Here is a 72,089-nt window from a genome sequence, read left to right on the forward strand (position 1 = left end):
ACAATGGCAACCGCCAAACATTGAGCAAGTTGTAAACAATGACCTTTCTCAGCATCCAACTTCAATGAATGTTGTATCACTTACTCCGAGCATGACAGTTGAAGAGACACAAACACAGCCATGCAACAAAACAAAGACACTAAAAAGGAAGAGGATACAAAATGATACACAAATTTTGACACCTAGTGCATCGATTGATCAAATAGAAGTTGGCATTTTATTCAAAGACAAAGATACCGTGAAAAAGTGCATGAATAACATTGCAATTACTCGTCATCAACAGTACAAGGTAGAAAAGTCATGCACGCAACGGTATTACATCAGATGTGTTGATCCAACCTGCATTTGGCGTTTCCACAGTTCAAGGTTCAGAACTTTTCAAAGTAGTTAACTTTGAAAAGAGACATAGTTGTTCAATAAATTTCATCACCTCTGACATAAGGAATGCAACTTCAAAAGTCATAGCGGAATACATTACAGACCTAGTACGCCATTACCTACAAGACATAACACTCAAATTTGTCATTGAAGAAATGAGAAGCAGATATGGCTTGCACATTGGTTACCACAAAGCATGGCGTTCCCTCCAACACGCTTATAATGTCATAATAGGAAGCCCAGAAAATAACTACACACTTCTACCGCAATATCTTCACATGATGAAATTAAGAAATCCTGGAACAGTTGCTAACATCAAATGGACCGCTGACAATAAGTTTAAATATGCTTTTTTCGCGTATGGAGCATCAATTGGGGGTTGGAAACACTGCAGACCAGTAATGATGGTGGATGCAACCTTCTTGAAATCAAAATACCGCGGTGTGCTCATGATAGCAGTAGCAAATGATGGAAACAACAACATATTTCCTCTCGCATTTGGTATTGCAGACTCTGAGAATAATGAATCCTACAGGTGGTTCTTCAGACACGTGAAAAAGGTGTTTGGCACGCGCAAAGACCTATCAATTCTTTCCGATCGCCACTCGTCAATTGCAACTGCAATCAAAGAACTGTATCCAGATACCCAGCATGGAATATGCATCTACCACATGGAGAAGAACTTGCAGAAATATTTCCCATCCGAAGCGATCCTATCACTGTTCTACAATGCAACAACTACATACAAACAGGCAGAGTTTCGTACCTATATGTCACAGATGCAACAAATCGATCCAAAAGCTGCAGAATACATAGAAGAAGAACCACCGGAAAGATGGGCACGTTCATTCCACACCAACAGGCGTTACAACATGCTCACAACAAACAATGTCGAGACAATGAATTCTGTATTGAGGAAAGCAAGGGAGTTGCCAATAATGGCATGTATTGATTACATCCAGAACAAGCTGCAAAATTGGTTTTACTAGAGAAAATTTGACGCAACAGGACCGTCCCATGACCTGACATGTTGGGCTGAAAAGATTCTGCTTGAAAAGATAAGTAGAGGCTTCACAATGAAAGTAAGTACATTTTACCAACACACACTTCAATATTAGTTTGGTGAGCAACGCATAGTTTAATTTTAACCAAACACAAAAGTTATGCTGGATAAAGGAAGAACTATCACCCTATTTTTATACTTCGTTCTGCCGGAAGGGGCAAACACTTGTATTAACTAGCATGGAATTATGCCGGTGAGGGCATAACTATGACACTGTTTTTATGCTCACAATGAAAGTAAGTAGATTTTACCAACACACACTTCAATCTTAGTTTTATGAGCAATGTATAGTTTAAAATTAACCAAACACAAAAGTTATGCTGGACAAAGGAACAACTATGACCCTATTTTATACTTAGTTTTGCCGGAAGGGGCAGACTCTTATTTTAAATGTACAGGAAGTATGCCGGAAAGGGCATAACTCTCATATAATCTGAAAATTGCCACAAAAAATATCACTCATTTATATTGTAAATTTCCACAGGTAGAAAACATAACTCCCATCAAATTTGTTGTGAAAGATGAAGGATATCAATACAATGTAGACTTGAAGAATATAACTTGTGAGTGCTTGGAGTTCCAAAATGACGAGTTACCGTGCACACATGCCATGGCAGTTATAGACAAAAGAAGTTTGCCAAAATCTACATACTGTGCGGACTGGTTCAAGAAACAAGTCTGCCAAGAGACATACAAAGGTGAAATACTATCAGTTGGAAATCAAGACTCATGGATTATTCCACAAAACATTATGGATATTAAAATAACGCCGCCTGATGTTAAAATAAGACCTGGAAGAAAACAAACAAAAAGATATCACCCAAGAAGAGAATCAACAAATTACACATACAGATGTGGTAGATGCAAGTTCTTTGGACACACTACGGCAACCTGTAACCACAGTCCAACTCTCAATCCATATTCAAGAAGATACAGGAAGAGGAAATTGTCATCCTAACATCACACTCTTATACATGGTTTATATGAATTTATCTTATGATTCTTGACGCATAATGCACACTCTGCTTGAAAGAAAAGGGCAAAATTTTGGTATTACTAAGACTGAGACTTCAAGCATCTTATCACTCATTTATTCTTCTTTCCATTCTTTCTTTTATTATTTTATTTTATTAAGTTGTTATCTTCTTGTTGCTGATAATAAAAGACTATATAATAGCAACAGATAAATGTCCCTACATGAAATATACAATTCTCTACCATAAAACATTGAGGAAAAAGAAAAAAATCATCAACTTTAATTATCCAGTTTTATAATTTATGCCTCCTCTGACAGGTATAACAGTTTTTGCCGGGGAAAATGGCAAACCAAAAGTGGTATCTCAAAGACTACATCCTGGTAAGTTTAATAAATGTATGTCTTGGGACATAACAATATTCCTTCTCTCTGTTGTCTTCCGCTTACAAAATAAATAAGTATGCTGTTAGGAGCATACTTATGTGCTTTGTTGTTTATAAAATATTTTAAAAGGCTGAAAAATTGGAAAAACCATTTAGCACAACACAATTAACATTAAGTAAAATATTTCATTCATTCATAGTAAAATTTCATTCATACAAATTTTGGAGAGCAACAAAAAAAAACAACAACAAACATAGACTAAAAATAAAAATTCATTCATACTAAAACAAAAATTATGAGCAGATCTAGTCTATAACTACAATCCCCTCCTTCTTCTCAACAATAATCCCTATGCCAACATTGCACTCAACAAGCCTAAAGCATAGAGTATCTCCTTCCTGCAGCCCATTAGAATCAACAAAGTCTTTCCACCCCTGGCAAAGGCGCCGATATGCACCAACTTTGTAAGTCATCTTGTAGTAATGCCGACCATAAAGCACATAGGCTTCACATTCAGAGTTCGGAAGACTGTCTGAGATGCCATTTGGAAGGATCTGCAACGAAATAAACACACAAAATTATTACTAAAAATAAGGATGAATGGAATAAAAACCCAGATGAAAACAAAAAAGTTTCTTGGTAACATTTACACATACAAAGTCATCGTTAAGGACATAGGACCTGCTTAATCTTTTCTCGAAATTCACATCCATTGTTATGCGGCAAAAGTTGTATAAGAAAGAGATAAAATGTGAGTGAATGTAAAAATGGTCTAATTTGTAGTGTAAAATCATAAGTATAGTCAAAATACATTTAATTAAAGTTAATAAATGCGTTTGACTGCCCAAAAAGTTGGCGTCTCAACTAAACCCAATAATATGCATTCTGACTGGTCAAAAAAGTTAAAGGGTTTTGTCTTTGTTGCTGGTTGTGACAAGTTCTCTGAACTTAATTTCTGCTGGGAAAACAAAATTGGTATCTCAAAGACTACATCCTGGTAAGTTTAATAGATGTATGCCTTGGGACATAACAATATTGTTTCTGTCTGATATTTTCAAGTTTTACATTTATGCCGGAATCGGCAGGTCTTCCGCTTACAAAACAAATAAGTATGCCGTTAGGGGCATACTTATGTGCTTTGTTATTTATACAATATTTTAAAATGCTGGAAAATTGGATAAAACATTCAGCACAATACAATTAACACTAAGTAAAATATTTCATTCATTAATACTAAAATTTCATTCATACAAATTTTGGATTGGAAAAAAAAAATAACAACATAGACTAAAAATAAAAATTCATTCATACTAAAATAACAATTATGGGGTCTCAACTAATCCAATAAAATGCGTTGTGACTGGTGAAAAAAGTTAAAAGGTTTTGTCTTTGTTGCTGGTTGTGGCAAGTTCTCTGAACTTAATTTCTGCCGGAAAGGATGGAACTTCTATTCATAAAATGACAAACTATGCCGACCCCGGCAAACTCCTATTACATAACCACCATAAAGTTGTGATGCAAATGGCATAACTTTGGTTTTCAACAAAATAACAGCATCACGTCACAAATAATCCCCAATAAATGCATTTTGGCTGGTGAATAACTTCAAAGGGGTTGTCTTTGTTGCTGGTTTTGGCAACTTTTCTGAACTTAAATTATGCCGTAATGGGCATAACTTCTATTTACAAAATGAGAAACTATGCCGACCCCGGCAAAATTCTATTACACAACCACCATGAAGTTGTGATGGAAAGGGCATAACTTGAATTTTCAACAAAATAACAGCTTTTATGAACAGAGAAGTTGAGATTAAAAATGAACACCATCAAATTACAAAGGGGCTTAAACTTGAAATTTATAACACAAACAAACTATACAATCTTATAGCATTTACAAAAAACACAAGTGCGCATGAAAAAAAAATTACATAGTGCAAAAATAACTAAAACAAACTATTTTTTTTTCACAGATCTAGCTCAACTAAAACAAACTATTTTTTTGCTTTCTTCACAGATCTTTCTCTCATTTTCATCTCATACTCACACTCCATATCGTTATGCTCATGATAATCGCTTCCAGCTGTATCTGGTAGCGTGTCATAACCCTTTTTCAGCTTATCTTTCCCATGACAAACCAAATTGATTGACCACTCTTTCATGTAGTCCATCAAACCAGAACCATCCCAATCAGCATATCAACAAACTTGATAAAAAAATGACCACAATTATAATCTCTGAAAGTCATAGAAGAGAGATGTTTTAGAACAACAGAAAAACAAAAACAATAAATAAAAATAAAAATCAACAAAAAACAATGGAAAAAGCTAAAAAAGATAAGAATGAAACGTACGATCCTTGCTTTGGACAGGCAGCCCAGGTATATGTCAGATTACTGAAGTTATTGTATGATGGCCTGAATAATTGAAAATCATTGACCTCCAACAACTCAGGGATCATACCACAGTAGGCCTCGACAATGCGAACCAAACGATCATCATTATGATTGAGTGAGTTATAAACTACCAATTTACGCTCATCAATCATGAAAACAGCAAGTACATAGTGAGAAAATGCTTTAGGATCATTAGATCCTGGGCGGATAGGAATTAATACCCTGTCGACATTCTCTCATGATATACCACATTTTCCTCTTTGCCCATACACAATATTACTCAGCAAAAATGCATTATCAGTGCCGCCAACAAACCAGTGGTAATTAACCGGGTCTTGGTAGTATCTATTGATGTCAAATTGCACAAGCTGATCAAACATCATATCTACGGTTGTGTACTTAACAGCATTGGCAGCTGGAGGATGATACATCATTTTCTTCCTCAAATAATATAGCATCACATCAATATGTTGTGTTAAGGAAAAAAAAATAGCGATTCAGTAATAAAAGAAAAAAGAAGAAGAAGCAAGAAGCAATAACTAATAGAAAAATAAGAAAAGAAAAAAGTAAAAGACAATCACGAACCTCATCATTAAGCGCATAGACATCATGGTACAACTCCAAAAAAAATCCTATATTTTGGCTCAACATCACCCAACTTATAAACTTCACTCAGTTGGTTCAACTTTCCGGGATACATTACCTCATCTTCTTCCCTGATTAAAGAAAAGGGAACAAAAATTAGAAAAATACAAACAGAAGTTTGGTTCACAGAAAGGAAATTTTATGAATAAGGTTTGCCGGAAGAGGCAAACCTTATGCTACCTTATGCTTGAAAAAGGGAAAAGTATGCCGGAAGGGGCAAGATTTAGGTTTCAAAAAGTAAAAGTATACCGGAGTGGGCAGAAAATAACTTTCCAAAAGAGATGAGTATGCCGGAGGAGGCAGAACATGAGTTTCCAATAAAATGTGAAAGTATCCCGGAAGGAGCAAGAGCTAAGTTTCAAAAAGTAAAAGTATACCGGTTTAGGCAGAAATATAACTTTGCAAAAAAAAGGTAGTATGCCGAAGTAGGCAGAACAAGAGTTTGGAATAAAAGGGGGGATTATGCCAGGAGGGGAAAAAATACAGAGATTGTACCTAAAATACTGAAAAGAAAAAAACATAAACCCAAAAATAAGGAAGAAAAATGCAAGAAAGCACACAATAACTAAAAAGTTACCCAGTAGGTCGAAAGCTACTTGGTGGAAGATTTCGAGGATTGATAAATTTTTTCCAAAAGTTCACGGCAAGTTTGCTTTTGAAGTAATGGAATGGGCACATCCTTCTGTACTGTTCATCCCAGTCACTTTCGTCCTTGCGTGACCCAAAAGGAAGATCGTTTCGTCCAGAATATAGCATCCATCCGGGTGCCGGGGTATCACCCACTACTTTCCTTTTCCTCTGGCCCCTTGTCTTCAAGGAAGATAGCACTTCCGCCACTTCAACAACAGGTTCTTCAACAAGAATAGGAGGGGTTTGACTAACAGTACTCTCTTTGACAGCGGAAGAAGCGACATTTACAATATCTTCAAAGGACACATATCGAAAATTGTCCTCCATTCCTTGAGAGTTCTCAACCTTTCCATCAACAACAACGGACTCCCTTGGAGTACTGACTTGAACTTGGTCTGCATTGGCTGGTTCGCTCCTCAATGGCTCAACCGCATTAATAGGCTCTGGTAGGTCTGCATTGGTTGGTTCGCTCCTCAATGGCTCAACCGCATTAATAGGCTCGGGCATAACACCAATATGAGGAACAACAGCGCGTTCATCACCCTCGTTAGAAACTTGAGCTTCAGGTGTTTCACGTCTTATATGCTCAAGATTTTCAAGTGTTGTTTACTCAAGATTTTTAGCCATATCTCCTTTTGGTGGAGATACAATGGATTCTTTGCAATTGGCGTCACCAAACTGTTCACCGCCCAATTGTTCCTCCACAACAACCTACATAAAGTAACAAATTAAGAAATACAACATCCGTCATCAAAGTAAAAATATTAAAATAAAAAATTAACAAATTCTGCAAGTGGTAAAAGATTGAAAATTATGTCAAAACAAGCAGAAATTAGGTTCACAAAAAGGAAAATTTACGAACAAGTTCCGAAAAATATGCCGGAAGGGGCAAACCTTATGCTTGAAAAAGGAAAAAGTATGCCGAAAGGGGCAAGATTTAAGTTTCAAAAAGTAAAAGTATGCCGGAGTGGGCAGAAAATAACTTTCCAAAAGAGATGAGTATGCCGGAGAAGGCAGAACATGAGTTTGCATATAAAATGTGAAAGTATGTCGGAAGGGGCAAGAGCTAAGTTCAAAAACTAAAAGTATGCCAGTGTAGGCAGAAATATAACTTTGCGAAAAAAGGTAGTATGCCGGAGTAGACAGAAAATGAGTTTGCAATAAAAGGGTTGATTATGCCAGGAGGGGCAACACTATCATTTGCATAAGCAAAACAGAAAAGAGCAAACAAAGTGTTAAAAACAACATAAGTATAAATGTAAATTTACCGAAGGCAATTCAGCCTCAACATTTCCAGTTGCATTTCCTTTAGCTTGAGATACAATGGATTCATCATGATGAGACGACGCGAACGTATCACCCTCTTCTATCCTATCATCTTTGGCAGGAGATAAATCTCGTTCGAGATGATCAGAAACCACCACATCATCATCTTGAATTTGCTCAAGATTTTCAAGCATATGTTCTTTCGGTGGAGATACGTTGGATTCTTCACGATTAGCGTCACCAAACTGTTCACTGGCAAATTGTTCCTCCACAACAACCTACATAAAGTAACAAATTAAGAAACACAACATCCATCATCGAAGCAAAAATATTAAAATAAAAAATTAACAAATTCTGAAAGTGGTAAAAGATTGAAAATTATGTCGAAACAAGCAGAAGTTAGGTCCACAAAAAGGAAAATTTATGAACAAGTTTTGAAAAATATGTCGGAAGGGGCAAACCTTATGCTTGAAAAAGGGAAAAGTATGCCGGAAGGGGTAAGATTTAAGTTTCAAAAAGTAAAAGTATGCCGGAGTGGGCAGAAAATAACTTTCCAAAAGAGATGAGTATGCCGGAGGAGGCAGAACATGAGTTTGCGTATAAAATGTGAAAGTATGCCTGAAGGGGCAAGACCTAAGTTTCAAAAAGTAAAAGTATGCCAGTGTAGGCAGAAATATAACTTTGCGAAAAAGGTAGTATGCCGGAGTAGGTAGAACATGAGTTGCAATAAAAAAGGGGATTATGCCAGGACGGGCAAAACTATCATTTGCATATAGGGAAACAAAAAAGAGCACACAAAGTGTCAACTACCAGAAAAGTGTGCCAGGCAACTTAGATTAAGAAAACAACAAAGTATAAATGTAAAATTACCGAAGGCAATTCAGCCTCAACATATTCGGTTGCATTTAGAGATTCAACTTGTTCAACATCTGTCTCCATGGGACATGTCACATTTGCTTGGCCTTCTCCAAAAACATCTTCAAATGCCACATTTAGAGAAGCATTTGCATCTTGTAATGTTTTGCGTAATTTTCTTCTCTTGTAAAACTGGATTTTGCCTCGCAACTCTGTCTCATCAACGGTTCTTTCGGTACAACCGGCTTGCACATCTTCCATCTGAATTTCTTAATTACTTTCAGCCTCAACATTAGACAAATCAAAACCATTGCCCCCTCGTCTCCGGTGGCAGTTTCAGATTCCCAAAATACCTGTTCAAGATCAGCAATATCTTCCCTAACATCAGACTGCACCGATCTTCTTCGTTGCCCAACGGAAGATTGCTCAACATTTTTACGAGACATGGCTTGTTTAGTTTTCCTTTTAGTAGCAGCACTTTTACGAACAGATCTTGTGCTCTTGCGCCTACCCTTTTCAACATGACGAGGAGAATCAACATGTCGACGAACATTTTCAGCATCAGAAGCACTTTGGGATTCAAAATTTAACCCTGCTTTTTGCAAAGCAGAAATCAGCTGATCCATCCGGGCCTTCTCCTTCTGTTGATTATTTAAAATCCTATCCAATTTAACATCACAAACATTTTTCAGGAACTGTGAAAATAAACAAATACAACAAAGTGTTAAACTCAAGAGAAAAAAAAAGGAACAAAACTTTTACAGGAAAAACAGAGAGGACCCGTGAGAAATACCTCAATGCGACGCTCTAGAGAAGATCTTTCAGTGGATTTGCCAGCAATATTGGCATCTTCAGATTCACTTCCATCACCACTTGAATTGTCCGGAGATTCATCAACCACCCCTTTACCTCGCTATTGAAATAAAATCCATACAACAATAAAATAAATAATGACATCAAAACAGAAAATGAAAAACCACATTAAAAGTTGACACGAAAAGTAAAGGGCAATAAACACCATTACCTTTCCACTCGTGTACTCTTCGGATACAAGCAATTTCTTCACATTTTTTTAAATGTGGAGATTTATTGCTGACATACGACAACATCAGAGGTTCACGACAATTGCCAATAATATCAACATATTATTTGCGATAGTCATTGAACCTAGACCAAACCCAAACACTAAAGCCAAAAACAAAACCAACAACACCATAATCAATGGTATGTCTGTTTATCCCTTGCTTATATATTGATTTGAAACACCTCAAGAGTTCGGCAAAACACAAAGACCCCCAATTAAACTGCTCAAACAATTCACTGTCCTCTATGTATACAATATGCTACCACAATACCTTTTTTATCAATTCTACCGCCCAATAAAACACGACCAAGAATGTATATCTCTGCTAGTATCACCGCATCAAGGTCATCTTCAAAATCTACATTTTCAGCACTCATCACATTCTTCAAATCCCTCATTTCCAAATTCCTTTTACCATCTTCAGCACCAAAATATCTTCTCAAAAGACGACTGCCATTGGTTTTGTTATATTTAGTATAGAAAGATTTAGGAGGTTCAGTAATTGATAACCCAGTGACTCTCTTAAATGATTGGTCTGTAAATGTCACAAGTTTATCTTGTATATTAAAATGCATTTCATTTGTTTCAGAACACTGAACTTCCGACAACAACATAAAATTCAACAAGATACCCGACATTTTTATATTATGTAATTCCATAAATTTCCCAAAAGGACGATTCTTCAAAATTACCAACTGTTCTTTTGTAAGAAATTTCTCAAGAAATTTAACAAACTTTCATCCCCTCGCCATACAGCACTGATGCGTGTGTCCGTCCACTCTTCCGGAGGAATATAATAGTCAGCAACTTGTCCAAATTGTCGTCTCATGATTTAGCACACTGACATGAGCAAAACATAAAATTCAATCAAGAAAAAAAAAGGAAAAAAAAACACATAAAAAACATTACCAACAAAAATACATTACCACAATGCATTACCAAAAATGTAAAAGGAAAAAAGAACAGAAAACCCTATTAAAAAAAAATACAGACACAAACAATTGAAGGAAATAACTTATCAACAAGTAATAAAATAGTAACTAATAACTTACAGATGAAATTGAAACCCCACTAAGAGAAATCAATGAATGATAAAGATGATATAGGAAACGTGACAAAACAACTGCCTTCTTAAGCTTTAACGTGAACAAACGAAAATAAAAAGTAAATTACAGGAAGAGCGGACAAATATATATTAAACAATTTTTTTTAAAAATGCACACGTGCTAACCACGTGACAAAACTTATGCCGAAAGCGGCATAATGTAAGTGTGTTAGCAATAAAAGTTTGCCGTTGTAGGCATAATTGTGTGGCTTTATATAGAAGTTCAAATTAGTCCATTTTAAATTGGAATAACTGTTGAAACGATTGGATTTCAATTGAATGAGGATACAGGGAGTTTTGCAGTTTTTTCTAAAAAAAAAAAAAAAAAAAACAGTTAGTGAAATTTGAATTGAAGTAACTGTTGCAATTATTGACAAAAATACAAAGAGTTTTTCAGTTTTTTTTTTTTAAAAAAAAAGAATTAATACATTTTCAATTGGAAGTAAATGTAACAATACCTACTAGAGATATTGGGAATAAGAGTCACTTTTTCATTATCTTTTTTTATTTCTAGCAAAAAAAAAAACTGTTACTACAAATTTAGAAGTATGCCGGAAGGGGCATAATTTCTGTTCCCAACGGGTAAACTTATGCCGGAGGCGGCAAGATTAAAATTATTGATTTTTTTTTTTTAAACCAAAAACAGTTACTCAAATTTAAATTGGAGTAACTGTCGCAACTATTGACAAAAATACAAAGAATTTTTCAGTTTTTCTTTCCATTTTTTTTAAACAAAATAATTAATACATTAATTGGAAGTAACTGTCGCACTTATTCGAGATGTTTTGGAACAAGAGTCACTTTTTAATTATCTTTTTTATTTTTAGGAAAAACAGTTACTTCCATCTTAGAAGTATGCCGGAAGGGGCAGAACATCTATTGACAAAATGGAAAAAGTATGCCGGTTAAGGCAGCCTATAGAACACAGTTTCAAAAAGTGAAACTTCATTATATGTACAGAAATGAAAGACCAATTTACATATACATCATTCGAAAAAGGGAGAAACACAAAAACATAACGCTTGCCGTAAATAACAACAAAAAAATCAATTCACTTTCCTAACTCTTCTACAGTACAGTATATATTTTCAACAGCAGAACTCAACCATTTCTCAACTGGAGTACTACTTCGTGTAAGCAAATACCAATTAGGATAACCATCATCTTCTTTGTTTCCATCTTCGCATCTCGGACGTTTTCTACTACCATCATCTTCTTTGTTTCCATCTTCGCATCTCGGACGTTTTCTACTATCTTGAACAGCAGCTGCTGCTTCATTTACATTTTGTGATGCTTCATTAGAAGAAAACACATAATCTCCGCATTGAAAAGCATTATTAATTGCAGCAATTTCTTTAACGCGGTCTTCATTTTCTTTCACAAATTCCTTTTCAAACTGAGAAAGAGTTTGAGTTTTATCAGACAGTTGACTTGATGAAGAAACAACAACATCACAGAGCATATCGAGCATGGGAGACATCTCATTTTTTGTAGACCTTGATTTACAAAGCATATTCTCCTCTTTTCCAAGATGTACATCTAACTTCACATCATCATTCACTGAATAACCCAAATCAGGTTATCTTTTACCAGATGCACAAGCTTTACAAGATTTGTTTTCGCTATGCAGTCGAACTAAACTTTCAACACAATGCATCACATAATCAAATTTACTTTCCAAACTGTCAAGTCTACTTTCTAAACAAGTTCTTTTAGCACTTTCAAAAGCTGCTACACATGACTTTGTTTCATCATGTACACGAACTAAGTTATCCACAGCATTAATCGCGCCAACAAATTTTTTATCCAATTCTTCGAAACGGCTATCCAAAGACTACAAAAAAATGAAAAAAAAAATTAAACAAACAAGAAAAGAAAATGAGAATAAACAAAAACAACGAATGTAGCATGCAAAGTATACATATCATATTAACAAACTCAAAAATAAAAAAATAAAAAGCCATACCTTTACTTGATTGACAATTGTAGATCGTTCATCATCAAGTTGCTTCTTCACACTAGACAAAACACCCTGTATAACAGATCAATAAAACAACACATTACTTTTGATGTCACTAAATTAATGTTGAACAAGTATGCCGGAACCGGCAGAACTGAAGTCTGAAAATGAAAACAGTTTGCCGGTAGGGGCAGAATTCAAATATGAAAGGAGAAATGTATGCCGGAAGGGGTAGATTTTACGTTTGCAAAACCAAAAAATATGCCTCAAGAGGCATAAACTTTCATTTCCAAAACCAAAACAGAGAAAACTGCAAAATGTGTTACCTACTAAAATTAGTCTCAAAATGATAACAGTATGCCGGTAGGGGCAGGACTGAAAATATGAAAGCAGAAATGTATGCCGGAAGGGGCAAATTCTACGTTTGCAAAACCAAAAAGTGTGCCTCAAGGGGCATAAACTTTAATTTCCATAACCAAAACAGAAAAGACTACAAAAATGTCTCCTACTAAAATACTATACCACAAGGCCTCTAACTCATAATTCAGTTAAACAACCAAAAACACAAAAAGCAAAGTATAACTTACATTAACTATCTCAGAAGTAACTTCAGATGGCAAAACCGCACGGGAAGAACAAGGGCCTGAATCATCAGGAAATTTAAGTGCAACTGGATAATCTAGCATCTCTTGTTCCGTACCAACAACAACAACATGGACAATAAATTTCTTGAATCTCTATAACACAATATAAACACATCAATTTAGACAAAAACACAAAAAATAACAAGAGGGAAAAAGAACCAAGAAAAAGAAGCATCAACAAAAGGGAAACACATACTTTTTCAGCATGGAAGAAATTATCAGTAATAACTTTATAATCAACTTGCTTTGAAGGACCCCAAGACAACATACGAGGAGACTTCAGACCATGAAAACTTGAAAACCCTCGAAAGATAGGGAAAACCTCCAACAGCCACACATTAAAAAACGTAAGGGAAACCACTAATCATATAACGTGTAGATGACATGCTCTTGAAAGTCTTCACACAACCACGAATCGACCGTACCAACCAATTAAAACTAAGAGAACCCCAAGGATAAGACACCCGAAGACTGTCATCGTCAATTATCTTCATTAGATGACCTTTGACAACACATTTCTCGTTACGACCCAACAAAACCCTCCCTAATATATAGACCTCAACAAGTCTAATAGGATCACTAGATCTTTCCCAAAAACCACCAGTACGATTACTTGACTTGATCTGTAAGAAACTCTTGAGATCACACAACCTTATTCTATCCTGATTTGGAAAATAAAGTCTCAACAATCTATTTGGTCTGCTAGACACAACACTAAAATCGCAAACACAAGAATCCAACCCAGTAATAAGACGGAAAGTGTCACGACTCAACCCCGTAGGCCATGACTAGTGCCCGAGATGGACACTCGTACGTATTTACTAGCCAAAAATCCACTTGCGTTTAGCATATTAAGGACTTTCATACATACAAGTCAATATATCATTTAGATCGTTACTTATAATATCACATACAAACCGGCCGGGCTATCATAGTGTAGGGAAATGCCAGACGTAAACCATATTAATATAACTGGACAAAACGACCCATGACCCACAAACATGTCTACAGGCCTCTAAGAATAACAACATCATCATATAGCGGGACAGGGCCCAGCCGTACCCTGAAATAGTCATATACATACGTATGCACAATAGAAGGATCTGTACCAAAAGTATGGGCTCCGGAACAAGGGAGCACTCCAAAGTAGCAGGATAGATGTCCTAAGCTGGCGGGTCACCCACGTGAGCATCTGTACCTGCGGGCATGAAACGCAGCCCCCGAAGAAGAGGGGGGGGGGGGGTCAGTACGGAATATGTACTGAGTATGTAAGGCATGAAACACAGTAAAGAGGATCATAAGTAAATAGGATTTATCAGAACAAGTATGACTGTTGAAAACATCAATACACTTGCCTTATGAAACACAATAAGGCAAGTGTATTGATGTTTTCAACAGTCATACTTGTTCTGATAAATCCTATTTACTTATGATCCTCTTTACTGTGTTTCATGCCTTACATACTCAGTACATATTCCGTACTGACCCCCCCTCTTCTTCGAGGGCTATATATATATATATATCGTGTCCCGACCCTCTAGTGAGGGCTCGGTGAATATAGCCATGCATGTCAATATCATATATCATCTATATGCATAACGTATCCCGGCCTTCTAGTGAAGGACTCGGTGAATGGAGTCATCATATGCCGTCCTAGCCGCCATCCCCGTATCATCATATCATCATATACATATACATATAACGTATCCCGGCCCTCTAGTGAGGGACTCGGTGAACAATGCAGTGGGTTGTGCACGAGAACGTATCCTGGCCCGGGACTCAGTGGAAGATACATTGAGGCATGCACGAGCAGAGTAGTGAGAAACTATATGCACACAAACAAATTTTTAAGACTCGATAGATAAGTACACAAAACGTCACTTGAAGGATCGTAACACGTTTCGGGTAAATCCGAGTTTGCGTAAGAAAGTTATGACCATCATTTACTATAGAACTTTCTACGAACATTTTAAAGCAATCCGAGGCCGTCTGCGAAAGTTAGGGACATTAGTACTTACAGAACTCTTTTAAAAAAACAAACTCTTTATGCTTTGCTTGCTATTCAATCATGCAATAAGCTCGACAACACTAAGTATACTACTATCAAGAAGTGAATAAGAATCATTAACAAGCTCGGAACCAAGAATAGAGTTACCCCAAGATACGTATCATACCTTACTTAGCTCTAGGACATGTCAAAAGAAAGAAAGGGTAAGCCTTACATACCTTGCCCGCTTCTTAAGCTAATCCGAACTTAAGTCCCGGCTTTCGCAAGATCTACAACAATATAGTAGGTACCAAACATTAGCTATAAACACTTAAGAGTCCAATCCTAAACTAGCACTTCGTTTACAGAAATTTCGGCAGCATCTCCCCTGTAAATATAACCAACCCCGAGAATCTAACTCGGCCAAATCATCAACAACAATACCAACAACCATATTTCTAACTTTCACAATCAATTTAAAATGCATTCTAACTTTAGTAACTCTCTTTTTACATAACTTCGACGGCGTTTCATTTATGTTCAATTCATAATTGCTCACATATTCAAGTATTAATCCGAAACCATTCAAATAATATTCAAGAACACTTCAAACAATCCGCACAACGTTTCAAACGGCCCAACCAACACACACTACCCGAAACCTTTCAAATGCAACAAGAGCAATAACAACACATTCCCCTCTTTCACATTCATGAACTACACCAACAATTTACGCTAACAACATCATTTTCCATAGATACAAGAAGTGGTATAAATGTCGCATTAGCTTCTAAAACAACTCTCCAACAATTACAACTTCAACTAGAATTATTAAACTTTCCTTTTCATCATGGAATCCATAACAACAACAACCAAAATACTAAGTAAAAATTGGTTCCTCATTCCTACACAACACAACACACACACTGCCAAGCACCAACACCTACACTGCTCAACCCCAACACACAAAATTTCATGAATTTCATTCATTTCTACATACTACAACATACACAACCATCCATAACATATAAAAAGAAGATTAAACCTTACCTTTTTCCACTTATCTTCTTACTTGGCTAGGGTTGTAATTGGCACAAACAAATGGTTTGTTGACTCCAACAACTACCTCACGTTAAAGAGGGCCTTCCAATTGGTTGAATTGCTAGAAGAAAATAATTTTTGATCAATTTTTCCCAAGGTCCTTGCTCGGCTAGGTATGGCCGAACACGGCTCTTCTTTTTCTTTCTTTTCTCTAAGTTTCTCCAAGCTTCTAAGGGTGAAGATGATGAATATGATCAACTTAGTCATCTTTTGTATACTTATATTATGCATCCATGTGGGCCATGGCCCACACCACGTTGCACGACCACTTGGCCCTTTGTTTCAAGAATTACTAACTTTCCAAAGTTAACTTTTAACCCCAAATTTTCCTTAATATTCCATACTAATAATACTTACAAGCAACTTGTGCATTAAATCAAAATCGGAAAATAACCTTGCCCTTAACTTATCGCGGTTAGCTCGGAATGTCCCAATGCACAAAATACGGGATATAACAGAAAGACTCGGAATCAAATACACACACGCGATCAAAAATCTTAAACTTTAACGCACTATCATTACTAGATGAAAGTTGCGATAAGATCAAGCAATGGAAAATACTATCAATCAGGCGGACATCAACAAAATCCATAAACTGTCCAAACACACCCTTTTTCAACAACTCCAATTGAGAGACACTCAAAAAGGACAAAATCAAACTCCGAAAATGAAAATCACCACTCCACATGCCACCTCCTAACCCAGTGTTCAAACTTAACCAAGGGATGTTCCTCCTATAAAAGAAAAATTAATGTCAACAGAAACCAAGAGTTTACATAAGAATAAACCAAAAATGAGAATGAAAATGATTAACATGTACCATAATAAAAAATCAGCCCCTAGACTGGTACACAAATACCTGCATAATAGAAGAAAGAACCAAAACACATAAGATCGCATAAAAAGCCAACATCATTAACAAAACAACACCAAAACACATAAATATTGCATAAAAACCAAAATTATTAACAAGGCAACACCAAAAAACCAAGACACACATAAATTAACTTAATTCATGAAGTTATGCCGGAACCGGCATAACTTCAGTTTCAAAAAGCAAGAACTCTGCCGGACCCGGCATATGTTGCCTCAGACAAACACATTCTTCACAAAACCCATATTATTAAACAAAAACAACAACAACAACATAAAACAGCTGTTCACAGGCAAAACTTCAAAGATTCAACAAAGAGAAAACCAAAACGCATATCAAAATCAACTAACACATATTACGACATTCAAAAAACCAGAATATATACATGGGGAACGAAACTAAAGTTCAAAAAATCATACAGACACTGTAAAAAAACACTATAATTTTAAATATAAAAGGATCAATTAAATATAATAAACGACGAAGACAAAGATGTCAATTCGACAAACAACAATTTAACATAAAAACAAATATTGAAACGAGCAAAAGATCCAAATTCGTACCTAAATTTTAGAACAGATAAGACAGACACAAAACAGAGGAAGAACGAAGAAGCAAAAAAAGAAAAGAAAAAGGCAAATGACGAAATAGAAAGGATTTTAATGGGGTAAGGGTAATTTCGTCAAAAAACATTCATTAAACAGCCGGCAGGGACAAAAATTAAAGAAGACATAAATGAGGGGCAAAATATAAAGACCAGCCCAAAAGAAGGGCACTCCGCGCAAAAAAAAAGATAAACTCACAGAATCCTATCCTTATCCCAATTTTCTCAATTTGCTAGGCCCACGACTAAAAAGCCCAATTTTCTTACGATAAGGGTTTCAAATCAGCCACCTGTTCTCTATCTGCTTTTAACTTTAAATATTCGCCCCTATCCCTACCTTTACAAATATATCTAAGTTTTTTAGAAAATAAATTTGCAAGACAGAATTTTAAATGTAAAACTCTGCCTGCAGGCTTAATTTTTGCCCAAATAGCTTAATTTTGCTACAAAATTTTGTTTTGCGATTTTATTTTTTGACTGAGTTAGGGTTCAAACCCCAAATCGTATGATATTAGGCGAAAACAAGAAATTAAAGACCATCAATTTAAGGGACAAAAATAAAAAACCACCCCAAAAGAATGATGTTCCTGCGAATTGCCCATCCCAATTTTCTCAATTTGCTAGGCCCACGACTAAAAAGCCCAATTTTCTTACGATTAGGGTTTATAACCAGCCACCTTCTCTCTATCTGCTTTTAACTTTAAATATTCGCCCCTATCCATGCCTTTACAAATATATATCTAAGCTTCTCAACTACTACTACTACTTCTCTCTTACTTTCACACACACACACACACACACAACACAAAACAAAGTTTTCATGTTTAATTAGGGCTGTGATGATATTTAGAGAAAGTCATGCACCACTCTGATATTAGTGATGTGAAATTTCTCATACCCATATTCTTTCTGAGCTCTTTTTATTATTTATTTTTGTTTAAATTATTTTTCTTTTTTATTCAAAAAATACAAACATGTATAAGAGCCATGTGATGCGATCTTTGAATAGATCAAACCATGATGCGGACCGTACTATAGCCTTAAAGCTTCTGTGGATTAACTTTGGTTCCTGATGGCTCTATTTTTCTTTTCGTTTATTAGAAAATAAATTTGATTATTTTTTATTTTTGTCATATTTGAGGGAGAGGGAATGAGTAGTCTTGAGCTATTGGAATAAGGATGAAATGGAAAGGGATAAGGTTATGAGAAGTTATTGGAGTGGGAGGTGTTGTAAGATATAGTAATATTTATTTTTTCCAACTAAATTGGAAGAATAAATAAAATTAATGTCTTACCAATACCTCCCATTCCTGTGGCTCCCTGTTACTTATTCCTTTCCTGATTTATCATCCGTTTGCAGATATTCACCAGATTCTCTCTTCTGCTGGTTATAATTGCTGATTTATTATTTATATACTGATACTGATGTTTAGCTATATATTTTGTGTTCCTATTTTTATTCTAATGATGTTTCATGTTTTTTTCTCAAAAAACAGGCTCATTCAATTATATATAGAGCGTGTACACAGATACTGTGGGAGAAAGGTAATAGAATATATTTTTCCCTGTCAAGGTAAGATCTTTTAAAAAACTGCTATTAAGTTAGTTGATGTAAATTTTTTGTTGAACCCTGTTTCATTGCCTGTAATTCAAACTTTAGGTAAATTATGTTCGAATGGAGAAAATTGTGCGCATAGGGATTTAGAGCCTGTTTGGATTGACTTATTTCAGGTGTTTAAGCCACAATAACAAAAACAAGTCAAAAGCCTTAAAAAAAGGCTCGCACAAGAAACAATATGTCATAATCCTATTTGTGTATACACTTTTCCTTGTATGTCCAAATAAGAATAAGAAATATAACAGACATCTTTTCATGTTGTGATTTTTGTTTTTAGTCACATTACAAACACTGATTATATTTACATTCAACTTCCAAGATAAAAGAAAGAAGACTAATAAGTAGCAAACAAACAAGCATACTTTTCAGATTCTATTGTCCAGGCATGCCTATAGGGAAGAAGCTGTCATAAAAAAGAGCACACCACTTATACTCTACTTTGTTTAAGCTCTGCAATTCTTTCAACTCTTTTGTATCAGTTTCATAGCAATAGAGATCGCCTTTTAAGGATCTAACCAAGATATCTCCAGTACTCTCACTATTTCTTGGTAAATAACCAATAATAGTGAAGTTATAAGCACTCTCATGAACATCAATACTATACTCTAAACACCATGCTCCACTTTCATGGTCCTTCAACATCCAAATGTTTAACATGTGACAATCTACTTCATTCTGAACTAAACATAGATGTCCATTTATTTCAGCCAAATGTGAAAACCTAAAGCTATAGCCATATGGACAACAAATGGTCTTTGTTTCCTCATTTGCCAAGTTAATTTCAAGAATTCTCACGTGATCACTGCTAAAGGTATTATCTTTTGCAAAGGCTAGCCAATAAATGAACCCATTGATGTGGATAGGTTGACGACATGTTCCAGAATATTGTGTGCAACTCAACTTCAAATCTCTCCATGGCCCTATTACACTTGATTCTTCCTCTAGCTTAAGGGTTAGGATATTGAAATACAAAATCTTTTCAAAACCAGCATAGAATTCCCAATCATCAGGATCTTCCACTGTCCTCTCATATGATACCACAATTTTGTACTCATTTGTTGAAGAGACATAGCCTAAACAAGCTCGACCAGCAAAATGTGAAAGAATGGGCAAAGCTAGTGTCTTTTTGGTAATGGGATTGCAAATCCATATTTTTCCCACATAGCCAGTTCGGTAGAAACTTAACAAGTCTAGCCCAGAACTGCACACATTATAGCCTGGTTCAATTTCAGCTATACTTCCATGTTCATGAACCAGCTCATAATTAGAGGAGTTTATTGAAGAAAGATGAAGGAGTTGGGACCTGAACAAAGTATCACTTCTTGAAGAGCTGATAAGAGATAGAGTTGGCCTTTTCTTCGATTGATCGCGATGTTGCATCTTGAAATGGATACCGGAAATTGTATGAAGCCATTCTTTGGAGAGACACTTAAGCTGACAAAGTTGTTTGACACCCAGTCTTGAAAATATATCGGTCAAGAGATCTTGTGAAAGATGATCAGCCATGCCTTCGTTCACTTGGTGCGGAATTTTAAGATTAAACCAGCAATTGGAAATTTAGAACAATGATTTTGTACCTCTTAATAATAACAATGGAATTGTATAATTTTGTAGAGTGATCACCACCAATTAAAAATTGCCCCAATCAAAGTACTATTCATTAGGAAATAAAGTTGTATCCTCGAACTATTAATGTCTTTTTGCGTGTCAATATGAAAAAACCTGAGTGAATTTTCTCTCTTTTCTCATAGATGATTAATTCACAATTTGTGAAGACTGTCAGCAAGTCAGTGCATCATATGGTTGACTATCGGCCTTCTATATGCTAATTTAGTTCTAGACTTTTGCATATATTTGTTCTTGATTGGTGAAAGACGCATTTGCTTTCAAGAGAAACATCTTGAATGTTTAAACAATAAAATTGCATTAAATAAGTATTTTTAAATAGGTAAAATTGCATTAAGAAATTCCTTGTTTTCCTTGATAACAAAGCAATTCCAAATACAGGATTCGAAGTTATTCAACATTGAATGTTTTTAAATAATAAAATTGCATAAAATAAGTATTTTTAAAGAGGTAAAATTGCATTAAGAAATTCCTTGTTTTCCTTGATAACAAAGCAATTCCAAATACAGGATTCAAAGTTATTCAACATATACGTTACCCACTTTCCCATAATTCCGATCAACACATAAAAAAGCACGCACACATATAATCCTATATTATGTTTTAAAAGAGAGCAAGAGAAGAAATGAACTTGAAAAACTAATTTAAGTATAAATTTACAAACTAACATGGAAAAAATAAAAAGAGAGGACAGTAACTTGAGTTGAAAAGAATAAAGCTTTCTGTGATGGAAGAACAAGAAGGATGAATAACCTGCAATTTGAATTCTGAACTTGCTGTGATGAAGGAGAACAGTATTACTTTTTTTGAGTTGGTAGAAGACGAGAAAGAATTGGGGAAGAATATAAATTAGGATTTCAAGCAATAAAAAAAGATTTTGACTTTTATATTTTAATGTTTCAGTCTTTTTTAAAACTTTTGAGGAATTACATGCTGACTTTTGAGAATGTGGATATTATATTAAGGACTTATTCAACCAATTTTGTTTAAATTTGATAAAGTTTTTTGGGCTTACACCCTAACACAAAAACACGCCTCATGTCTAGACATACGTCTCGAATTGCTGGGCGTATATCTTTAGAGATTTTCGCCCCCCACCATCGCGTTGGGGCATTTCTGGTGCACTTTCTTCTAGGGCTCACTTCGAAAAAGCCTTTTAAAGCATTTTGTGGCACCGAAATTTAATTAGGTGAATACGACGTGGCATGCCGCGTCACTTTACTCCATCTCCTCCATTTCTTCTGCCACACTAGAACCTCCTCCCCTCATCACCATTATTACCATCAACACCACACCACCGTGACCAAGTCTTATTTGAATTCAACAATCGTTTTAATGAAACTTTTTACTAAAAGCATCAGAGAAATAAAATTAAAGAACTTTTAAAAAAAAAAAATGAAAAAAAACTACTCAGTTGTTCGTTTTTTCCTTATACCATTGTGCGCAAAATTTCATTCCAAAGAAAGTAAATATGTAGTCTCTTGAACTGATCTGTTCTATTATGAAGTTCTTGAACTTTAACTGATTAGAATATTTTTTCTACTATATAAAAGCATGAGTAGCATCAGCTGGTATCAACATGCAGAGGCGGATCTAGGATTTAAATTTTATGGGTTTAATCTTAAGATTTTTAGCATTAAACCCATTATATTTTTAAAGTTAGGGGTTCATATCTACTATTTATTGCAATTTTAATAATCTTTTACACATAAATTTAAGTTTCGCGTCAAAAGTTTGGGGTTCAATTCAACCCCAACCTTGTAGGCTAGATGCGCCTCTGTCAACCTGGCTTCTTAGTTCTTAGTGACAATAAAACATAATTTGAGGGCATTTAGACTTTTAATCTTAAACTATTACTTTTTAGTACTACCAAATATAGGCAACATAAAGCAAAACACTCCACGTCATTAGGATATGCTCGTAAGTAATTTAAAGTTAATTCTTCAGATAGTTCACCAACAAAGAAGAAAAGAAAGAGGAAAATGATGATAAGAAGTGGTCAACTAATCACAACCAATTGAAATAAGAAAATCGTGAATCATTAAATATTTAATGTTCGTATTTTATGTGGTGTAAGAAGAATTTGTTTTTAAAAATTGTATAGTTGATCCTTTTGAGATTTCTATTCTGAATACTTAATAACCAAGTAACGCAACAATTTCATCTCCTTATTCTTTTAATAAAGGATAAGTATGCCTTTATTTTTTATTTTTTATTTTTTTGCTAAGACGGATCATTATATTAAAAACACAGAAAGTATGCCTTTATGAATAAACAAAGGTATTTAAAGAAAGTATTTTAATTTTATTGAGTTTTGGAAACACATGACTCGCTTATATTAAAACATTATAATATCGTGATTTAAAATATAACGACTAATAAAAACCCGTTTGATAAATTCTTAAGTGACCAATCTCTCAAGAATATGCGTGATATTCAGGGCCTTCTCAAGGCCAAAGCCACTAAGGCAAAGGTTTTAGGCCCCCAAACTTTTGTGACCCTATTTTTATTAAGTTTTATGGCTAATTTGTTTCAAAAGATATTGCGACTTATAGTAATTTTATGTAGTTTCTAAATATATAAATTATTTTTAAAAAAAAAATAAAGATTGTATGTCCGAATTCATGATAAAAATAAAGAAGTTTAACTCTCGAATCCAAATTGTGTCACTTAAATTGAAACAGAGGGAATATACAATTTTATATATATATATATATATATATAAAGAGAAGAATTTTTTTAATCACGTGATTGATTAGCTATATATATTGTTAGTCGATTTTTTTTTTCCAGAATAAATTGATTTGAAAAAATTGCTAACAATTTTGCATTGTTCTTTACGATAATAAAACAGTTTTTAATGACTTTATATCTGAAAAGGCTAGAAAAGTATACTTTAAATAAAAATATATATGACGATCTTTCCTTTTTAAAAAAAAATTAGGGCCTCTCTTTGAAGTTTGACTTTAGGTCCCCAATCTTTTTGAGACGACCCTGGTGATCTTTTAAACAAGAAAACAAATTTATATAACTTTCATGTATTGTTTAAGTCTTTAATATAGATTCAACAGAAATAATGACATTTTTGCTAAAACAATTATGGGGGCCAGCCTATTATCTTAGCTAAAACCAACCTGCTTGACAACTATGAGGGAATTAGATTTCTTAAGGACATACAAGAAATTTTTGGGTTCGGAAACATTCTGATTCTTCTACATTTTCGTTCTCAACGTTTTTCCCGTTTATTGAATTCTTAAAACAGAAACTAGTTTTGTTAAATTACTGCTTTGAACACAGAAAGATAATTAGCTTAAGAAATCTAACTTTTTACTGTTTTAATCTTTTGTATATGATTTGTAAAGGAGATAAGAAAGTACCATTTCAGAGATAAAAATGTACTCTTTTCAGAAATAAAAAGTACTCTTTTCGGAGACTAAAATCTTTGTGGTTTTCTACTCCGCTGTTGGAGATTAAAATATGCGTGATTTTCTACTTCAAATTTAATATTTGGTTTGAAGAAATAAAAACTTCACCGTTTTGTTAAATCTATTTCTATCAAATTGTATTCGATTTGAAGATATAAAAACTTCACTGTTTATTAATCCGGTAAAGAAAACAAGCGATAACAATCCTAAAGAGATTTAAAATATTATTTTCACGACGGCCGATCGAATGAAAATTCGTACACGAAAAGGTACTGTTTTGTGCGTGAGGGTGTATTTGGTGAATTGCATTGTGAAACGAAATTTATAGCACATTTACTAAGTAATTTAAAGTTTACAAGTTCTTCATGGAAGAATCATTTTGTTAAATTACTGCTTTGAACACAGAAAGATAACAAGGTGTTGTTGCTAAACTAATAGTGGAGTGTTGTTAACATGTGATATATGTTGGTAGATTAGTCTTTGAAAGGCTATTGATCTTCCTTTTTAAAAACAAATCTTAACTTGTAACATGTTTTCAGGCAGTTTAGCTGAATCAAAGTGGTTGAGAAGTTTAAAAATAGGTCAAATTCATCGACAGACACCTGTGATCGTCCATTTCTTTCACTTGAGCACCTAAAGTGCCTCTTGTTCCATTTAGACACTTCAGGTCACACTTCCTGTTCCACTTAGACACTTTTTGTACTATCAGTCAAGTATATAAACTGAGTGTAATTCACTCGCCGATGACATGTCAAAACAGCGAATTAAGTGAAGACATACATACACTAAAAATAATTATTAAAGAATAAAATATGAGTAGAAAAATTATTTTAAAACTATTTAGTAAATTAAAAAAAGGTGCAAAAAAAAAAAAAAAAAAAAAACCTATTTTCACCCCACCCACCTAACCCTCCGTCCTCCACCTTCGTTCCCCCAACCTCACCCTCTTCCTTCATGTTTCCTCCACCTCCGTTCCTTCAACCTCACCCTCTTCCTCCATGTTTTTTTTCTTTCTTTTCTCTCTCGTCCATCTTCTCTATCACTATCGAAATTTCTATTAGATTTTCTCTCTCCTAATTTTCTTACAGATTCATTTCGTTTTCAACAATGATTAATTTATCAAGCAAGCAATTCCAAAGAAAAAAGAGCAAATTCAGATGAAAAATTATGCAAAAGTTCATCACACACAGTCATCTACATTATCCAAGTTGAGAGCATAACTTTATGAATCATGAAGATTTTTTGGGTTACAATTAATACTTTCCAATGCTTTACAAAGTTCTTTCATATTTGGGTCCACCAACAAGTTCTGAAAACTTCTTCAATCCAGCCATGATTCTTTCATCTTCGTCACCTCTTTCTTGTAGCAAAGAATTTGATTCACCTTAGCTAAATACATTAGTCCTATTTTTGGCAACAAACTTCAAATAGTGACAAAATTGAGTGTGAAAAGTTTGAAAAGGATGCAAAGAGAAAAGAAGAAAAAGAAAAGGAAAAAAAATGGAACTAAAGCTTTCAGAAGTACTACTGTACTAATGAAAAAGAAGAAGGAAAAAGTAATTTTAAAAAATAAAATAAAATAAAACTTGTTGGAAGGAGAGAAGAAGAAGAAAAGATTTTAAAAAAAAAATCGTAAAATTTAACTTTCTCACGCGGCTGTTTAGTGTGTAATTCACCCAAGTTGTCATGTCAGTAAAAAATATCTAAATGACACACTCGAACCCTACCTTCGATATCTAAATGAAACAAAGAACACTTTAGGTATTCAAGTGAAAGAAGTGGACGATCACAAATATCTGTCGATGAGTTTGGCCTTAAAAATATTTAGCAACACAATGATTGAGGAATGCTTTCACATCGGTGGATCACACATCTCCAAATAGATGGTATAAACAGATTGTCCCTTTCAATTTAGTCTAATGGAACTGCGAATATTAGGGGAAAATCTATACTGTGAAGTAAAATGTGATGGTTGTATATTAGTTCAATATTAATGTTAGTGATCGAGATCTTGTAGTAAATTATTAATTGATGAAAAAGATAGATTCAAGTGCATGTTCGCCAACAAACTGAAAAGCTTACGACGGCATAGACTATAAGAAAGTTGAAGAGCAAAAAAAAAAAAGATGGATTTGACTCTTGCTCTCTATTGCCATAGTGATCCTCAAATGAAACTTGAAAGTGGGAAATTGTACATATTTGAGCTATCAAACTGTACTTGGTTAGCTGATTTATGCCCTTGTGTTATACCATAACTTGTCATATTTCTGTATTAGTTGAGTTTATATGATTTTGGATACTTAAAAATCATAAAATTTAACTCATGAGCAAGTTTTAGCTCAGTGATGTTCCAAGTCCAATTTTAGTAAGAGCTACTCATTCCTAATCAATTGCTTAGTGCTCGTTCTAGACTCTAGAGCCTGCTCTACCCATCTTCTAATTTATTTATTTTTGGTTTCCCATCCGGTGTCCAGTATCCGCATTGGAGCCCGACTAATCCGAATTCACGCCACGTAGAGTCCATTCGGGGGAATCGCTCATTATGCAAACATTGAAATTGGCCAATTCATATATGAAAATAAACTAGTATAGATAATATATTCGTACAATAGTATGCAATATTAGGGTAGTGTATTTGAGTTTTCGATTTGGTTAGCATTATTGAATATTGGTTTCGAAAAAATGCAATTTAATTTGAACCAAAATAAGTTTGGCTTGACTGGATTTTTGGTTAAACAAAGTCTCCTAATTCTCTAAAATGCATTCGAATATAGCTATTCGGTTTGCAGAGTCAATTTGATTAATTTTTATAGTTAATTAAATTAGAAAACTTAATATTTTAAAATTAAAATCGAGATATTCAAGACTATACGATAAGTTCTATAAGTTGCAAATCTTTCTAATGTCAAACACATAATTGATTGCACTTGAATACTAAAGAAACAAATCTTGTAGATGGAGGATGAGAACGTTTGGGAATTAGACTTATTACAAAGCCAGGAAATTAACTTCATCTTTGTCCAGTGTCAAGACCAAATTCATTTTTCTCCATCAAGAGATATAAATTAACAATTCTATATATATATAAAAGAAAAAGGAAGGGAGACGAGATGAAGGGAGACGAGTTGCCAACTGCTCCATCAGAGAAGCCTGATTTGGAGAAGGACGGAGAGGGTACGACGGCGGCTCGGAAGCTAGAATACCTTGTGACGGCGCCACCAGAGCCTACTTTGGCTGATATTGTTCGAGGTAACCGTATCCAAAAGAAAGGTTTGCAACTTGATTTTTTATCTCCTATAGTTAAGGATGGAAAGAAGATTGTCAAATTGAACCCGGTTAAAGTAAATGCGCAATGTGAGAAATGGAGTTCTGCTTTGATAGGGTATGTGGTAGGGGGTAACCCAAGTTTTAAGGAGATGCTCAAATTTGTTTATGGCGTTTGGAGGGGAGTGGATACCCTAAAGGTATTCTTTCATGATGAAGGATACTTCATATTTAAATTTGACGACGAAGAGGATAGGGACCTAATACTGCATAGTGGGCCTTATACATTCAACAACAGCCCTCTAATTCTGAAACACTGGGAACCAGACTTCTAGATTCGAAAGGAATTATTTAGGGTAATCCCACTCTGGGTTATTTTTCCAGGTCTGCCAATCTAGTACTAGGATGGGGAGAACCTAGGGAGGATAGCCAGTTCCTTAGGCAAGCCTGTTTGCACTGATAAACTTACTGCTAAGAAAGAAAGGGTGTCCTATGCCAGAGTACTTATTGAAATGGATATTGCTCAACCTCTGCCCGATGTGTTGCTAATAGCGAGACCTGATGGGAGCATTAGAGAATAAGAAATTGACTATGAGTAGGAACCTACTTTTTGCCAAGAATGCAATAAGTTTGGGCACTTGAATGGTGAATGCATGAAGGAGGCAGCACAAGAGGTACAAGGGCCTAAAGCAAAGAAAAAACAGAAGAAGAGAAGGCCAGCAAAAGCTGTTCAAACTCAGTGGCATCCTAAAAGTGACAATGAGGGAGAACAAGGGGCTAAAGAACCTAGGGTGATGGCAAGCAAACCAGCTGAGGTTAGCCAAGTTGAGGCTAGTCCTGAATTGGTAACTATTCCGAATGGAGAAGGTGGCTCTTCAATGGTAGCAAGTGCAGGTGCTAGGGGTAGAGGGAAGATGGTAGCATACCAAGAGCTCTCTTCTGAGATGTTTCCAGCCTTGCCTACTTATAGATCATTGAATATTAATGAAGGTAAAAGTAGGAAACCTGGCCGAGGGATGCCACAAGCACCTGCCGAGATAGGAAGAGGAATGCATGACCCTGGCCCAAAGAAGAAATGATCATTTGTTCTTGGATTATCAGAGGGCTTAATATGCTCTTCAAACTAAAAGAACTTAAAGCTTTTCTGCTAAAGAATAAAGTGAGCCTGTTGGCTTGTTTAGAGACTAGAGTAAAGATTAATAGTGCAAATAAAATTCAACAGAAGATGGGTGCTGAGTGGAATTTTGCTTCTAACTACACGTATGCTCCTAATGGGAGAATGTGGGTGGGGTGGAAACCAACTCTTGTTGTTGTGGTTGTCCTTACAGCTAGTAGTCAAATGATGCACTGTCAGGTGGTGGATAGAGGTTCAAACTTCTCTTGTGTCATCTCCTTTGTGTATGGGCTGAATACTATTGCTGAGAGGAAAAGATTATGGGACAAATTGAGATCCACCCATCAAAACATTGCAGGACCTTGGCTCATAATGGGTGACTTTAATACTTTATTATCAGCTGAAGATAGGCTTCATGGGGCACTAGTATATATTTCCGAGACTACAGACTTCCAGGAATGCATAGATGATTTGGGGTTGGGCCATATTACAAGGAGAGGCAGTCAGTACTCTTGGTGTAATAAAAGGGATGCCACTGATCAGGTATATAGCCACATTGATTGGGTGTTAGGGAATCCAGATTGGTTTCAGACCTATGGAACCATTGAAGCTGATTTTATGAACCTTGAATGCTCGGATCACTCCCCTATAATTTTGAATACACAGACAACTTTCCATAGAATCCAACAACCTTATAGACTGTTGACAGTTCTATTGGAACAGGAGATTACAAGCAGATTGTTACAAATACATGGGAACAAAATATCACAGGATGCTACATGTTTGCTATTTGGAGGAAGCTGAAATTGCTTGAGCAAAATACAAGGCATATATCCAGGAAATTTTCTAGTCTGGAAGGCAAATTATCCCATTTAAAAGCTCAGCTGAAGGATGTTCATGATAACCTAAACCTGGATCTGTTTAATGAATACTTGATTACTACTGAGAAGGACATCATATACCAGATACAGAAGTGGGATGCTATAAATGAAAGGGTGCTAAGACAAAGATCCAAGGCTGTCTGGATAGCAACTGGTGACTCAAATATGAAGTTTTTTCATGTGCATTTAAAGGCCAGGCAATCCAGGAACAGAGTGTCTAACATATACAATGATCAAGGCCAGAAGTTGACTGACCCTGTTCAGATACAACATGAATTTGTTAATTTTTTCAGCACTTGCTGGGGGATTCTAATTCAGAAATGCCATGTCTTGATGTGACTATAGCCAGAGATGGTCCGTGCCTTAGTCTAGAGAAACAACAAGAACTACTGGCCCCTGTTACAAAACAGGAAGTAGTACAAGCTTTAGAGAGCATGCTAAATGATAAGCCACCAGGCATAGATGGATACCCTGTGGAGTTCTTCAAAGAATTTTGGCCTATCCTTGGGGAGGATGTGATTGCTGCTACTCTCCAATTTTTCCAGAATGGCAAATTGTTGAAGGAGATTAACAATACTACTGTTACTCTGGTACCTAGGAGTGTTCAAATGAGACCGAGAAACCGATCCGAACCGGTAAACCGAGTCAAACCGACTTAATAAACCGAAAATCGGCTCGGTTTGGTTTGATTCAGTTTTGAATTTTCAAAAACTGATAACATTTGGTTTGGTTTGGTGTTAAACAAAAAAAGAACCGAGTCAAACCAAACCAAACCGATAAACATATACGTATTTAAAACATGTATATGTTTAGAAATCCAATACTAATTCAAATAATTAGAAAGTAAAGTTTGGTCAATTTGTGTGAATTGCAAGAACTCCACTAGGAATCAAATGGTCTATGGATTTCAAAATTCGTTCTTGTTCTGTCGCATTAAAGAACAAGTTATTAAATCTTGATCTTGTTACAAAATTCGCTCAGTTTCTAACTGAGCACTCCAGGTAGTGAATGACTACTTCTTTTGTGTCGAATTAGCTTCACTTGCCGTGTCCTTGTGTACCTTACTTGTATCAATTTCATTACATTATAAAATACGTCCTTAAAACTCACAAAAATCGCAAAAACCGAACCAAACTGATAAAACCGACAAAACCGAAACTGATAGAATTTATAGCATAATGGTTTGGTTTGGTTTTAACAAAAAACCGAGTCAAACCGGACCATGAACACCCCTACTGGTACCTAAAGTGTCAAACCCAACTTATGTAAAGGACTTTAGACCAATAACTTGTTATACTACCTTATACAAGCTCATTGCTAAAGTCCTGACAGGCAAACTCAAAACAGTGGTTGATGACCTAGTGTGACATTCACAATCTGCATTCATTGAGGGAAGAAATATTCTGGATAATGTTATTATAGCCCATGAGCTGATCAAAAGTTATTCCCAGAAGAATGTGTCTCCCAGATGTATGGTTAAGGTGGATATAAGAAAAACTTATGACTCTGTCGAGTGGAGTTTTCTTAGGATGGTGTTGCTAGAATTTATGATACCATACAAGTTGGTGAATTTGATAATGACTTGTGTTACTACTGTTAGGTATTCCTTACTCTTCAATGGGGGTCTAGCACCTGGATTTCAAGCTAAGAGAGGCCTAAGGCAAGGAGATCCCATGTCTCCTTACCTTTTTGTCCTCTCTATGGAATATTTACACAAATCCCTAAAGCAACTCAAGAAGGAACCAGGATTCAAATACCATCTAAGATGTGCCAAAATGCAATTGGTGCACATATGCTTTGCAGATGATCTGTGAAGCTTATGATGAGGGCTTTCAATCATTTCTCTGAGTTGTCTGGTTTACAAGCAAATGTTGATAAAAGCTCCCTATATGTAGTTGGGATCCCCAATGACCTGAGAGATCAACTATTATCTGATATGCGTTTCTCCATTGGAGTACTTCCATTCAGGTATTTAAGAGTCCCCCTATCTGCGAGGAAGCTCACAATTAGTCAGTGTTTACCTCTAGTGGACAAGATCATTGCAAGAATCAACTGTTGGACTTCAAAGTTTCTATCCTATGGGGGTAGGGTTCAACTCATTAAAAATATCCTGTTTGAGATACAGACTTATTGGGCACATGTGTTCTTATTGCCAAAGAAAATTCTTGCTCTAGTCACTAGTATCTGTAGAAATTTCCTGTATACCGGTAAAATGAATACTCCAGAAGAGCTTTAATATCATGGGATACTTTGTGCCAACCTCAATCAGCAGGTGGCCTGAATATTCTAAATTTTTACCTTTGGAATAAGGCTGCCATCTGCAAACTCCTATGGGCAGTGACTATGAAAAAAGATAAACTTTGGGTTAAATGGGTCCATACTTTCTATATCAAGAGGCAAGACTTAAACCAACTATCCTCCCCTAAACAAGCTAGTTGGGTAGTCAAAAAAATTATAGATGATAGACAGTGGTGGGATCCTAATGTCAACTGGCAGGCTAAGATCAAAAGTTTTGTGGTGGATGAGAGCTTCAGTATCAGAAAGGCTTATACTTCCTTGCTACCACAGTACCCAAAGGTGCAATGGAAAAAACCTTCTTTTAGCTAAGAGACTGATTCAAAGACACCATTTTGTGCTATGGCTTGCTTTGCACAATAGGTTGTCTACAGTCGATCGACTACAGAAATGGAATGTCCAATTTTCACTAGATTATGTGTTATGTATGTCCATTGCAGAGGAAACGCATGAGCATATTTTCTTTGAATGTCCATACTCAAGATGCATCTGGAAGACATTGCTAGCCTGGATGGGTGTACAAGACAAATATGGCCCTGAAGTGAGGAGGTCAGATGGTTGTCCTCACATAGTAGGACCAGTAGTGCAAAACCAGTAATCTTGGGGTTCTTATTTGTTGCAAGTGTGTATGCCATATGGAATGAAAGGAATAATAGGCGATTTCAGAAGATGGTGAAAGGGCCCCATGAAAGAGTGAAAGAGATCATCCTGCAGCTTCATATTGCAGGACAAAGACAGAGCAAATGGAATACCATACTGCAGAAACTCGATTGCTACCCCAGATAGAGGAGGACAGTGTGTGCTAGGGAAGAAATTGGGTTCCTGGACCCTTGACAACAAACATAGGAATAGATAGTATAGCAACAACTGTCCTTAAGAGTTATTTTGTTGGTTTATCTTTTTGAGATCTAGCTCTAGAGTCAAAATGAGCTAGTTGTACATAACTGTTACTTGGTTGAATGAAAAGTTTTCTCCTTTGACCAAAAAAAAAAAAAGGAAGGCAATGACTAACTAGACAAAGGACGATTGGATTCACATTGACCTTTAAACAAATTTAAATAAAATCTGGATAGGAAGTAAAACAGGCAAGTCTCAAAGATGGGGATGAGGTACTTTGGGAGTTTAATTAACTCGTTAACTACAAGGAGAAGAGATTAACTTCAACCAAAATTTCACTTTACCCCACCACCATCTCATATGGATTAACATACCAGTTGTATATACGAACAAAAGAGAAATGCAGTAATAAGCCAAACCAAGATTGGCTGATATTAAATTCAAAGGAGCTCAACCGCGTGATGCCTACTTGGCGCACTCGGATTGGCTGAACTGGACTCTGAAAGTTCTGTAAATAATGCTAAGCTATCGTTTGGCCATAGATTACCAAAAAAAAATTTGAAAAATCTTATTTGGCTGAAATTTTTCAAATTTTGAAAATGTGTTCGATCATAGTTTTTCAAAACATAAGCAACATGAAACATTACTTGTACCTACAAACATGAAACATGACTTCTAAAAACTATCAAGAGTATTCAACCATACCAAACAAACATACTTGTTAATTCCAAATTATGCAGAACCTTCACTGATGGTGTTCATTATTATTATCACAAATCATATCCTATATACATATAAGTATCACAAATCATATTCAATATACATATAACAACGGCTAATAACACAATTATTAGCTACTACATTCACTAAATTAAAATTATTTACAAAGATCCATCACATTAAGAAAAAAAACAACGATAGTAACTAAATGGGATCTTTTTTTATAAAGTACAAAAGTTTAGGATAAATTTTAAAAAGTCAATAGTTATATCTTGGGCTAAAAACAGATTTGGAGCGTATTTTGGGATTTGAAGATTTAGTTTTAAAATCTCCCAAAATTGCGAACTGATATTTTAAAAAACCTTCAGAAAAACTGCTCCCAAAATCTAGGTCAAACGGGAGCCGAGTGTTGGCCAAATTTTCCAGCGTTGAAAACATGGCTGAAATGCATTTAAAAAGTAACCAGATTTGTTAATCAGATGGTCAAAAGGATTTCAGTTGTAGCCAAAACTCTTTCAATTAAGGCCAAAACTTATACAATTAAATTAAATCCGAATACAAATTAAAATTCAGCCAATTTGGGATAAAATTGAGATAAATTAATTCTTCAATTAATTAATTGAGCTTCTTGATTTTAACAAAGTAAAATAATTATTTACAAACATGGATCAATTAAATCGTGAACAATAATTAACTTACTGACAATCTACTATGAAGCAAGAAAGTAGCAAATCTTGCAAAATTGAATACAAGTAGACTATAATTAAATATACATAGTTATCTCAACATGTTCACCAACTATATAAAGTGGTTATCACAACACAAGTTATGAACAAAAACATTTGACCATTCAAAATGGCACTCTCATATAACTTTGTCTCATTTCTTATAGTTTTTCCTAGGGGTGTACACATGGACTGGGTTGGTTCGAATTTTTTAAACACCAAATCAAACCAATTGCGCCGGGTTTTTAAATTTATACACCAAACCAAACCAATAAAATTCGGGTTTTCCAACCTCAGGTTTTTTCGGGTTATTCGGTTTTCTCGGATTTTTCGGGTTTTTTCCCGGAATAGTCTTGATACAAAACATATAACTTTTACTTCAAATATTTCTTTAGTCCTGGTAAGATACAACTACATAATTAAGGTGTTTCTTAAGAAAATAACACAAAATGTCATTGTATTAAAATATTCAACAAAAGATAATAAAATCGATTAAAATAAATATTGCTAATTAATAAGCCATAAAGAAAATGACCATAATCTAAAATAACTAAGTCATGCTAAAATAAGTACGGCTAATAAGTATTAATTACATGACAAAAAAAAAAAACTCAAGTTATGTATTTTTACTCTCTAAACCAATTATGCAAAACTAAAGAATAGATATCCAACATCATTATCATTCCTAGTGGTAAATTGAATTTCTTTGTTAGCATAAGTGTTGAGTTGGTTTTGATTTGGACTTTATTTGAATTACTAACATCCATAGGATATAAAACTTATTGACATTCAAAATTTAAGTTCAAGCTTGAATAATATGATAATAGATAAAAAAAAAATACAAAAAAATTTAAGAAATATTTATAAATTACATTACAAATAAATATTTTTATGTATAAAATATTTTAAAAATTGAAATACATGTAATGTCAGGTTGGTTTGGTTCGGTTTGACTATTTTTAGCTAAAATCAAACCAATTATGGTCGATTTTATTTTTTCAACACCAAACCAAGTCAAACCAAACCACTAGTTGGGTTTTTTTCTCGGTTTGACTCGGTTTGGTACGGTTTGTCGATTTGCTTTGTACACCTCTACCTTTTCCACTATCAATATCTTTCACGCTAATGAGTGTGAAAGACGATTGAATAAACAACGTCTGCTTGAAATTAACAGAGAAAAAAGGCTGCATGCTTATCCGCTTTAAAGGCGGATCCTTGATCCAAAGATGCAAATCTTGAAGACCTTATGACAATCTCAATAGACTTATCACAAAAGAACGCACAATTCGTGCTTAATCTTATTGAAAAGTTGATTAACTAGACGAAAGACCAAACTTCACGGATTGATACTCATGGTGTTTGAGGAATTATAGCGGGGCTATTGATAATCTTGAAACATTGCCAGGCTTATTGAAGTCTAAAGAGTATCGCGATTTGAGAGATCATGCTTCCTATGCTTTAAATGATTCTTTTAAGTGTGATGACGGTTTTGTAGGACCAATTGTAGAACCGCCCCAACTCAAAGATGCTATTGACCATGTTGAAATATTTATTGATATTATTTTGGTTATAGTTGACAAACTATTGAAAGGGTGATACATAGAAATTACAGATTTGTGCAACGCATGTAATCGACTTGAAATATGAAAATTATTTTATGTTTTCCTTTTCGAATTTAGTTCAAGCACTTACATTTATCTTAATAACGGTCATTAGACACTATGTCTAGTATTTTAAATTCGCTGAGAGAAAAGACTACTAATCTTCTTTCAGGCGAATGATCTATCTTTTCAAAAAAAAAAATGTGGAGATGGGCTCAGTATAAATGGGTTGGTTTCTATAGAAGAATGGCCACATTTCATGATAATTAGTACTATAAAAATTAGGAGGAAATGAGATTTTTTTAGCCTCTTACAATTTGTATATAAGAAAATGACTTTTTCAGATATTTTATGTATTTTTTCGGATCTCTTACGTATAAAAAATGAAGAACTCTTCCAAAAGGGTCATAAAATAAAAAAAATAAAAAAATGAAAAGGGCCAAATAGTCATTTCTCCCAAAAATTAGTTGGAATGCCAATGTCACTTTTTCCGTGGATGAAAATCCATTTCGAGCATACATTACTAGTTTGTAAGAGACCCTTCAAAAGTTAAATGACTTTGGGTGTGTTTTGTATGGAGGAAAATAAATATTTTTCAATTTTTTTTATGTTCAAGAAAATTAGAGAAAATGACTTTTCTAGTGAAAGTAGGTAAAACAAGTTCCGAAAATGATATTCCACAATAGATTGTGTCATCCCCACTCTTCAACACAGCTCATCTTCACCCCCACTTTCGTAGCCCCCATCCCCACCACCCCAGACTCCTGCCTCCATCCCCACCCTTATATTATATATAAATGCTTTTAATTTTTTTTTTTTACGTATCGAACACAGAAAAATGAGAAATCCACTTATTTTCTTGAAATACAATTTTCAAAACAACATTTTCCTTCCTACGAAACACATCCTTTATCTCAAAAAAATACATAAATAACTTTGCTAAACAATTTTATTAAGTTACATTGAATGACCATTTAAGAAATTAGCTCAAAAAACAGAGAATGGGTTATCTATTGGAGCGGGTCGGAAAATGAAAGGGAAAAGGACACAAATGGCCATCCGAGTGAAACTATGACACCCGGTGGCTAGAATCTTAAAGGTCATTTTTTAGCCTTTTCAAAATAATTCAATTTTCTATCAATTTTTCAACTAATTCCATCATATGTATATAAGCTGTATAGAAAGTGTATCATATACATATACAACAGTGATACATATTTTATACAACAATGATTATATTGTGTATGTATAGAAAAAATGTATAATTAGTAAGTATACATTAATTATATATTTATTAAACAGGAATTATACGTTGATTATACACAAAATATACAACAATGATATATTTTCTATACATATACTTTAGGGATACATATTATATATGATAATGATACATTTTCTATACGTGTGATACATTTTTTCTAAACATATACAGTAGTGATACACATTCTATACACCAATTATTATACTGCATATGTATAGAATATGTATCACTACTGTATATGTATTTTTTGAAGGCTCATAATTTTTTCATTGATCTTTGATGGCGACTAAAGTCGCCACAAATAGTCCTGTTCTCTTTGCAGCGAATCTTTAGCGACGACTCTTGTGGCAACTGAAATTGCCACAAAAGGTCTTTTTTTTTTTTTTTTTTTTTTTTGCAATGAATGGGCTGAGCGGCTACCACCTGGTATTAATTTGGGCCGAAGGGCCACCTTGCAGTATTAGGCCCAAAATGGAGCCTATTTCGGCCTTTTTTTTGCTGGCCTTTTAATGTCCTTTTCCCTAAGTGAAATAGCTAAATAGTGTGGCTTCGGGTTTCCATTCTCCCGGACAATACCATATACAATATGGCAGTTACAGGAACAATATAAGAGGATTTAATCTAAAGATTGTAAATGATCCCTAAAAGCAAGTAAGTTACTAATGCTTTACTTTTACCTGGATCTACAATTAATTTACAAGATAGACAACGAAAAAAAGCTGATAAAATCAATATAATATGATTGGACTTCTTGGCATTCTAAGCCAAAAAGGCAATACTATGATCAAAACACATATCATATCTCTTCTAGTATTGTTATGTCTTCCTTCCGTCCGTTTTAATTTGTCCGTTATATTAAAAATAAATATTCATTTTTATTTGTTTGATTTGGAAATTTGAAGAAATTACTAGTAGCTGCACAACTTTTAAAGCATGTTTAATTAATTATTCTTATTGTTAATTATTAAATTGGAAACTTGAAAGAATTGTTAGTGGCTGCACAACTATTAAAATATGTTTGATTGATTTCATCTATTTAGATGATTTCTAATAATTAGGTATGGAATTATTATTGCTTCCTTAAGGAGTGTGTAAAAAAAAACATGGACAAATAAAAATGGACAAGAGAGTATAAAGAAAGAAAAAGAAAAGGACATGCTACTACTTCATATTAACAAGGAAAGGAAAAGATCAGACCAACAAAATAAAAAATAAAGCACGCTACTTCTTTTATTAATACTTACTTACTAATCATGTTTTAAATTTTACATAAATGCTTCAGAACTGGCCATCTACTTGGTGATTGAAATCATAAGGAACAATGGAAGCACAATAATCAACAGCATGGTTCATAGTTGAAGTACTTGGCAGTGAAGAGCCATTTAACATACTCAATTCGTCAGCCCTCATATTTACTTTTTTCTTCAATTCTTCCAATGCAGTTTGAAATTCTTCAAGTTCTTCAATCCCCATATCATTAGTACGTTCATTCCACCAAAATCCTCCATTATTATTACCATTCACTATCTTCGATTCATCGATAACCTCTTTCTTCCTCTTCTCCGCCTCTAATTCTCTACATATCTGAGAATAGTATTCGTTGTTCTGTTGCACAAAGTTGGATTGATGATCAACGGCGAGTGGTGACGATGATGTTGATTTTCCTGAGAGGTACCTGTTGAAAAAAATAATTCGAAGTTATAGGAAACGAAAGTTAGTTAAGATTTGATATTTAATTTCATGTCAAGTTAGCATTTATAGTTAAGTTTATACACTACTAAAAAAAAATTTATTTTCCCACTGAAAATGTTCAGTGAATATTTCCTACGGAATGTCATTGGAAAAAAACTAAAAGTAGCATTTTCACAAGAAAAAAATTAGGAAGTTTCCTTGTGTTTCAATGGAAAAATCATGTTTTAGAATAAATTTCCCATTGAATGTCAGTGGAAAAAATCTCTATTTCTAGTAGTGATATAGGAATATGTTTTCCTGTTTTGAGTTAAAGTAAGTTTCATACTAGTATAAATAGAAGTGCTACTAGATTTTTTCATTGTGGAGAACATTTAAAGATTTATTAGGTTATAAATAAAATATTTTCCTTCAGTACCTGTCGATAATGGCGTCAGCGTTGGGATGACCGAAGGCGAATAAACGTTGTCGTTTTAATGACTGAACGATGATAGCGATTTCTGCACCGCTTAAGATGCAAAGTTCGCTAGCTTTCTTGAAAAGACCCAAACGGCGTTTGGAAAAAGTAACGTGCCTACTGTTTTGGTTTGCTATTGGCTTGATTGCTATTTTCCTCCGCCCTTGAGTTTTCTTGACGGTAACGGCAGTGGAGTTGACGGTGTTAGTGTTCTTGGTATTATTAGTGTTCATGGTGGGAGAGAATTATTTATGGCTTTGTAAATTGAGGAGTTGTTGATTTATAATTTATAGATAGAGTACAATGTGTAAATCAAAGATTTGTTACATTCAAGAATCGGAAAAGATTTTATTTACTCGTTTTACTTGTAGTTGTAAGACGGAATTGGGTTTTAAATTTGGAAACTATTTATAGGAGTAAGAATTAGGAATTGCTTTTCCTTAATAGGAAAGGGAAGAATAATTGGGGAACTTCCTATAATTTTGGTTACTGATTGGAAAACTAGAATCTCTAATAGGAAAAAGCACAAGAAAATATATGTGTATGTAATTGCGTGGCAAGCCTCGGATTTTTTCATAAGCATATTCTGTTTTTCAATTACACCAAAAAAAAAAAAAAAAACACACATTTACGAGGAACAAGACTAGCGGTTGGAAGGGATCTAGTAACTCAGTTGGTTGGCTACTTGAACTCACGTGGCCGACAGAGGGGAAGACGTGGCGCACCCATTCCCGCCAAAATAAGGAGGTTGGGATAGGTCGTCCGGGCGGTCAGATGCATGACTCATTCACTTCCCGTTACTCCGATAGATCGTTGGTCCGGGAAGCATGGGGCTATCTGTATACGGTAAAAAACCGGATACGGGTCAATCCGGGGTAACTATGGATCGGAGAAAGAAAAGGGGCGAGAGTTCGTACGGGGACATCACCTTTCCGGATAAGCACTTTGATCAAGGCTGAGTGGAAGGGCCATCTGACCCGGTCTCTAAGCCACCGAGGGTTCGGGATCTCTTCCCGGTGTCTCATCACCATTGGTCCGGTCTCCGTGAGTCCGTTGGTTCGATGTGACCGTTGCTAGGACGCGTAAGTGGTATCACATCATGGCCAGCTGCCAACTGTGTGTGTGTCAGACGGCACCGTCAGTCAAATCCCACCAAACCCGTGCAGGGGCTGTCCCTTTTATTACTATTTTATTAAACCCACATTGGAGGAGGCCCATGGGCTCATTACTATAAATAGAGTACTCCCACCCCCCTTAAAGGGGTTGGTTCATCTTTTACTTTCAAGAACATTTTGTAACACAATATATATATATATATATATTGATCCAGTTCTAGTTAATCCATTATTGATCTTGTCTATTGCAAATTTGATCGTTTATGACGAACCTCTTCAATCAACTTGTCATATGCGTAGTCATCCGGTGTTTATGCTCTTTATTCGTGTATTAAAAAGCGTTCTTATCAACTCTTTGTAATCCATATTTAGGCCCAAGCACATATCCTATATCCACATACAAATTCAATTGGTTACCAAATCCGGGGTAAACAGTTTGGCGCCCACCGTGGGGCTAGGATAATAGTGGTCTTTGGCCTTAACTTCCACCGTATTCATCGAAACCAAAAACTCCCTCTCCGTCTCTGTGAAAACGATCCAAATGGCTAACGTCGAACAATCCGGTCATGTCAATAATACCGAGGTAGTGGCGGAAAACGAAGGGAGCGGACTGCGGGCATTGCCGAACCCCGCTGATTCGAACCCCGTTGATTCAAGGGAAGGACTCAACCGACAAAACACCGTAGATCAAGAGAATGCCGTTCCACCGGCAACCGATCCTCTAAACACTCACCATTCCGATACGTTATCCCGGGATCGGGTCCGGAGAGAGCCGGACGCGCCAAATGACGGCATTAACTTGCGTTTAATCTTTGAAATGCTGCAGGAACAAAGGGCGGCAATCACCGAGCAAGGGCTAGCGATTGCTCAGCTGCAGAGCGGAAAGGGTGAAGCAGGGCCGGTAAAGTCAAAGGGTACGGCTGAAACCGGAAGAAACGGAGAACGAATGATCGAGAGCGACGGCTCCGGAGCCGGCTCCTCAACTGAGGTCCTAAAACTGCTCGAGACCTTGGCGAAACGGGTGGATTTGACCGAGAAGAGGGTCGAGACGTACAATTATCGGGTGGACCAGATACCGGGGGCTCCACCTCTACTGAAGGGGCCGAATTCGAAGAGGTACATCCAAAGGCCTTTTCCGCCAAGTGCGGCCCCGAAACTGATCCCGAAGAGGTTCAAAATGCCCGACATACAGAAATATGACGGCACCACGGACCCGCACGAGCACATGACCTCATATACTTGTGCCATAAAAGGCAATGATATGGAAGAGGATGAGATTGAGTCGGTGTTGTTAAAGAAATTTGGGGAAACTCTGTCGAAGGGAGCGTTGACGTGGTATGACCACCGACCCGAGCATTCGATCACTTCTTTCGAAATGCTCGCTGATGCGTTCGTGAAGGTACATGCCGGTGCGATAAAGGTGCAAGCCCGTAAGGCTGATATCTTCCGGATAACCCAAAGGGACGATGAGCTACTACGAGAATTCGTCACCCGGTTGCAGAGGGAACGGATGGAGCTCCCTCCGGTGCCAGAAGAATGGGCCGCACAGGCCTTCACAAAAGGACTCAACATGCTAAGTTCGGTGGCCTCGGCCAAATTGAAAGAAAGTTTGTTAGCATACGAGGCCGTAACATGGGCCGACGTCCACAACAGGTACGAGTAAAAAATTCGGGTGGAGGATGATCAATTCGAGCTCTCTCCGGTAAGGACCAAAGTAAATAGAGGTTTCGAGGCACCGAGGAAGGGATATGAAGTCAAGTACGAATCATTGAAAGAGAGGTTTCGGCCATATCCCTATACGGAGAAGCAAAATTTCAGGTCAGAAAAAGCAATAGAGGGTCTGAGCCATTTCTCGGGACGGGGCAGCAAGCGGGTTGAACGCTCGTCTAACAGTCGGGGACTCTCGTTTAGGAGCGATACCGGAAGTTCCGCCAGCAATAAAGTTCCTCCGAAAATTTCGGAGTACAACTTCAACGTTAGTACTTCGGGACTTGTCTCAGCTATTGGACGTGTACCCGATGTAAGATGGCCTAAACCATTAAGGACGGACCCGGGTCAGCGAGATCCGAGCGTAGTGTGCGAATATCACGGGACCCATGGTCATCGAACTGAAGATTGACGCCAATTGAGAGAGGAGGTAGCCCGGCTATTGAAAAATGGTCACCACCGAGATCTGCTGAGCGAGCGGGCCAAAAGTCACTATAAGGAAAGAGAATCTTATCAAAGGTCCGAGCCTGTTGAACCCCAGCATACGATCAACATGATAGTAGGGGGCACTGATGCCCCTCGAGGGCCGGTAATGAAACGGGCGAAGATTTCTATTGTCCGTGAAAAGCGCACTCGAGATCATTCGACCGAGGGATCTATCTTCTTTAATGACGAAGACGCGGAGGGCATCATCCAACCCCACAATGATGCATTGGTAATTTCTATAGTGGTCTTTAAAACTAAGGTCAAACGTATTTTGGTTGACCCAGGTAGCTCGGCCAACATCATCCGATGGAGGGTGGTCGAACAGCTGGGGCTGCACGGCCAGATCGTACCAGTGGCCCGAGTGTTAAGTGGGTTCAATATGGCAAGCGAAACCACAAAGGGGGAAATCTCACTGCCTGTAAATGTGGGTGGCACCATTCAGCAAACGGTGTTCTACGTGATCGAGGGGGACATGAAATATAATGCACTATTGGGCAGACCTTGGATACATAACATGAGGGCAGTGCCTTCAACACTACACCAGCTGTTAAAGTTCCCCACGCCGGAAGGAGTGAAAACCATCCGAGGCGAGCAGCCCGCTGCAAGGGAAATGTTCGCAGTAGAGGAAGTGGCACATCGGCCCAAGGGGCCGGAGGAGAAATGTGCAATAGGAGGGGAAGTTCCCAAATAGCAATCAAAGAGCGCCGGGTTTAATCCGGTGCATGAAGAGGAAGATTACGAGGTACCCAGGTCGTTCGTCATGCCAGATGACTCGGATGCAAGACAGTCAACAGTAGAGGAGCTGGAGTAGGTCATCCTGTTCGAATATCTCCCGGATAGAAAGGTATACCTGGGCACGGGGCTCACCCCGGAGCTCAGGCGTCAATTAATTGAATTCCTCCGTGCTAATGCCGATTGCTTTGCATGGTCCCATATAGACATGACAGGTATATCACCAGACATAGCAACTCACAAGCTCAACCTGGACGAGAAGTTTGCTCCGGTGAAGCAGAAGAAAAGACCCATGGCGGAGGCTAAGCACGCATTCGTGAAGGACGAGGTAACAAAACTTTTGAAAATAGGCTCCATAAGGGAAGTGAAATACCCGGAGTGGCTGGCTAACGTTGTGGTAGTGCCCAAAAAAGGTAACAAATTTCGAATGTGTGTTGATTTCAAAGATTTAAACAAGGCATGTCCGAAGGACTCGTTTCCGTTGCCTCACATCGATAGAATGATCGATGCAACGGCCGGGCACGAGATGTTGAGTTTTCTCGACGCTTACTCCGGGTACAACCAGATCCGGATGTACCCGAAGGACCAAGAGAAAACGTCCTTCATCACCCGGTACGGGACCTACTGTTATAATGTCATGCCTTTCGGATTAAAAAATGCCGGTGCAACTTACCAACGCCTAGTCAATGGAATGTTCGAAGAACAAATAGGGAAAACAATGGAAGTTTACGTTGACGATATGGTTGTTAAGTCCCTGGAAACAGAGGACCATTTAAAGCATTTGCAGAAAACCTTCGATGTGCTTCGCAAATACAACATGAAGCTCAACCCGGAGAAGTGTGCCTTCGGAGTAAGATCTGGTAGATTCCTGGGTTTCATGGTGTCAAACCGAGGGATCGAAATCAACCCGGACAAGATCAAAGCCATCGAAGATATCGAGGTGGTGAACAACATAAAGGGTGTTCAGAAACTCACCGTGAGAATCGCAGCGCTAAGTCGCTTCATATCGAGATCCTCGGACAAGAGTCACCGGTTCTTCTCCTTGCTCAGGAAGAAGAACGATTTTGTCTGGACACCCGAGTGCCAAGAAGCTCTACAGGATTTGAAGAAATACTTGTCTAGCCCCCCTCTACTGCACACGCCGAAGGCGGGTGAGACACTATTTCTATATCTAGCTGTCTCTAGAGTGGCGGTAAGCGGCGTTTTGGTCCGAGAAGAATCAGGTACGCAATTCCCTATCTATTATGTGAGTAGAACATTGGGGGACGCGGAGACCCGTTACCCCCATTTGGAAAAACTGGCATTAGCACTAGTGAGCGCCTCCAGAAAGCTTAAACCTTATTTTCAAAGCCATCCCATATGTGTAGTAACTACTTATCCTTTGAAAAATATCATGCATAAACCGGAGTTGTCGGGTAGGCTAACGAAGTGGGCTGTAGAGGTTAGCGGTTACGACCTCGAATATAGACCCCGAACGGCCATCAAATCCCAAATCTTGGCCGATTTCGTAGCAGACTTCGCCCCAGCCATGGTTCCCGAGGTCGAAAAAGAATTCCTACTAACCTCGGGAAAGGCCACGAGCATTTGGTCTCTGTATACAGACGGGGCCTCGAACCTTAGAGGTTGCGGGCTTGGTATTGTCCTTAGGGCCCCGGCCGGTGATGTCATCCGACAGTCCATCAAAACTACCAAATTAACTAACAATGAAGCCGAGTATGAGGCTATGATTGCAGGTTTGGAATTGTCCCGGAGCATGGGGGCAGAAACTATCGAGGCAAAGTGCGACTCGCTTTTGGTCGCAAACCAGGTGAATGGCACGTTTGAAGTCAAGGACGAACGGATGCAGAGGTACCTCGAAAAAACCCAAGTGGTACTTCACCGATTTAAAAAATGGACCATGCAGCATATACCAAGAGAACAGAACTGCGAGGCCGATGCATTAGCAAATTTGGGATCTGCGGTCAAAGGGGCCGAAATTAACCCTGGATCAATGGTGCTACTATAAAAAACGGCCATGGAAAGCGGACACGCCGAAATATATTCAACTGGTTTGACTTGGGATTGGCGCAACAAATACATTGACTACTTGCGTGATGATAAGCTCCCAAGCGACTCGAAGGAGTCACGTTCGTTACGAACGAAGGCAACCCGTTTTTGCTTAGTGGACGGCCAATTATACCGACGTTCTTTCCACGGACCCTTGGCTAAATGTTTGGGCCCTGGGGAAACGGAGTATGTGATGAGAGAAGTACATGAAGGAACCTATGGCAATCACTCTGGTGCGGAAGCTCTGGTCCGAAAGCTTATCAGAGCCGGATATTACTGGAATCGTATGGATGAGGACGCGAGAAATTTTGTCCGAAAGTGTGATGGGTGTCAGAGACATGCCCCGATGGTGCACCGGCCCGGGGAGTTGCTGCATTCGGTGGTCTCACCATGGCCGTTCATGAAGTGGGGAATGGACATCGTGGGTCCGTTACCCCGGGCACCAGGTAAGGCACGTTTTATCTTATTTATGACTGACTATTTTTCTAAGTGGGTCGAAGCACAGGCCTTTGAAAAAATCAGAGAAAAGAAGGTTATCGACTTCATTTGGGATCACATCGTCTGCCGTTTTGGCATTCCGGCCGAAATAACTTGTGATAACGGTCCTCAGTTCGTGGGTAGCAAGGTCAACAGTTTTCTTGAAGGGTTGAAGATCAAAAAGATTGTGTGGACCCCATATCAACCATGTGCAAACGGACAAGCGGAATCCACAAACAAAACAATAATCCAAAACCTAAGGAAAAGGCTAGAAGCATCGAAGCACCATTGGAGAGAAGTGTTACCCGAGGTGCTATGGGCGTACCGAACCACGGCCAAGTCTAGCACGGGCGAGACCCCTTTCTCATTGGTATACGGGGCCGAAGCCCTTATCCCCGTCGAGGTTGGTGAACCGACTCTCCGATTCAGGTATGACACCGAGGAATTAAACGGGGAGGCCATGGCCGTAAGACTCGACCTCGCCGATGAGATGCGTGAAAGAACATTGGTCCGAATTGCGGCCCAAAAGCAGAGAACGGAAAGATACTACAATCGGAGAGCCAACTTTCGGCATTTTCGAGTTGGGGACTTGGTACTTCGAAAAGTCACTTTGCATACAAAGAACCCAAACGAGGGAAAGCTAGGACCAAACTGGGAAGGCCCGTACAAGGTGACCGGTGTAACGGGCAAAGGATCATACCAGCTGGAGTCCATGGATGGGCGATGCCTGCACAACAACTGGAACATAGCTCACCTAAAAAAGATACTACTGCTAAGGTATGATCCTCTCATATATACCTTTTGTTAACCGTACTGCCTTTTTTACAGGGAATCGAGGACGGCACAAAAATAGAATTTAGGACTGAAAGCACGTGTTGCACTCTTTTCCTTAGTGCGGTTTTGTCCCAAAATGGGTTTTCCGACGAGGTTTTTAACGAGGCAACAAGTACAACGTGCTACGCGACGAAGATAAAGGGCCAGAACTCGGACATCCGAGGTTACATCTTCCGAGTGGGGGCTTGGTAACACTCACCCGACCTCGAAGCTCGGACAAGTGTTAAGGGGGCACAGTACCCACATCGGAGCATGAAACGATAAAGAGAAATAAAGAAAGAAGCTCATCATTTTCCACGGCAAAAACAAAGGCCGGCCACTGGCCACCTCCTTCGATGTAAGGACCAAACGATCATAATGAATCGTGTCCCATTCAGCATTTGCCACGGCAAAAACAAAGGCTGGCCACTGGCCACTGGCCACCTCCTTCGATGTAAGGACCAAACGATCATAATGAATCGTGTCCCATTTAGTGTTTGCTACGGCAAAGATACAAGAAATGAAAATTCTCATATGTACAAACACGTGCAATACAGAAACCATTACAATGATCGTATTTCGGCATTGTTCAATTTATACGCCCTACACCGGACACTATGGCCGAAATTAGACAAGGCCAATGAGGCCATCGCAAAACGGCCACGAAAAACGCCGGTCCTAGAAAAGCCCCTATCATGGGCACAGGAAGATCCGAAGTCACAAAACATTCGGTGAGTCCCACGGGCAGAATTAACCGATGACTACGGATCATCTTGTCCAAAAAACGGACCAATAATTCGAGGTAAAATAAAAATAAGCACTCAAACGAAGACACAAGAGAAGTGCAACTTGCATGTACGCAAAGGATACTTTCATAGAGAGTACATTTACATCAAAAGTTAAAAGGCCGGCAAAGGCAAAAACAAAAGCCAAGTGAAACCCTATGCTACTCGGCATGGCTAGAGGCAGAATGATCGGACTCGGTTCGTTCGGAATCATCCGTGTCGGACTCGAGGGCATGGTTTGCCTCCTCCTCCATCTCTTTGGCCTGGTTTATCAGGGCCGAAAGATCGGAGAATCCGCGATCGGCCTCTTCGAGGGTGAGTCGCCGAGACTTCCACATCTCATACTCGGCGACAATGGCAGTATTGGCCTCGGCCGCTTCCACGCCTTTCCAGGCTTCTTCCAAATCGGCCTCAACTTTAGCCAACTTAGTCTCCAGCTCGGCCCGGCCGGCCACAGCAATAGTCCTCATGTGGACAGCAGCTTCTAGCTCGGCCTTAAGGACATCGTTGGCACTCACCGCCTCCTCCAGCTTGGCTTTTAAGCTCTCATTTATCCGAGACCGCTCCTCGGCTTTCTCTTCGAAAACTTTCATGCGTTCTTTATACAGAGCGGTATCAGATTCCAGTAGCCGGTTCCTCTCGGCTAAGCTCGCTGCATCGGCTTTCACCAAATCAAGTTCCCCCCGGAGTTGGGACACGGTGGTCTCCAGCTCGTCCAGCCTTGACGAAAATTGAGCTTTGTCTTGGCTAAGGCAAATCTTCTCAGCCTCGAGGCTTCGGTTATAATCAGTCATGGCGGCCAACTCATTTTTCAAACGACGATTTTCGTCCTTGGCCGCATCAAGATCGGGACGAAGGTTGGCGAGAACGGTGGCCCGACCCAACTCCTCCTCCTTCTCTCGAAGGAGATGCTTATATTTCTCCGCTTCTCGGCCTTGGGCATCTAGTTAGCCTCGAAGATCATCCATCTCGTGTTGGGCACGAATAAAGGCTTCGTTTACCAGTACTACACTCTACAAGGGAAGCAAACATAAAGAGTTAGAGAGCATAAAGTCTACTGATATACAAAGATGGCCGAGAGTCTTACCCGGTTGCCCGCGTGCATGCCTTCGTTCATAAGGCACTGCCAGGTGACCCCGGTCATTTTACGCTTGTCCGAGTCGGAGACAAGAGGACGCAAATAACTTGCTACTCCTACCGGACGTGATAGAAAGCCGCAATCCTCGGGGACGGTGATTACAGCCGATCTGGTCCTTCTTGGTTCTACGCTCGGGGCTGGGAAGATGGTCACCAGGTTGTCTCTAGAGCCAGATTCTGACTGTCGGTTGGCCGACCTCGTGACCCGAAGAATTGGAAGATGACCGAAACCCGCAGCGTCACCGGTAGCAGGAGGAGTAGTTGAAAACATATCTTCAAAGTCTTCAACCCTCGGGCCAGGAGTAGACGAACTTGGCGTAGACTCAATGTTCCTGGCAGAAACCGGGGGCTTCGGAACAGAAACAGGTCAGTGGCCGAGCGATGGACGAGCCTGAACCGGGGCTTCGGTCTCCGGAACCGGAACAGTCCTTTTATCGATTGTAGTGCCAGCCGTTTCCCCGGTTCATTTTCTCTTCTGCAGGGGAGTATCTTCCGAGGAAGTTTCACCTGAAATGTCGACAAAGTCAACCGACCAAAGAGGAGCCGGGGAAAGGATTTCTTCCGCACCTGAAGGAAGAACGGGAATCAAGATACCTTCGTTGATAGAAGGAAAGGGCGGTTCGGAGGCAGTCTCCTCGGGTACTGGGGCCGTTGACGGTGCCATGTCGACCTTCCGAACTATGATGTCGGGCTCCGTTTCCTCTCTCGGGGGCCGGGCAACGCTTCTTGCTTTTTTTCGTTTGGACGGCTGCCCCTTTTCGGAGAGCCGTTTCCTTTTGGTGGCGTCGGCAAGAACACGGGAGGAACTCGCCGTATCGAACGCGGACGTCGGTGCAGGGGAAACGGCCCCCGACTCCGATCTAGATGCCACCGAGCCCTTCGGCAAACCTGAACGACAAAGACGTAGGCGGGTTAAGAAAACTGACGGCCTCGGATGGCTAAAGATGCAGCAAGATCGAAGGAAAGTCAAATGTTACCATGATTTTGAGCGATCCATCGACCGCGTGACAAGTGGGCCCAAGTCCGGACCTCATAGGGAAGTTGGTTAAGGAGCGTCGTGACCCACTCGCTCAGATCTCGAATAACGGGGGGAACAAACCCATTTGCTGCAAAAATAAGAAAAGGGCGGTGAGAAAACGATACCATAAGCAACTGAACAGGTAAGGGCGATTGCTTAAAGGATCGGACTTACGTTTGTCGTTCCATTTCTCCGGAAAAGGTAGATGGGCGGCCGGGATTATGTCTTCGGTTTTTACCCGGACGTAGCGTTCTAACCATCCCCTGTCCCGGTCTTCGTCCATCTTCGAGAAGAACGGGTTCCGGCTGCGCTTGGTTAGTTTTATGATACCGCCCCGGAATATTCTTGGGGAATACAGGCGTATAAGGTGGCCCAATGAGAATTCTTTCTCAGCTCTGTTGGCCGGCAACCGGAGGCAAGCAACGACCCTTCAAACAATTGGGCCAATCTGCGCCAAAGTCACGCCGTAGGTCCGGCACATATCCAGTATGACCGGATCAACCGGGGGGTCGAGCTTAAGGGTAAAGGGATAAGTGTATACGTACAAGAACCCTTCCCGGTGGTCGGTGATGGATTCGTCTGGCCCGGGTGCAAAAACCCTTACCGGGCGTGTGTCCCACCTACAGTCTGCCCGGACTGTGTCGAGTTTATCCTCGGTTATGGAGGAAGGATATCGCCTCACGTCGTATCCCCGGTCCAAGACGGCAGAGGGCTTCTCTGCCTCCAGGTCTTTATTGAAGTTAAATTTGGCCGGTATAATATCCGAGGCCGTAGTTTCGGGGTTAATATTTTGTTGAGTTGGAGACACAGCCTCGGCCCTCGGAGATGAAACTGAAGGGACTTCGGTAGAAGTGGTTTCGGACATGCTGAAGGAATGGAGGGAAAATGATTTTGGGAAATAACGCAAAGGAAACGAGGGAAATGACGATTTGAAGAAGCAAAGAGCAGTTGGCAAGAATGATGACCAAATTAATCCCCCCTCTTTTTCGTATAGATGAGAGAAGATTTGGCAACAAGTTTGTAGTAGAAAGGACGGATCTGGAACACAGAGGGAAGGAGAAAGGAAAGAACAGATCGAAAAAGTGAAAAAATGAGGAAATGAGGGGCTTTATATAGGCATAAGGAAGGGAACGGTTATCGAGGACGGCCTATCGAGGATCGCCACGTGTCACGTCATTAATGCGAAGCGACGCGAAATGACGTGCAAAAGGCGGTTGACAGGAACAGACCATCCGGAGTGGGACACGTGGCCGACAGAGGGGAAGACGTGGCGCACCCATTCCCGCCAAAATAAGGAGGTTGGGATAGGTCGTCCGGGCGGTCGGATGCATGACTCATTCACTTCCCGTTACTCCGATAGATCAAGTGTATTCTGCAGAGCAATACACCACCTATAAAGGATATGGTAATGGATTAAGAGTTTATAGCTCAACCTCACTTTGCCTTGCAGTATTGCACTATATTCACACACCATAGGAAGGGACATAATTTAATAGTGCACGTTTGATCAACTAATGACTTGTTATTACCCGTATGAACCTAATTCATGGGATCTCCAATCACATAGGTTGGGTTACCATCATTGTTAATCTTCTCAAATGACAAAAGTCTCATTCCCCTCGATGTTTCTTTTAGTCTTGTGAATCGGCCAAATTCACCTCAGACTTCACACTATTATAAAAACTATCACATTTCACAATAACGCTATTAAGAAATTATTTTCTCACACAACTAATGTTGTTTGACAACAACAATATATACATGTTGGTTTTATTCCAATAGGAATACTTACAAAGAGGTCTCTTCACCACTTAGCCTCATCACCAATCAACTCCAAAATAGTAAATTCCATTTAATTGATTTTCATGTTATGGCATCCCACCAAGAATAAACACATAACTACATGTAAATTTTGAGATCCACTTAGCACCATATTATCTCTGCATCATATTGTCTCTCTAGTACAACAACCATTCACAATAATTAATTCCAATATTGTCAACAATAGAGGAGTAAAGATCATCATCCAAAGATTTCTTTGAAATCATCATTTCTAAAATCTGTGATGCAACACTGTATCAACATGCAATTAAAAATCTTAAAACCTATTTTTCTTTTCTTATCATCGTTTAGCATAATCTTAGCAAGACACCCCCACACTTTCAAATATTTCAATCTAAATATAGTATATATAGATGAAGAATACAAATAATTGCAGGCTAATTTTATAGCTTATAACACTGCCTCTGATTGCCAGTAACGGCAATATAGCAATTGACTTTAATGATTTTTATGGATCAAATGATTAACATTTTGTAACTGTTATATGAAAGTCATTAAGGCTATTAGAAAAATCATATCAACACAAAAGCCTTCAAAGACCTTGTCAGTAATAGTATCAGGTACATATTTTTCACCTCTTTGAATTCAAAGATACATCATTCAAATGATCGGTTATATAAGAAACATATTCAAACATATGATTAATATAGCAAAGATCCATTAATATAATATTTAAAATAATAACTTTGGAGGTTTTTTTTTTCCACATAAGAAAACCTTAAAACTCGTATTTTCAACTAACATGCTCAAATCTAAATAAATCATATGATCAGTCAAGTACACAAAATATTAAAATTTTCATCTTGAAAAATATTAGAGACAGATACATCATGGTTACAATACTCATTGCTTATAAAAACATTGTTTTTGGTTAACACAAGATTTATTAGATTCAAATAAAACTTTCACCCCCACTTTTCCTAATAATCTGACAAAAATCAAATTAGTTCAACTATTAAGAAGATGCACCACCTCAGTTATTGCTATTTTTTTTTTAAAATTGTAAGAAGAACTTTTTCATTTCAAGAACTTAAGTAGTTTTAGAATCACCAACATAAATAAATCATTCTTCTTCTTCCACTTGGGTGCAGAACACAAAATTATGTTAGCACAAATATGCTCAGTAACACCAAAGTCTAACACAAAATCTCTCACATTAGTCACAAGATTCGCTTGTGAAATGACCACAATAATTTATATCATCCACTTAGTCAATTTTATTTTACTTAGCAGGATTATCATTTCTCCGAATCTTCTTCTACATTGAGGAATATATTGGCTTAATTTGCCACACACAAAATAATTATTATTTCCATTAAAGATTGGTCTCAAATAAATTGCTCATAGTTATATGAAGAAAGACCAATCATTATTCAACATTCACCCAAATGACCAAGAGCTATGCAAATATATATATATTTGTTTTTATCATAAGGTTCTTCAACCAAAAATACAATATATCATAATAATAATTTGTTACCATCACATTTGTAAGGTCTAAAATATAATACACACGTAGTTACTTTTAACTTCCTCAACCATATAGGTAACCATTATTTTTCATATGTCACTGTGCGTCAAAATTGAGTAATAAAAAATTACTTAAATACATGTACCCCAAATACACATCAAGTGGTATAAGCAAAAACTAATTCATGCCAGTAAAGACAAAATCATGTTAACATACATATGTAAAACTTTTTATATATAGACACTAACATATATCAAGAAGTTTGAGCACATACCTTTATTCTTGATATTATGCTATACAAAAACATAAGCGGTAGTAGAAATGTTATACCGTTCGTAATTGGTATCCTTCATAAGAATAAAGTCTGAAATATCCTTAAGACTGTTGGAAATCTTACGGAAAATACTTCAACACGAACACGTGTAGGGACTTTTCTTCATCACGAACACTTGTAGGAACTTCTTTTACACTTGAGGAAAATGCTTGATCACGAACAATTGTAGAGAATTCTTCATAGCTTGAGGCATGCCAATGGCACTGTCCTTAAGGATATTTCACCCGGTATAGGTGTATCCCCCCGGATTCAACAAGCTCTTCTAGTACAAAACTAGGAGCCAGAATCTAACAAAGATTTATCTCATAAAAACCCAACAATACCAAATATATGATAAAGTGTTATCCTCAAAAACATATATCTCTTCAACATGAAACAAGAAGATTATATAGGGAATAAAGACCAACCAAGACTAAGAACTCCAATGGTCTAAAGACCATTCATGGCTGAATTGTATTCATTAGCCATTAAGGCTATATTAATATAATATTATTAATAATAAATAGGAGTAAAGATTAATGACAATGATCAAATACCATTTGCCAAATTAAGGAAAGGAAACGGCCAATAGTAGTCATTCAATGGCCATATTCAATTTGTATAAAAACATTAATATGATAAAATAATGACTCATTAATATATAACAAAATAATGGATTAAAATCTTCTTTTTGAGATATTAAACTCAAGAAAAGGACCTGCACTATTTTCATGACTTCTATTTCAGCTAGGAGATTATTGCATTTTGACTACATTTTTTTCGATTGAAATGACATAAAGTTGTTAGATCTTGCTTCTTTAAAAGTCATTGCAGTCTATATGTTGAAAGCAAAGAGAAGCCGTGCTTCTTGAAATTTAGTCTGCTATTCTGTATTTTAATTCAAAAGCTCTTTCTACATATTTTTGGAGTTCATAAGTTCCATAGACAATAGGAAACTATGCGAAAAAGATCTCTATGTTCTATACATTAAAGGTGCTCATATATTAAGAATTGTCTTGAATAAGAGGAAAATAAATGTATGGCCATTCAAACAGGACAGGAGAGAGCTTTGCCTAACTCGAAAGAAAATTTCCACTGAAGTAATTGACGAGTTGAGTTTGATTATTTCCCAAATTCTGAATAGATGTAGTTTACTGTAGTTTGCAAATTTTCTTTATTCCTCTTAATTAATATTTTCCTACTATAGGAGCAGCCACCCTATTTTGAAATATTTTGCTACAAGGAAAGATGCTCTCTTTTGGCAAGAACGGGAATGCCTCACCCTCCTCCCTCCCCAGTTTTATTCAGTTTTCTTCCCCTGTTCTTCATGACATTTTTAAAGAAAGTTGGTTTAGAATCTTGATATGTTAATCATTTCACCCTGCTCTGTTTTAAGATATAATCATCTGATTTTAGAGCTAACTATATTTTGTGACAAATCCTTTAACCAACTTTATTTTTTGAACTATTATCCTCTATATATGTCTCTTCGGAATTATTTTTGTCTATTATGTATAAAATTCATAGTGGGAAAATACATATTGCTTTTAACCTCCTCCGACATCTAAGACAAGTGCAGACCGTTACATTTCTTTTCATTATCAGGGGACTCCCTGGATATTTTTCACGCTTTGTGCATGACACCATGTGCGTTGTTAGCTTATATGTGTGGAGTTAAAAGGTGCAATTTGATTTTACATACTGAGCATCCACATTTATATATATTTTGCAGCAATGTCTAGGGACACATTTCCGTAGATCATTGAATTCTTGACACTTAAAGTGGATATAGACAAACATTTAGGTACCTGATTTCATGATCTCATTAGGGCTGGCGAAGATTTGCCTCGATATGTTTTTCCTCCAATCACTTGAAACTGAAAGCGTTTCAATTTTGGTCTGTGTAGTTTTATAGGCTGCTATAGTGAAAAGAGTTGTTGATTTCTCAGAGGAGGGCTGCTCCAGCTTTTGTGAGGTCGCGAGATCAACTTTTGAAATCGGAGAAAACATTGCTATCTTGAAGTTTCAAAAATTCATAAATGATTTCTCGGAAGAAAGAAAAAAAGTATTATGAGTATTAAATTATAAAAATCTAAATGTAGGTATGAGTATGAGATATCACCATGATTATTGCTTGTATTCTCTTATCATATTGTGTCCGTATGTTTTTAAATTTCAAACTTTTGTTACAAAAGTAAGCAGCAATAAGTCCATGCTAGTAGTCACCTACATTGTTGGGCCCGTGCATTGCTCATCTAGTACACATATGACTAAAAGTTCAGTGGGCAAATCCACAACCTCTAAAAGTTTCCACATTTTATGCAATCACCATCCTTGGCCGTAAAACAAATCAAAAGAAAACATATATCCAAAGTCAGAGGTGTTCAAAAGACCGAAAAACTGATTCGGACCGGTAAATCGAGTCAAACCAACTTAATAAGTCGAAAACCGGCTCGATTTGATTTGATTTGGTTTTAACTTTTAAAAAATCAATAATATTTGGTTTGGTTTGGTTTGGTTTTACACACAAAAAAAAATCCCGAACCAAATCGATCAATATACACATATATAAAATATTATATATATTAATTAAATTTTATCTATCTTATTCGTAATTAAGGCCATTCAAGTTCAATACATACTCAAATAATTAGAGAAGACAGTCCAGCCCACATGTTCCCCTAGCCCATTTATGTTTAAGGTAAAATAATAAAAAAAGTGTTGAAAGTAAAAATGGATTTTTCCCTCATTTAGTTTTTCATCTCAAATTCAAACTTTTCTTAGTTTTCCAATTGTTAATATCAACCTTCAATTATGAATAATACGTTATTCACCTTGTCATACCCCTTTTTAACCGGGTTAAATTAGAAGTACGACATATTGGAGATTCATGTTTTTTTTTGTTTTATTTAAGGAGTCGCCACCTAATTATTTATGGTGAATTAGGACACCTAAAGTTTATTAAAGTTATATTTAAAGTTAACTCTGTTTAAGATTTGCGAAACTTAAGATTCTAGGTAAGGGTTCAATTAGTGTAAAGGGAAGGTATTAAGCACCCTTTAAGACCCATTAACAATGGTTAACCGACCGGACTTAAAATTAATTAGGCTAAATGTAAATATAGTATTATAGAAAAAGGGAAAATAAGTTTGTAAGTATGGCTAAAGTTATAAATAAATATGTAAGAATGCTATTTAAAATAGGACTTGTAGAATAATAATAATATGTATAAAAGAGTACTTTTAATGTCATTTTGAAATACGACTTATAAATGTTGTTAAGGTTTTAAGACGAAAGTAATAATAGCGTTGTTTAAAATAATACTTGTAGAAAATAGCGATTGCATAAAAGAGTTTAGTTAAAGATAAACTAAAAGAAAGCGGGGCGTGTAATGTTTATATGACTAAATTTAAAAGAGTTATTTAATAAAGTTTTAAAAGTTGTTCTAGACAAATATGTATTTCAATGTGTATTTCTAAGTGTTGGAAGGAATTAAAGTGGAAAGTTATCCGTTGGAGTTAATTTGCCTTTCATCTCCCAAAAAATAAGTTAATGTTAGTGTAAAATTAGTAACGTTTTTAAATTTCCATGATAGTAAGAATGAATCTTGATTCTCAAAATATATGGTCATGCTATTTTTAATCAATTATTCTAATAAAAATAAATAATATAGATACGATAAATAATTCAACACAAAAGGGAAATGAAACCTATGAATTAATTTGTTAACCCTCATTTGAATTAACTACTCATTACACTAAACTAAACCTACTAATCCATTAGAGTTAGTCTAAGCTAAGAAAGATAAAATAAGGTAAATGTTAGGCAAGTAAGCATACACATAAGAATAAAGTAAAAGGAATATATGTGTTAAATAGATTTGGCCTATTCAATATGCTGCCATGCATTCTGCTATATGGGCCTCGGCCCAACATCATTTTTTTTTGCGCATCTGCGGGTTGGCTGACTCGAGAGGAAAATTCCGTTGGGCTCTAGCCCAACATTAATGGCGGAAATGGATGAGTCGTGGGCGAGATGGTCATGCATAAAAATGGAAAGAAAGGATTAGTATACAATCGATGGTTAGTGTTAAACATGTAAAAATATAAACTCAAAACAAAATCAACAGAGCGTATATATTTCATGTATATTTGAAGTATACCTCATGTATACGTTGGCATACAGCCTCACTACTTTAACAAAATTTGAAGCAATTGTAGGTACATTGAAAATATTTCAACCAGCTGATTATGCTAACACAGAAAATTCAATCATAGGTGTTTCGAAAACAGTAGCAGCTAGGCTTAACATTGCATGACCACATCTGCTTCCTTTCAAAACCAGTGTTTCACTTAGTATAGTATTGAGGTCATATTGTAGCAGCCAACAATTAACAAAGAAGAACAGCAGCATAGGATATTATTATGATCATCATCATAGTTCCAAACAACAAACATAACAACCCAACAGATAGGTAGCACAGCAGATTAGCATCATTTTGTTCAAAAGAGAAACTTCAAACACAAAGCAAGGCAAAACAGAACATTCATCAGAGGATTGATAATCAACAAAGGTGCACAAACAACAGTTTTGTTTTTCCTGATAAGCAATTTCAATATTCTATCCTATGCTAATTCAAATAGCTCAGCAAATAAATTAACATGAGCACCAATGAAGGAATCCAAACAGAGATGAAACCAGTTAAAGTTGGCTGAAACTACAGCAGTAAAAAAAAGGCAGGGGACAGCAATTCAATACTTCACAAGACATTTATCAAGCAGGGCAATCCATTAACAATTTTAGTGATTTTAATTTAATCAAAGACTGCCTATAGTTACTTAACAGCTTCTCAGCAAACAGTAAGAAAAGAAATTAAACTAGAAGAGTCGAAGTCGTGGCAGCATACAGGACAGTAACATGTACCAAACATGATGGCCTTTTGGTTTTAGGGAAACATCTACAGCTCAGATCAAACATGGAACAAAATGCTGAAACAATTATTCTAAGTATCGTTTAAAGAGTGCATGGTCTAGATTGAAACTTTGGGTTAACTAAATGCTCAAGAATGGGTCTTTATCCTATTTGTTCTTTTAGATAATTCCAACAGAAATGTACAATGTCTTATTCTCATACACTGAAATGAAAGTTAAATACTTCAACTCAATTAAAACTGATTATTTAAATGTTTCATCTCAAGCAAGTCTCATACTTATAAAGCAGTTTGGCAATAATGGGGAAGGGTTTGATAGAGGGCCAGGGACACCTAAAAGGACCAACAGCTCACGTCAAGTTGAATTCTCCTACTTATTCTCATGTCGGATAGTAAAAGGATAAAGAAAAGAAAGGGAAACTCAAACAGAAATGGTGTAGAGAATTACCAACTGCATGATATTATTCACAAACGCTACAAGAACATGACATAGGACCATTAAAGACTAAAAGAAAAAGAAACAGAGGCCAGCTAATGAGGTTGAGCTGAAGCTGAGCACATTCTTTTACTTATCTAACATATAGGCCTTATGTGTTACTGCCTGTTTTAACCATATTCCCCAATATACCTAAGATATACACACCATGGTGCGTATATCAGATGTATATCGAATGTATACCTTCGTCTTACTTTGATAGCTCACTGTATACCATATGTATATTCGGCTCTGAATGGGTTCTAAATTCTGGAAATTCAATCTAAACATCCAAACTACTGTATACATCTTTCAAATTCATTTTAGCGATAAACATTCTATCCTAGCAGCTCCCAAACATCAAACAAATAACATGACGATAAAGAAACTACATGACTACTAAAGAAATATAACAGAATGAGCCAAAATCTCAACTAAAGCAGAAACTAAAGATTATGAGCAATAATTGTATCGAGGTTTACCTTTTTTGTGTGCAGTGAACGGGGCGTCGAGGTCGTCGAATCTACTCTTTCGTTATGAATCGATTCGAACTCGATTAAAGTAACTAAAATTCCAAAATAAAAAAGGGAGTAAATTGTTGGCTGCTTTTTTACCGATTAAAACTTGTGTTGTGGGGGATTTTCGTGGTTTCAAGATCTTTTTTTGATGTTAGGATTCCTTTCGTCTTTCACTCCCAGAATTCTAACAAGAGCATTTGAACAAACTCAGATTTAGAGTAACACAAATAGGAAATGTTGAGTGTTGTCTCCCCAAATCCCCAAAGATACCGAAAAAAATCCCTCCTTTCAACCGTTCCACTCCCCTTCTATTTATAGGGTTTCATTTGTATTTTGAAAAAGAAAAGGAGCGTATGAGAGAAGATGAAGGCGTGGCGGACAAGGGTAAGTGGAGCAGAGTGAAGGACAGGCATGGTGGAAGTGAACGTGAGGGAGACGAGGGTGAGGAGCAGAGAGAAATAGTTAGTGGAGGGAACGTGAGGGAGACAGGGGAGAGTGGGAGCAGACAAGGAGGTGAGGGGACAAAGGTAAGTGGAGCAGGTGTGGTGGAAGTGGCAGGTGGCGGAGAAGGCGATGAGAGGTGAGGGAGGAGAGAAGGGAGAGGAGGAAGAGAGAGACGAGGGTGGGAGGCGGACGAAGAAGAGGAAAGAACCCTAGGGGGTTTTTGTTTATTGACCCGGGTCGGGTCAATTTTAAACGGGTATTGGGCTGGTCCATTAGTGTATAAAATAGGTATGGGCTGGTATTTAAAATGTGGGAAATAAGTAATGGGCTGGTCCGTTTGGGCTGAAAATATGGGTTGATATAAATGTAGGTTGGATATTAAAATGTGGGTCGCTTATTCGGGTAGGGAAATAATATCTGTATTTATATTTCGGGTCATGAATTTAGCTGAAAATTGTTGGTCCTTCCTCCGCTATTTTAATTATCTTCGGGCTTCTAATTTAGTGACTAGTACAATATCTATTATGTGAAGATAAATAGTAATTAGTGTATAGAAAGTAAGGATTTTACCGAGTGTTGTCTTGTAATTAATTTGACGAGTTTCAAACCCGAAAACGAAACGATGACTAACCGTTTAAAATTTGTGATAAAGTAATGCTCCTAATGTTGAAAAATAAAAGTAGTGACATTAATAGTAGTAGCAATAAAAATATTGTGAAAATAGAATATTTAGCTCGTCAATAAATTTAGAAACCCGAGTAAATTAAATAAAGGAGGGACAAAATTGGGTGTCAACAGATGCCCCTCTTCGACCGGAGATGATGTAAGAATCTCCGGGCGAAGAAGTTGACGTAGTAGCCAATTTTGTTCCGATCGACAAGTATGAACTTGAGAAAATGCGGTTTAGAGGAATTGGTGGAAAGTATTATGGTATGGAAAGAATTATGATCAAACCTGTAGAGAGAATGTTATTCAGGGATTTATAACTTTGCAAGGGTTGTAGACAGGTGACGACAATGGAACATATGCTTATAGCCTCCTAATTATAAATGTGGCGCGCAACACACTTTTAAGTAGGACTCTACTAGACACGATGTAAATTCTTCAAAATGCCCCGGTGTTGGGTTATGGAGACGCTGGGGATGTAGGAAGGAATATAAGATTGTGAGAAAAGTAGATTTAGTAGAGTTTTAGCGGAGATGTGAAAGAGAAATTAACCTACGTATCACATGTTTGTGGACGTAGGCGAATTGAGTTCGAGAGTAGATTCGTGACCTTTGCTTGTGAGTTTGGTAATCCTCTTCGGCAAATTTGCCCCAGTTCACTGCGTAAGATAAAGTTCCACGTTGTGTTGCGTCTCTGCAGGTTGTACTTTCTGCCAAAACTGAAATTCATGTCAAAATTAGGAATAAAGTTGAAATTGTAAAATTATAAAGAATAGTAAATGATCGTAAATATGATATGGGGGAATGAAAAGTGAAGCCGTGTGGCCAATGTTCTCTCTGGTTGTCTTCAGGGACTTGAATGAATGCGTGATGCGTATGCTGAGGATGTGATAATATTCCAGTTGCATTTGCAGATGATAGTGATAAGGTCTCCGGCTGTCTTCCGGGACTCGATGATAAATGATATCTGCGAATTTTAAGGTAAATTCGTTAAAGTAGGTAAAGTAGATGATGAAATAAAGAAATGAAGTAAGGAGTAAAGTGGGTGTATAGCCGTTTGGCTTATGTAGGTGAGGCCGTGTAGCCGGGTGATGTCTCCGATGGTTGTCGGGACTCAATGATATGCTGATGAGGCTGTATAGCCAAACGATGTCTCCGGTTGTCTTCGGAGGCTCAATGATAATTCCTGTAAAGTTTAGGGTAAAATTGTTAAAGTTGGTAAAGTAAAGGATAAAGTAGAGAGTAAAGTCAAAGTGTAGCCGTCTGGCTTATGCGTATGAGGTCGTGTGGCCATGCGATGTCTCCGGTTGTCTTCGGGACTTGATGATATCTCTCCGGTTGTCTTCAGAGATTTGATGCTGATTCCCGTAAAGTGCAGGACAAAGTTGTAAAGTGGATGATGTCTCCGGTTGTCTTCGGAGGCTCAATGATAATTCCTGTAAAGTTCAGGGTAAAGTTGGTAAAGTTGGTAAAGTAAATGATAAAGTAGAGAGTAAAGTCAAAATGTAGCCGTATGGCTTATGCATGTGAGGCTGTAGAGCCGAATGATGCCCCCGGTTGTCTTCGGAGACTTGATGATATGACATCTCCAGTTGTCTTCGGAGATTTGATAATGATTCCCGTAAAATCCAGGGTGAAGTTGTATGATGTCTCCGGTTGTCTTCGGAGATTTTGATGTTGATTCGGTATCGCGACAGGCTGAATTAATGACGCGTAATCCTGATTTGATTCGTCTTTAACCTGCAAAATAGGTATATTCGTTAATGAAGTCATAAAGTTGTTCTGATAAAATAAAATTAAAGATAGAGTTAGAAATAAAGCCGTTTGGCTTTTGAGGCGAGGCCATATTGAGCCAGATGATGCTTTTTGGTTGTGATAGACTTGACTGTTGATCTCGCGGTCTTTTGATTCCTGCACTCAAAGAAAAATTCTTAGTTTGGGAGGAGGAAGTTGATTCGTGTTGGCTCGGAGCTTGACGCTGTTGGCGTTCCATTCGTCTTGTTTGTTTGGATCTCGTGATCTCCGTTCAAACCTCGGTAGGTGAACAATAGTGAAATAATTGCACGAAAGTATTTGATTTGAAAGGTAGGTATGTAAGTATATGTATATAAAAATGTAACTATATGTATATAGGTTGTGAAATATGTATATGTAAATGTATGTATGTAAGGAAAGATATATATGTAAACGTATACATATATAAGTTGTAAAATATTCTGCCAACTTTAGATTGTGACGCTTCTAAAGTAATTGGTCTATAATACTTCCTGTCTGATAGCCTAAATCTTGTCGATGTCCAACCGTTCTTTCGTCTATATCTTTTCCAAAATATGCCCCAGTTTTGGGTTCAGAAGAATATGCTAAATTTATGTTGTGGTGTGACCGAACCTTATATAGGTTGCCTACGTATCCGCCAAGGAATCAGGTCAGAACGTAGTTCGTAAAATACATAAAGTGGTCTGAGTTTTCTAATAAAGGGACCGAACCCGATATGGATTGCCTACGTATCCCACCAAGGGAATCAGGTCAGCGTAGTTCTATTATATAAATGGTAAAAGATTTGTTGGATTTTATATCTAGGTGTGGCGGATCTGTATGTTAATAGTCTACGAATCCCACCGAGGGAATCAGGCTAAGCATAGTTCTCCTTGTATAAGGATTTTTTTTTGATTTTCTGTTATAGCACAACCGAACCCTATGTGGGCTGCCTACGTATCTCACCATGAGAATCAGGTCAGAACGTAGTTCGTATGCATAAGGTATTTTGGACTTTTTGTTCTAAATGCAACCGAACCCTATGTGGGCTGCCTACGTATCCCACCACGGGAATCAGGTCGGAACGTAGTTCGTATGGCAAAAATTCTAACCTAGTATGACCGAGTCCCTATGTGGGTTGCCTACATATCCGCCGAGGAATCAGGTCAAATGTAGTTCGTATTGGTTGTTAAAGGAAAGGTTGCAAACTAATGTCGTCGTTTGATCTCTTTTTGGATTGCTAGCTTTCAGGCTTATGTTATCACCTATCGGCTATTTCAATTCTTTTGAGTGGAATCTTGTCTTGTCCCCTAGTTTGTTTGTCACTCTCTCGGGATGTATGTTGTCTATTCGTACATTTTATGTCACAATCGTAGAGTTGACAGTTTTGATAAATAAAGTAGAAAATAGATGATTAAGAAAAATCATAAATGCATTCATAGTTTTGCAATTCAAGCTTCCACAAGGTGAAGCAAAACAAACAAAATTTTGAGTACGGTTCAAGCATCAATAAAAGAAAACAAGTTCACTACATGTTCATGCTACCAAGGCTCCCGACGGATCGAGGACGGAGTACAAGTCCAATTCTTCAGAGTCTTTCCTGGTTCGGCGCCCCATATTGTCAGTGCCTTGGTGTTGCGAGTAGTTGTATTGGATTGTTCCCACGAGAGCGACAAAGTTGTTGATCTGACTCTTTCCGCACTGGACTCCTCTAAATCTTGGCATTTCCGTGAGCAGGCAAAGGATTGTTGACCACATTGGGCTTAGCTTCAGCGAGCTGAATTACTCCTTCCTTAATCAGGGCTTCGATTTTGTTTTTAAGCCCATAGCAATCTTCAGTGGCGTGCCCAACAACTCCAGAGTGGTATGCGCAGCTTTTGGAACCATCAAACCATTTTGGGATAGGCTCGGGAATTTTCCCTTCAATCGGTTGTATTATGCCTGCTGCTTTCATTCTTTCGAACAATTGAGCCAAGGGTTCAGCGATCTGAGTGTAATTACGGGTGTTTTTGGTGTCAGGGTTTGGACGGGCTCTAGGTATAGTATGTGGTCGATTTTGGTAAGTTGGAGCTTGGTTGGGTTGATACGGGCGTGGGTTTTGATGCGGAGGCGCTCGGGGTTGGTAGTAGTTTGCTTGGGTGTTGTAAACGGGGTAAGGAGGTAGTGGAGCTTGGTAGGGTTCAGGGTAGTGGTAAGGGTAGAAAGTTTGTTGTGGGTGGTTAAAGTATGGAATGGCTTGGCTCGGCTCATGTCTTTGAGCGTTCATGACTGCAGCGACATCTTCCTTCTTCTTTTTAATCCCGTTGATAGAACCAGATTGTATAGCTTTGTTCATTGCTTGTAAAGCAATAAGATCCTGAATTTTCCCCGATTTGATTCCTTCTTCCAAGGCTTCTCCCATTCGAACAACTTCTGTGAATTTTTGTCCCATCATACCTATCATTTTCTCGTAAAATATGCCAGCCTGGCATTCAATGAAGGTAGCAGTCATTTCCCTATCATTCATCGGAGGTTGAACCCTGGCTGCTTCTGACCTCCAACGTAACGCATATTCGCGGAACGTCTCAGTTGACTTCCTGGTTAACTTAGTCATGTAAACTCTATCTGGTGTGATATCGGTGTTAAAACTGAACCTGTCCATAAAGTCTTGCGCCATGTCACTCCAACCACGCCATTTACGGACATCCTGTTGTGTATACCAAGTAAGTGCTTCGCCAGATAAGCTTCTTATGAAGAGCTTCATCCTTATGCTCTGGTCTCTGCCCACTCCAACCAGTTTGTCACAATAAGCCCTTAAGTGTGTATGAGGGTCGCCTGTTCCATTGAATGTATCAAATTTCGGCGGTTTGTAGCCCACGGGTAAATCAACGTCAGGTTGAACACAGAGATCTTCGTATTCTACACTCTTGGTTCCCCTAGAAACTTGAAGGTTTCTCATTGCTTCTTTGAGACTGTGGATCTCTTTTAGCAATATGTTATCCGCCCCTGCCTTTGCATCCTTTTCCATTTCCTCGTATTGATCTACCTCGGGTTGGAACCTGACCGTTATTGGATTGGTAAAGGCTTGTGTTTCTGCGGCATATACCGGAGGAACGCATTGTGCACTAGGGGTGACAAAGTGTGCCCCGTGTATATGCTGGGTTGGATAAGTTTGGACGATGGGGGTGTTTTGGACAAGAGGTGGTGTGTTGTAATTGGTGTTTATAGGTGGTTGATTCGGTGGGTTTAGAGGAGTAGTTATAGGTAGTGGATTAGTGTTGGTGGGCAAAGGAACATAGGGAGTGTGAACTAGCGATTGATTTGGTGGGTTGACGGGTGGTGGATTATGAGTAGCATAGGTAGTGTAGGTGGGTGGTTGATTTTGTGGAGGAGTATAGCTAGTGTAAGTGGTTGGTTGACTTTGTGGAAGAGTAAAGTTAGTGTAAGTGGGCGGTTGACTTTGTGAGGGAGTATAGGCGGATGATGGATTTGGTGGATTTGCGGGGGTGATCGGAGGTAAGTTGTTGTTGGTAGGTGCATTGTTTTGGGGAGGAAAATGCTCAGGAACTGGGGATTCGAGTGATGGGAAACGAGGTGGTTCTGATGCAGTATTGCTAGGTTCAGAAGGTGAATTTTGGAGTGTGATGGATAAATTGGTCAAGTCCCTAACCCGATTTAGTTCTCCACGTAGATTCTCAATTTCTTGAGTCAGGCGGGCGATATGTTCATCCCGTTGATTAGTAGTTCCGTGTTCGGAAGTCTCGGGCGGATCGCTAGAGGTCACGATGTTTTCTACACCAGTTAGAATAGATTCGGCCGGATCAGACATAGTAATTTCATTTCCTTGGACAACCCAACTACGTTCGGGTAGCGATGACGTCTTTGACCTCGTGATGTAAGGATGGTCGGCCATCGAGTGTCAACACGAATCAACTCTCTGTTCGGGAATAAGATAAAATAGACATACAGTATAAACGATGTTAATCTCATGAACATATCTAGGTAAAGTCATTATCACGTAAAGTCAAGTAAGTCATGTAGCAAATAATTCATCAAATAGAGTCAAACAAGTTGTCAAACAAGCATATCAAGCAACAACGTGTCCTAACATGCATGTGACCTCTTTGTGCCAGAGGTAGGCCTAACGTTTGTTTGAAGGGTAAATTGTGCCATAATACGTCATCCCGTTGCTTTGATTAAACGAATTCTATTTCCCAAAATAAAGTACAAGATAATGTAATATTTATTACATGTCAAATGAATACAACATAAAGTGTTTCTCAGTTCAAAGATGTTCTGGATATTGTCTCAAGCATATGTCAATATTTCTTTGGCGTTGGAACTCCAATATCCATTTATGAATAATATGAAATTTTTGCACCTCACTTGTATCAATTGTTTTGCATTATAAAATACATCCTTAAAACCCCTCAAAAATTGAACCAAACCGATAAAATCGACAAAGCCGAAACCGATAGAATTTATACTATAATGGTTTGATTTGATTTTAATGTTAAAAAAATGACTTAATTGGTTTGGTTTGATTGGCGTTCATGGCCCGGGTTGAATATTAAAAAAAACGACTTGATTGGTTCGGTTTGATTGGCATTCATGGCCCGGGTTGAATATAAAAAAAAACGATTTGATTGGTTTGATTTTAACCAAAAAGGGAGTCAAACCGAACCATGAACACCCTATCCAAAGTAATGCGATAGAGATTAAAGCAACCTTAATGTGTGTAATCCCAAACGGCCTCATTAGTCATAAGACATATCAAAAAAATTATTCATGTCGGCTAAGGCTTCCACTTCTCTTTTTCTTCATTCTAATATTTGGCAACAACGTAACTAATAGAAAAACTTCATGAAGTAGAGAAAATCCATTATAGATATTTATGCCCTCAATTTTGACGATACTGATAACAGCCACATAAACTAAAGAAGTAAATGTACACGAGATTCTTATGCTACAACTTTAGCCCATCACGTGATTCACAAGTCTGATAAACTGAAGTGAGATCAACAGAGTCGCTCACGAGAGAGGAGGAGAGATGGAGCGGCTGTTAGGGTCTGGTAAGTATTTGAAGAGCCGACAAGGCTTGCAAGAAAAGGGAGTGGACAGATCTGTCCATGGCTAAAGAGAGGATTAGGTTTGCAAAAAATGGAGGGGAAGGGAGAGAGAAAGAGGAGGGCAGGGGGGGGGGGGGGTGCGGCGTGAAGGAAAGGAAAACCTAGCCGTTTCATATTCTGTGAAAGGGCGGGTCGGGTCGAACTTAAACGGGTAGTGGGCTGGGCGGATGAATTAAAATATGGGCTGGGTGGATGAATTAAAAATATGGGCTGGTCGTATAGGCGGGTAGGTCTAGACGAAATGGGCTGGTAATTTAGGCTTTAGCCCAAGTGATTTTAGGACTGATTGTGGACTGATCTGGAAATATTTGTAGGCTGATTGGGTTCGGATTTGAACGAATGGGTTTCTGAATTTAAATAAAAGGCCTATTTTAAATAACTATAAACCAACGTGTGCTAAAATATTACCTAATATAAAAGTATGTATTTATTAGCGCTCAGATAAAAAGTAAAATTATATGATATTGTAATAGCCGTGCGATAATATTTTAAAAAAAAATCAACAGTAAATAAACACGATTGTTTAATTGCGCAACAATAAATGCGATGCGTGTGCATAAGCTGGTAAAAATGCTGAAATGATTATAATGCAAATTATAATAATGTTGGTAATAATAAGAACAATAGAAATAATAATAATAATAATAATAATAATAATAATAATAATAATAATAATAATAATAATAATAATAATAATAATAATAATAATAATGAGGTAGTAACGGTAATGATAAAAATAACAATAGCTAATGACTAAAATAGGGTAATGAAACGTTGTTATAAATAATTATTTCTTAAATTGCCCAAAATATTAGAAGCGTAAATAAATATTTTGGAGGGAGGCGGGACAAAATTGGGTGTCAACACTAGTGCTCCCAGAATAGGAAGTACTATGATGAGGATGAGTTTACGTTCCTTCGCCATTGAGTGCTTCTTCGAAGATGGCCTTTCGCAAGGTTGGAATCCTATTACATTGCCACAAAGATCTTTATTACCTTCTAATGAGGCATTCATGAAAGCTTTATTAGTTGGTATTGCACCTTCCAACTCATTGTACGACAAGACGACATCCCGCAAACCCATCGAACTTTCAAATTCTTCAGGAATGCGGCCAGAAAGGCCATTGTGGGAAAGATTTAAGATTTCCAAGACATCCAAATTGGCTAACTGAGAGGGTATTTCTCCAACAAGAAGATTATGGCTCAAATCGAGTACATTAAGTTGAGTTGCTCCCCCTATCTCCTTTGGAATTTTCTGGTCCAATTTGTTGTTGCTCAAGTTCAAGAGAAACATGTTCCTGTAATCTCCTATAAATGTTGGGATTGACCCATTCAATCTATTGTCTGACAGATCAAGGGACTCTAACTTTGTTAGTGACCCAAGTTCTACAGGAATATTGCCAGAAATGTGGTTGTTTTGTACAGAAAGTTTACCTAAAGAGGTCAATTTTTCGAATTCCCTAGGAATCTGTCCAACCAAATTATTTGACGAAAGATCAAGTCGTTCAAGCCTGTTAATTTTTCCAATCTCTGGTGGTATGCTACCACTAATGTTATTTCTAGCCACCTGCAGATTAGTCAAATTTTTACATTTTCCCCAGTTGCTACTAAGTTCACCATGGAAATCATTGTTGCTCAAATTAATGAACTGAAGCTCTGGGTAGATACCAAGAGCTTTAGATAAATTCCCACTGAAGTTGTTGTTATCAAAACGAACCCTTTTTAAACTCGAGCACTTGTTAAAGCTCCTTGGTATTGGCCCTGTCAGATTGTTACTATTCACCTCAAAGCTCTCAAGTTTCCCACCTCGGCAAAGATGCTCTGGCAGATGGCCTGAAAACTGATTTTCATCCATTTCCAGCCTAACCAAATCATCCAAATATGCACGTTCTTCTGGAATGGAACCAAAAAGTTTGTTGTCACGGAGAGAAAAAGTTAGCAAGTTTCTCAAATTTCCAATGGAAGCAGGAATTGAACCAGTAAGTTGATTGTCCGATAATTCAAGATCAGTGAGGTTTTTAAGATTCCCCAACTCTGTAGGAATGGGACCAGAGAGTTGGTTGGAATAAAGGTGCAAGAGTTTGAGCTCAGTTAAGTTACCCATTGTTTTGGGAATTGGACCAGAGAGACTGTTTGTCTGGAAGCTCAAATTCTGAAGTGACTTCATCTTCCCTATTTCAGCAGGAATGGGACCAGACAATTCATTGGAGAAAGCATAGAACAATTTTGCATTGACTAAGTTACCTATTTCTAGAGGAATATGACCTATTAAGTGGTTAGTATCAAGATAAGCTTCAACAAGATTGACAAGTTTCCCTATTTCTGCAGGAATAGAGCCAGAAAGATTATTATGATATAGATACAAATAAGACAAGTTGTTCAAATTCCCCAATGAAGCAGGAATAGAGCCATCAAGAAAGTTAGTATTCAGAGCTATCTCAGTTAAGGACCTTAGATGACCTATTTCTTCAGGAATGGAACCGTTTAATTGGTTGTCAAAGATGTGGAGGGTCTCAAGCTTTGCTAGTGAGCCGATTTGGGGTGGGATTGTGCCTGAAATCTTATTGATGGACAAGTCAAGATAGACAAGATTAGTTAGCTTACCTATTTCAGGTTGGATGGTACTAGAGATCTGATTCATGCTAAGATCAACATATTCAAGAAAAGGGAGAGATGAAAATGGAAATCATAGAGTGTACCATTAACATTACAATTTGTAATATTCAACTTGTTTACCCGACCATTAACGCATATAACTCCATACCAATCCCTGCATGCATCAGAAGTGTCCGCTCCAAGGCTGGAAGAATTCTTGGCATCAGCAGGACTTTGTGTCCATGAAGCCTGTAAGGAATTATTCTGGTTTCGGAAAGTTGCTTTCCATTTTAGGAGAGCAGTTGCTTCTTCAGTGGAAGCAAAAGAAACTATGAAGAGATACAAGAGAGTGAAAAACGCAAGAAAATAAAATATTCTGGGAACCATCATCATTGCCGGCTAAAAGGGTTTCAATTTTTGTTGAAAATTGGACGGATCTGACCGTTGTCGAAGATTTCATCAGCAGAAATAGGTGAAAAATTATCAGATCCTGTGGTAACAAAATCAAACTCAAAGTCGTCATCATCATCTTCATTTACTACTTGATTTTCATTCATCTCATCCTTTTTTTCCTTTTCATGTTCTGGCTCATTCATCTTCGAGTTTCAGTTGTTACTCCAACACTACTCTTACAGAAATTGCTGCTAGAGTTGTCGAAAAATTTAGGCCTGAAACTGAAACAGAGGTGGTTCCTTTCCAGCAATTCAGTTTTGTATACGGTAAAAACCGATTATGAGGCAAACCGGTGGAACGAGGAGCTGGCGGAAGAAAGGAATGAGAATGTGCCGGATACTATTCACCCTTGACCGAGGTAACGCTTGGACCGAAGCTGAGCGAGGGACACCGACTGATCTGCCTTCTTCGTCATTGAAACGGCCAAGTTCGGTGACCCGAGAATTCGTGGCCGTTGGTCCGTATAGCTGTTGGTCCGCATAGTCGTTGGTCCGTGTGGCCGTTGCATGCGGGCCACGCGCCAGTAGCGTCCTGTCATGGTCAACTACCCACCATGCGTGTGTCAGACGGCGCCGTCAGTCTAATCCCACCAAATCCGTTCAGAGCTGTCCTTATTACTATTATTTTATTAGTTCACATTGTATGAAACTCATGGAGGTCACGCTATAAATAGAGCACATCCCCCTCCTTTGTAAGGGTTGGCTCCTTTACTTTCCAAGAACATTTATAATAGAAGAGCTCATATATACAATCTCTCTCTCAATATCTGATTCGGCCGAGGCCATTTGTTTCCATTTATATTGTGTTTCTTCCATCAAGTATTCAACATAGCTTCTAAACGTCCATGTCCATAGCAAACTAAGCAAATTATCGTTATTAGCCGTTTTATTACTACGTACTCACACACTTATTTTCCACTATCAAATATACATCAAGATCCAAGCACATATCCCATACCCGCGTACAAATTCAATTGGTTTCCCGAATTCGGGGTAAACAGTTTGGCGCCCACCGTGGGGATAGGATAATAGTGATCTCTGGTCTTGATTTCTATCATATTCATCAAAACCAAAAACATCTGAAAACAGACTAAATGGCCGATATCGAACAATCCGGCCATGCGAAAAACACCGAGATTGTGGCGAAAAATGAAGGCAGCGGACTACGGGGATTTCCAAATCCCGCTGACCCGAACCTCATCGATTCGAGGGAAGGGCTCAACCGGCAAAATATGGTGGACCAGGAGAATGCTGCCCCACCGGCCACCGATCCTCTAAATACCCACAATTTCGTTATGCTGTCACGGACCCGGGGCCGGAGAGAACCAGACGCACCAAACGACAGTGTTAACTTACGTTTAATTTTTGAAATGTTGTAGGAACAAAGAGCGGCAATCGCCGAGCAAGGAATAGCAATTGCCCAGCTGCAGAGCGGAAAAGGTGAAGCAGAGCCGGAAAAGGCAAAGGGTACTGCCAAAACCGGAAGAAACGAGGCGCGAATGGTTGAGAGCGACGGCTCCGGAGCCGGCTCCTCTATCGAGGTTCTAAAGATGCTCGAAAATTTGGCGAAACGGGTAGACTCAATCGAAAAGAGGGTCGAGACATACAATTCTCGGGTGGACCAGATACCGGGGGCTCCACCTTTGCTGAAGGGGCCGAATTCAAAAAGGTACATCCAAAGGCCTTTTCCTCCGAGTGCAGCCCCGAAACTGATCCCGAAGAGGTTCAAAATGCCCGATATAC

At 37.8% G+C, this 72,089-nt stretch overlaps 4 protein-coding genes, 1 non-coding gene and 1 pseudogene across 5 annotated transcripts; 3 read left to right on the forward strand and 3 right to left on the reverse strand.

The window, feature by feature from the left end:
- The first annotated feature begins 533 nt into the window (after positions 1-533).
- Positions 534-2,935, forward strand: LOC132628911 (uncharacterized). Its single transcript, XM_060344662.1, has 3 exons — positions 534-1,221; positions 2,736-2,798; positions 2,931-2,935. The coding sequence occupies exons 1-3, from the start codon at positions 534-536 to the stop codon at positions 2,933-2,935; spliced, it is 756 nt and encodes a 251-aa protein (XP_060200645.1).
- A 15,843-nt stretch (positions 2,936-18,778) lies between these two features.
- On the forward strand, positions 18,779-18,864 carry LOC132629649 (small nucleolar RNA Z221/R21b). The gene has a single exon (XR_009578409.1). It is a non-coding gene; the product is annotated as a small nucleolar RNA Z221/R21b (small nucleolar RNA).
- A 1,073-nt stretch (positions 18,865-19,937) lies between these two features.
- LOC132628912 (putative F-box protein At1g50870) lies at positions 19,938-21,071 on the reverse strand. Its single transcript, XM_060344663.1, has one exon. The coding sequence runs from the start codon at positions 21,069-21,071 to the stop codon at positions 19,938-19,940; it is 1,134 nt and encodes a 377-aa protein (XP_060200646.1).
- Positions 21,072-28,955: 7,884 nt separating this feature from the next.
- LOC132628914 (uncharacterized) lies at positions 28,956-31,689 on the forward strand. Its single transcript, XM_060344664.1, has 5 exons — positions 28,956-29,537; positions 29,693-30,055; positions 30,169-30,465; positions 30,815-30,876; positions 31,476-31,689. Exons 1-5 carry the CDS (start codon positions 28,956-28,958, stop codon positions 31,687-31,689), a joined length of 1,518 nt encoding a protein of 505 aa, XP_060200647.1.
- Positions 31,690-38,312: 6,623 nt separating this feature from the next.
- On the reverse strand, positions 38,313-40,266 carry LOC132622331 (agamous-like MADS-box protein AGL62). The gene is made up of 2 exons (XM_060336925.1): positions 39,425-40,266; positions 38,313-38,992 (listed from the first exon to the last, which is right to left on the reverse strand). The coding sequence occupies exons 1-2, from the start codon at positions 39,694-39,696 to the stop codon at positions 38,596-38,598; spliced, it is 669 nt and encodes a 222-aa protein (XP_060192908.1). The 5' UTR covers positions 39,697-40,266; the 3' UTR covers positions 38,313-38,595.
- A 26,687-nt stretch (positions 40,267-66,953) lies between these two features.
- On the reverse strand, positions 66,954-70,287 carry LOC132628915 (MDIS1-interacting receptor like kinase 2-like; annotated as a pseudogene).
- Positions 70,288-72,089: the final 1,802 nt, after the last annotated feature.

The sequence above is a fragment of the Lycium barbarum genome, chromosome 2, assembly GCF_019175385.1.
Source record: "Lycium barbarum isolate Lr01 chromosome 2, ASM1917538v2, whole genome shotgun sequence".
In the NCBI taxonomy this organism is placed as follows: domain Eukaryota; kingdom Viridiplantae; phylum Streptophyta; class Magnoliopsida; order Solanales; family Solanaceae; genus Lycium; species Lycium barbarum.

Coding starts and splice junctions, on each gene's coding strand:
- LOC132628911 (XM_060344662.1), top strand. CDS start 534: ATGAGAAGCAGATATGGCTTGCACATTGGTTACCACAAAGCATGGCGT. Junction 1,222..2,735: donor ACCACCGGAAAGATGGGCAC/GTTCATTCCACA, acceptor CTCCTCTGACAG/GTATAACAGTTTTTGCCGGG.
- LOC132628912 (XM_060344663.1), bottom strand. CDS start 21,071: ATGGCTGATCATCTTTCACAAGATCTCTTGACCGATATATTTTCAAGA.
- LOC132628914 (XM_060344664.1), top strand. CDS start 28,956: ATGATCATTTGTTCTTGGATTATCAGAGGGCTTAATATGCTCTTCAAA. Junction 29,538..29,692: donor AAAGGGATGCCACTGATCAG/GTATATAGCCAC, acceptor ACAACCTTATAG/ACTGTTGACAGTTCTATTGG. Junction 30,466..30,814: donor ACAATACTACTGTTACTCTG/GTACCTAGGAGT, acceptor GTCGCATTAAAG/AACAAGTTATTAAATCTTGA.
- LOC132622331 (XM_060336925.1), bottom strand. CDS start 39,696: ATGAACACTAATAATACCAAGAACACTAACACCGTCAACTCCACTGCC. Junction 38,993..39,424: donor GCTGACGCCATTATCGACAG/GTACTGAAGGAA, acceptor TTTTTTCAACAG/GTACCTCTCAGGAAAATCAA.